Here is a 72,089-nt window from a genome sequence, read left to right as displayed (position 1 = left end):
GTGTTTTATCTTCTCAGCTCGGGCACAGTGTTCTTGGTGAAACCGTGCCAGGGACAGGAGCATGCTCTTCACCTGATTCTGTATACAGAGCCACCCAAAAACCATGATTTCGACCAGGTTCTTGGAGCCCACTATGTCTACCACCAGCAGGGCTTGGTGCATCCACGCCATTTCTAGAATTACAGCTTGGTCTGGGCCTAGGTCACTCACCCAAGATCTCGTCCGCCAGCCACGCCTCCAGGTAGAACACCAAAGGGTCTCTCAGTTTCTGTACCAGAAACCACCAGGGCTGGATGCCAGAGTTTTTAAATCTGCTACAAAGAAACCTACATCCACTCTTGCATACATAAAGTGGTGCTAAACATTAGTGTTTCTCAAGAAAAAAAGTTTCTAAGACAAAAATCTATCAAGGGAACAGAAGCCTATGAAGAGTGAATACAGAAAATACAATCTGGTGAGTTTCTCTGGTGTAATAATGGTGGGTGGCGTGAAGCCACGAAACATCCTGAGATAAACTGTTGTGGGGAGTGTAAGCTACAGAGTGATTATATGAGAAATGCCGAGCAATAGGATGACACCCTCCTCCTCCACCTGTACAAATTCTAGTGACAAAAGTATTCCTGGAAGAATGAGCAGAACACAGGCATAGCTGTATAGAATGTCACTTCCTCTTTTATCATAGGGAAAGAAGCTTGGACTTCAACAAAATTAAGTGCGTGGTGCCACTCTGTTTCAGGCACGTGTAGGCTAATTTGTGTAGTCCCATAGAGTCTCTACTAAAGACACATTTTCCATGAGCAGTTATGGCTCTCCCACAACTATTTAAAAACTTGTCTTTACTATATTTTATGCCATAAACTAATTTAATTCCACAAATACTTAACTTTGGCATCACTGTGAGGTGCTGAATTTGGACTTCTAAGAACATAGAAACTGGACTCTCCATTCAACTTATTATGACTTGAGGCAGGATCAGAGAAAAATCTACTTCCAAAGAAAGAGTTCCTAAGCCAGATTCGCCTGTGTTGGGCAGTGGAGATAATTACTAGGACATTATATTCCTGGTTCTGACAAAGCCAAATGACCAGCTATTTGACTTCAAGCAAGTCAGGCTCCCTTTCCAGGCCACATCTGTTTCTTCCTGGGCTTCCTCTGCTATGTGGAAGGGTGGGGCTGATGTTCTCCAAGTTCCCTTCCAGCTCTAACATTCTCTGCCTGTGACAAGACATTTCACACTCTGAAATGGAGTAGCGTGTTTCTCTGCTATCTCAGCTCAGTGGATGATTTCGCACTAACTCCAAGTAATCCTCCTTTATTTTACCCAAAGTTTCCCTTTCAGCTGTCACCAGCCATCACCCCATAAAGTGTCCAGGCCTTTTCCTTCATTAACCAATGAAGAGTCCAAGTTTTCTACCCTCCATTTTGAGGGCAGAAAGAGGAGCAAAATGGTGTTTTTGAGTGTCCTGGCTGTTAGATGGGAGATTATTTTCAAGAGATGGTCAATCAAAGGAATATGAAAAGATTCTTGGAACACAGGCAAGAATCACCTCAAACTGGACAAAGAATGTACTGGTGAACCCACAGGATGACAATGAGAGGATCAACTCAGTTCTGCCTCAGCTTCTAAGCAGTGCCCTGGATCTGGGCTAGTAGCCGTGCAGGCTCTGGTGAGGGCTTGGGGTGTCTCTCCCACGTGATTTCTGCCCTCCTCTCCCACTCGTCTCTTTGCCCCGGGATCTTACTTTATTTAATCTCTGTGAGCAAAAGCTCTGTCAAAATATATCTGAATCTTTTCATGTTGGGCTAAAGTCAGTGGTTTTTTGGAGAGCTAATGGTTGAATATTTGTCACCCTGATTTTCTTCAGGCTACTCTGTATAACTCATGTCTATTCATTTGCACAGTCTGGGACCAGAAACTAATAATTCGAAGGATTATCCAACCACTATTCTTTTCTGTTGTGTGGTTTTTGTTTGCATTGTTGTCAAAGGCAAGAAAAATCACAGAATGATCATCTCTATTAGTGCTCAGACACATTTAACATTTTAACTAAATATGGACCTCACCTACAAAATAATTATTTTTCAAGAAATCTGATTGTAGACAAATTTGACTATGAAGATCACATAAATAACTTTTTAAGAATTCAAAGGCTTGCCAAAAAGACAAGTACACATGGACAGTTTTCAAGCCAGGGTCAAGATTCTAAACACTTTGGCCACCTTTATAATTATAAGCATTGCCATTTACCACCCCTATCTACTCCCGCAGTCATCAGCTCTACCATTTAAAAATATAGGTAGGCCAGGCACTGTGGCTCATGCCTGTAATCCTAGCACTTTGGGAGGCTGAGGTGAGTGGATTACAAGGTCAGGATTTCGAGACCAGCCTTGCCAGCATGGTGAAACCCCGTCTCTACTAAAAATACAAAAATCAGCCGGGTGTGGTAGCGTGTGCCTGTAGTCCCAGCTACTCAGGAGGCTGAGGCCGAAGAATCACTTGAACCTGGGAGGTGGAGGTTGCAGTGAGCCAAGATGGCACCACTGTACTCCAGCCTGGGTGACAGAGCAAGACTCTGCCTCAAAATAAATAAATAAATAAATAAATAAATAAATAAAATATATATGTAAATAGGCTGGGCACAGTGGCTCACGCCTGCAATGCCAACACTTTGGGAGGCCAAGGTAGGTGGATAGCCTGAGCAATGGAGTTCAAGACCGCCACGGACAACATGGTGAAACCCTGTCTCTACTAAAATAAAAAATTAGCCGGCTGTGGTGGCATACACCTGTAGTCCCAGCTAATTGGGGTAGGCTGAGGCATGAGACTCACTTGAACCCGGCAGGCGGAGGTTGCAATGAGCCAAGATAGTGCCATTGCACTCCAGCTTGGGCTACAGAGTGAGACTCCATCTCAAAAAATGAATTAAAAAAATAATAAAAATACAAAATAATTTTAAAAACATATGTAAATAATATATAGAGATTATATGTAATTACATATAATTATAATTTTAAAATTTCATCTATATATAATAGGGGGTAAGAACACTGGTTTTGAGGCCAAAATGGTTTAAATTCCAGTTCTGCACTAGTTTTGGACCTTAGGAAGTTACTAATATTTGCAAGCTGCAGTTCAAGCAAAGACAATATAACCTATTGCATAGGGTGTTAGGAGATTTAAATGAAAACATAAATGCTTTAGCACACAGCATGGTGTCTGATTTGCAGTAAGGACTTGGGGTATATATTGTTAAACTTAACAAAGCTGGGTGAGAATTTAGAGACTAATAAGTATTGCCTTATTTTTTTCAACCAATCTGAGGACCAGTCACTATACTCATAGAACCCCTGATCTATAGAGCATTGGAGAACAGATTCATTTACAATTTTTTTTTTTTTTTTTGAGACTGAGTTTCGCTCTTGTTGCCCAGGTTGGAATGCAATGGCGCGACCTTGGCTCACTGCAATCTCTGCCTCCCAGGTTCAAGCGATTCTGCTCCCTCATCCTCCCAAGTAGCTGGGATTATAGACGCCCACCACCATGCCTGGCAATTTTTTTGTATTTTTAGTAGAGATGGGGTTTCACCATGTTGCCCAGCTTGGTCTCGAACTCCTGACCTCAGGTGATCCACCAACCTCAGCCTCCCAAAGTGCTGGGATTACAGGTGTGAGCCACTGCGCCTGGCCTGACAAGTGACTATTTTCACTGTTTACCACCAGGAAAGAGTGTTGGCTCTAATTGGTGCCATCAATGGAAGATCTATGTGGAAAATACTCTTTCCAAGGGTGCACAGAAAGCTTTTTAGTTCCTAAACTTTTTTCAGCCTTTGACTTGAACAGGTAGTTACTAAGTGACCAAACTGAAATAGCCATTCTTTACTTACAGAGTTCCAAACGGATTCACAGGTAGTGTTAGAGAAGATACATGAAGAATTTCTTTTCTTTTTTTTTTTTTTTTTTTTTTTGTGAGTTTCGCTCTTGTCCCCCAGGCTGGAGTGCAATGGTGCAATCTTGGCTCACTGCAACCTCCACCTCCCAGGCTCAAGTGATTCTCCTGCCTCAACCTCCCAAGTAGCTGGGATTATAGGCACGTGCCACCATGCCCAGCTAATTTTTGTGTTTTTAGTACAGACGGTTTCACTATGTTGGCCAGGCTGGTCTCGAACTCCTGACGTCAAGTGATCTGCCCGCCTTGGCCTCCAAAGTGCTAGGATTACAGGCGTGAGACACTGCGCCTGGCCAAATTTCTTGATTTTTACTGAAATCTAGATATTTTAGCTACTGTTTAAAGAAGGAAAAGCCTGAAGTTCCTATAACTGATAGCATATTTTACATAATTTCATATTGAATCTAACTCACTGGTGGTAACACTTTTAATTTTGTATGGAAATGCTTGAGAGAGCATTAATAAATATGCTATAAGGCAGCTGATAAGCATACTGAAAGCTTGTTGGCTGCTAAGCTTCATTCTGTGCCATTATATTTTTTCTGAGGCTAGAACCACTTGTTTTATATTTAACATATTTGCAAATTAGAGAGGTTCAGTGATAAATATGGAAGAGAAGCTGAAAATTCTTGACGAGACAAATCTGATTTTTTTTTCTTGAGATGGGGTCTCGCTATATTGGCCAGGCTGCAGTGCAACAGCTACTCATAAGTGAGATCACAGCACACCACAGCCTCAAACTCCTGGGCTCAGGCAATCCTCCTGCCTCAGCCTCTCGAGTAGCTGAGACTACAGGGACATGCCAGCATGCCAGGTTCATGGTGGGAACTTTTGAACAACCCTTGATAGTGTTAAATTACTGTCTGATTGCTCTTTGTTCACTGGATTTGCTTCTAAAATGCAGTACAGGCCGGGCGTGGTGGCTCACGCCTATAATCCCAACACTTTGGGAGGCCGAGGTGGGCAGATCGCTAGAGGTCAGGAGTTCGAGCCCAGCCTGGCCAGTACGGTGAAGCCCTGTCTCTACTAAAAATACAAAAATTAGCTGAGTGTGGTGGCAGCACCTGTAATCCCAGCTACTTGGGAGGCTGAGGCAGGAGAATCACTTGACCCAGGAGGCAGAGGTTACAGTGAGCTGAGATTACACCACTGCACTCCAGCCTAGGCAACAGAACAAGACTTCATCTCAAAAAATAAAAAATAAAATAAAATAAATGCAGTACAGGCTTGTAAGGTCAACTTGAATTTGGGTATCGATAGTGGGGAGACAGCCATTCTCCATGCAGTCAGACCAAGCATTTCTCTGTATTTCTGTGCCTTGTGAATCTGAAGCTTTTGTCATTTTGGGGAAGGCAACATGATTCTTTGGCTAGAAATCTGGGTAGTGTTACTTTTGGGATAAGATGCTATGTCAGACCTTGTTCTTACTTGTCATCAGACTTTTGGCGGGTTATTTTAAATCTTCCAGCACCTTTATTTGGTAAACTATAAGATAGTAAGAAGCCTACCTTAAGGGTTTTTGTGAATATTAACTCATACATAAACATCTAATTTTATGGTTACTATATATTAGGATGACCCATATAGCATTGTCATTTTCAAGTTCAAAAATGTTGGGATCTGCAATTGCATATGGTTCAAATAAACAGCAAGCCCTCAATAAACGGTAGCTATTATCTTAACAGAAACACTCACTTGCTTAGTGACCTTGTACTTTAAATATACAGTATATAGTTTATTCTCATTTCCCAAGTAGTTTGACACTTTGTTATAGCATGGCTTATTCTTGCACAGATTTGCATAAACCATACATCAAGTCATAGAGTTCACTTACAAATTATTGTGTAGTTATAACATACCTAAACATGTTCAGAATGGAATTAGTTTTCTTGATTGCCTTATGTGACCATAAAAGTCTGTTCTTCCACTAAGACTATTCTCCATCTAAGTGAATGGCACTCCATTCACTCTACTACTCAAAAGAGAAACCTGAGAGATCTGTTTCCTCCCTTCTCTTTATTCCGCAAATGTAACCCATCAGTGCTTACTGGCAATTTCTTCAAGATATATTCCTGATCTACTGACTTCTCATAATTATGGCTATTACCCTAGTTTGAATCTCCAGCACCTACTGTAATAGCCTATTTAGTCACTTTTGAACCCTACAATCCATTTTCTAAAGGGACAGTTGTCTTTTGAACATGGAAATCAATATAATAACTTCTGAGGTAATGAATTTAAATCTTTTTTTTTTTTTTTTCTTTTAGAGTCAGAGTTTCACTCTTGTTGCCCAGGCTGGAGTGCAATGGTGCGATCTCGGCTCACTGCAACCTCCACCTCCTGAGTTCAAGCGATTCTCCTGCCTCAGCCTCTCAGGTAACTGGGATTACAGACACCCGCCACCATGCCCAGCTAATTTTTGTATTTTTAGTAGAGACGGGGTTTCACCATGTTGGCCAGGCTGGTCTTGAACTCCTGACCTCAGGTAATCCGCCCTCCTTGACCTCCCAAAGTGTTAGGATTACAGGCATGAGCCACCGCACCTGGCTAATGAATTTAAATCTTTGCACTGCTTTCCATTATCCAGGAGTAAATCCCACGTCCTTACCATGGCCTTCAAGGGCCTTAATGACATGATTATCTCTGTGACCTAATCCAAATCATTCTCCTCCTCATTTGCTACTCCCCAAACACACTGGCCTTTGTGCTAGTCCTTCAAATAAACACCCCAAGCTCTTTCAGGCCCTGGAAATTTGTACTAGTAAATGTTTTTTCCCGATCTTCAGCTGTCACTTCAAAGAGCTTCTTTGATCACTCTACAGTAGCGTCCCACCCACCTACATTACCTTTTAACGTTTTTTGTTTACTTGCTTATTCTTTGCAATGTGAGAATTTCAGGATGTAAGCTCCATGAGGGTTTGACCCTTCCTTGTCTTGTTCAATACTTTATCCTTAGCAACTGGAATGGTGCCTGGCACCAAGTGTTTCATCTACGTTGAAGCAATAAATGGACTAAGAAAACACAAATTAGATGAGGATTAATTACTGGCTTAAGATTTCAGTATGGTTTTGTTTTTTCTGGTTTTTTTTTTTTTTTTTTTTTTTTTGAGATGGAGTCTCACTCTGTTGCCTAGGCTGGAGTACAGTGGCGTGATCTCGGCTTACTGAAACCTCTGCCTCCCAGGTTCAAGCAATTCTCCTGCCTCAGCCTCCCGAGTAGCTGAGATTACAGGTGCTCACCGTCATGCCTGGCTAATACTCTTTCTGTATTTTTAGTAGAGACAGGGTTTCACCATGTTGGCCAGGCTGGTCTCGAACTCCTGACCTCAAGTGATCTGCCTGCCTCGGCCTCCCAAAGTGCTGGGATTACAGGTGTGAGCCACCACACCCAGCATCAGTATGGTTTTAAAAAAAGTCAAAGTGATAGCTGATCTCCAAACATGTTCCAAACAATACCATCCCTCACTATATTTGCATGTTACTCCTCCCACCAAGAGGTGAAGTTTGTCCAGGTGCAGTGGCTCACGCCTATAATCCTAGCACTTTGGGAGGCTGAGATGGGCAGATCACCTGAGATCAGGAGTTTGAGATCACCTGAGCAATATGGCAAAACGCTCTCTCTACCAAAAATACAAAAATTAGCTGGGCGTGGTGGCACACGCCTGTAGTCCCAACTACTTAGGAGGCTGAAGCAAGAGAATTGCTTGAACCTGAGAGGTGGAGGTTGCACTGAGCCAAGATCATGCCACTGCACTCCAGCCTGGGGCGACAGGAATGAAACCCTGTCTCAAAAAAAAAAAAAAAAAAAAAAAAAGGTGAAGTTTGTGTCCCTTCTGCTCTCATCTGGACTGCTCTCATCTGGGCTGAGCCTGTGATATTCTGACCAGAAGAATGTGGAGGAAGTAAAGTTCTAGGATTTCTGCCCCAGACTTAAAGATGGTCTGGGTCTGGCAGCTTCTGTTTCCAAGCCACCATGTAGAGAGGCCTTGGAGGATGACATCATAGGCATGGAGAGACTACACAGAAGAGCACCAGCGGCCCTTTCCCAGCAAACTCGTGGGAAACCCAAGTGAGACCTGTGGAAGAACTGCCCATCCCATCCACAGAATTGTGAGATACAATAAAGGGTTGTATTAAGCCTCTTAAGTTTTGTAGTTTTGCATTTTGACAATATAAAACAGTCAATAATATTTTCATTTATTATTAAACAAAATTATGCATTATACCAATGTCTGGGTAATTCCGAGTTACTCTTTTTTTTTTTTTTTTTTTTTTTTGAGACAGGGTCTTGCTTTCTCATGTAGGCTGGAGTGCATGGAGTGCAGTGGTACGATCTCAGCTCACTGCAGCCTTAACTTTCTGGGCTCAAGCAATCCTCCCATCTCAGCCCCCTGTGTAGCTAGGACTATAGGCATGTGTCACCATGCCCAGGTAATTTTTGAATTTTTTTTTTTTGTAGAGACAGGGTTTCACCATGTTGCCCAGGCTGGTCTTGAACTCCTGGAATCAAGTGATCTGCCCACCTCAGCTTCCCAAAGTCCTGGGATTTCAAGTGTGAGCTGCTGCTCCTGGCTGGTAATTCCAAATTAAATAATGCACCAACATCAGGTCATTCTAAACAATCCAAGTGTTTTTACTCACCTATATGCTCTTCCAGATCTTTTTTCCTGTATCACTAAAATCAGAATATAGATTTTTTCCTCTTGTCACTTTGAATGGATTTGATAATATTCCAGTTTTCTAGTTCCTTAGAAATGGGATTTAGTGAGCTATGATGGTGCCATTGCACTCTATCCTGGGAGACAGATTGATACCCTGTCTAACCAACCAACCAAATAACAGCAACAACAAAAATGTGTTTACATACAGCAGGGTCCATGTCATTCTTGTCCCTTCCTGGGGAGAGGCCCTGGGAATCAGACAGCACAAATAATAGTTGAGCACATAAGAAAATCAAGCATTCAGCCAGGTGCAGTGGCTCACGCCTGTAATCCCAGCACTTTGGGAGGTTGAGGCGGGCAGATCACTTGAGGTCAGGAGTTTGAGACCAGCCTAGCCAATATGGTGAAACCCTGTCTCTACTAAAATACAAAAATTAGCCAGGTGTGGCAGTGTGTGCCTGTAATCGGAGCTACTTGGGAGGCTGAGACAGGAGAATCACTTGAACCCAGAAGGCGGAGGTTGCAGTGAGCCAAGGTCATGCCACTGCACTCCATCCTGGGTGACAAAGTGAGACTCCATCTCAAAAAAAAAAAAAAAAGAAAGAAAGACAATCAAGCATTAATGGAATATGATGTACACCAGCTTGTCTGGGATTGTTTAGTCCCTCATCTCTTCCTTCTTCCAGCCAGCCCCTAGAAGGGACTGGGGGAAAGTTTTATAAAGCTGGGAAAAGACAAGGTCTTTGGAGGTTTATTGGTTATACATCGTAGAGATTTCCAGGCATGAGTAGATCTTGGGTGGAAGAGTTTTTTCTTTCTTTTTTCCATTTTATTTTTTCCAGTCTTTTTCTTTTTTGTGGCCATCTACTTAGAAGGTGATTTTGACTCTGGAGACTCTGGTGACTGACTTTGGAATTACTGGATGGGCACAGTGGCTCACACTTGTAATCCCAGCACTTTGGGAAGCCGAGGCAGGTGGATTGCTTGAATTCAGGAGCTCAAGACCAGCCTGCGTAACATGGTGAAGCCCTGGAGAGCTAAGGACTACGGGCTGAGCAAGAGAAAAGAATGCAAGATCGTCTTAATATTTGCCCCAAGATTCTGAAAGAGGCAAAGAGGACCTTTAAGTTTCCTTCTAGGTGGTCCACTCCTTTGAAGGCCCCAGGATGGGTGTGGGGTTTCAGGACAGAAGGTATGCCTATACATAAAGATGTTAGATTTGGCCGAAGCACGAATCCTTTTCCCTTCTCTTTCCTCTTTCTATTTCTGATGGTGATGGGGACAGAGTAGCAGTGACAGTGACTGTGAATATTGGATTTTTCATTTGTTGTGCCAACAAGGAGGGTGGGGTGGAGGAAGGAGGGTGTAAATCAAGCGACATAGGGCTACTCTCAGTACTATTTCAAGTAAGATTTATATGGGTTTTGGTGGGTTGTCCTGCAACATCTGCCATTATTTACAACTTTGTTTCTACGGGAAATTATTCTGTCTTCCACACAGCTGACCTACAAAATGAATTTGGAAAGGATATAAAGAAGTAGTTATTTTACTCCTATTAGCAACTATCACCAGCAGAGGGCATAGTTGGATTAGGAAGAGAAAGAAAGGCAAAACTGGTCTAACCTACGGAATATTGATTTTTTTTTAAATTGTGAAAAACGCGTATTGAGATGTACCCTCTTACCAAAATCTTAAGTGTACCTGATTGTTACGTATATGCACATTGTTGTACAGCATATCTCTATAAATGTCTCATCTAGCATGACTGAAATCCTATACCCATCAAATTGCAACTAATCTTCCCCTCTCCAAAAACACCATTCTAGTTTGTATGAGCTTGACTCCTTTAGATGCCTCATGTAAGAAGAATCAGGCAGTGTTGTTGTTAGTGTTGTTTTTGAGATGGGCTTATTTCACTTAGCATAATGTCTTCCAAACTCTTCTTGCAGCATATGACAGGATTTCCTTCTCTTTTTAAGACCTTCATTTGTAGGCCAGTTATGTCGAAGACAGAATAATTTCCCCATAGAAACAATGTTATAAATAATGGCAGATATTGCAGGACAGCTCTGCTGAATAATATTCCATTGTGTATGTATATCACATTTTCTTTATCCATTCATCCACTGATGGACATTCAGTTTTTTTCTACCTCTTGGCTATTGTGAATAACACAGCAATGAATATGGGAGTACGAATATCTTTTCAAGATCCCATTTTCAATTCTTTTGGATAAATACCAAAAGTGGTATTGCTAGATCATACAACAGTTCAATTTTTAATTTTTTGGAGAAACTTCTCATACTGTTTTCCATATGGCTGTAGCATTTTACATTCCCACCAACAGTGTACACATGTTCAAATTTCTCCATATCCTCAACACTTATGTATTTTTGGTAATGGCCATACTAACAAGTGTGAGGTGATATCTCACTGTAGTTTTGACTTTCATTTCCCTGATGATTACTGACACTGGGCATCGTGTGTGTGTGTGTGCGTGCGTGTGTGTATTTGAGAGACAGTCTTGCTTTGTCACCCATGCTGGAGTATGGCCCACTGCAGTCTTGATCTCCTGAGCTCAAGCAATCCACCTCAGCCTCCCAAGTAGCTGGACTACATGTGTGTGCCACCACAACCCAATTTTTAAAAAGTTTTTGTTTTGTAGAGACGAGGCCTCACTAGGTTGCCCAGGCTGGTCTTGAACTTCGGGGCTCAAGCGATCTGCCTGCCTCAGCCTCCCAAGTGTTGGGATTACAGGCATGAGCCACCATGACTGGCTCTGGGCATTTTTTTATAAACCTGTTGGCTATTTGTAAGTCTACTTTGGAGGAACGTCTATCCAGGGTCTTTGCCCATTTTTGAATCAGGCTATTTGTATTTTTGCTATTAAATGAGTTTCTTATATATTTTGGATATGAATATCATATATTCATATGATATGGTTTGCAAACATTTTCTCTCATTATCATATATATGGTTTGCAAACATTTTCTCTCATTCCATAGGTTGCCTTTTCACTCTGTTGGTTATTTCTTTTGCTGCATGGAAGCTGTTTAGTTTGATGTAGTCTCATGTGTCTATTCCTCCTTTTATTACTTATGCTTTCGGTGTTGTATCAGCACTGATTCTTATACTTTAAAAATTCCTGCAGGCCGGGCGTGGTGGCTCATGCCTGCAATCCCAGCACTTTGGGAGGCTGAGGTGGCAGGATCACTTGAGCCTAGGAGTCTGAGACCAGCCTGTGCATCATAGTGAGACCCCACTTCTATACAATAAACAAAAAATAAAAAATAATAATTTCTGCAAATCTTCAAAATTAAATCATTTTTGCTGTCCTGCTTCTATAATACATACTAACATAAATGTGCATGTAAGAAAACTTGTATGCTTATAAAATCAACAAATTTATAATCTAAAAGTTTATTAAATTAATGAAAATTAATATCACTATGCGGCATGATGTTTTCCTGAAAATACGTTTCTTTTTGCAAAGTGAGTATAGTAAAATGCTACAATATACTCGAATTCAGCATCTTTCTGTGATCATGTTCCACTTTTCTCTTTCTGAAACACTACAAGTCTTTATTTACAGGCCATGCATCTTTTTGTCTTTCACTTGGCTTGAACATTTCACTATGGAAAAGTCTACCTCTGTTCTCTCATTGGCCAGGGACAAAGTTCTCCCATTTAGGGACAAACATTGGATCAATGTAAATAATGCAAACACAGGCACATTAAATCACAAGCATTTTATTGAAATGAAAATAAAACTTTAAATTATCCAATAAACCCCACAGACTTTTTTTTTTTTTAATTATTATTTATTTAAAAAATAAATAGAGACGAGGTCTCACTATGTTGCCCAGGCTGGTGTTGAACTTATGAGCTCACGCAATCCACCCGCCTCAGCCTCCTAAAGTGCTGGGATTACAGGTGTGAGCCACCATTCCCAGCCACCTCACAGACTTTCAAGTTGAAATCTAGGCCAAGCATGGTGGCTTACACTTGTAATCCCAGCACTTTGGGAGGCTGAGGTGGGAGGATCACTTGAGCCAGAAGTTTGAGACCAGCCTGGACAACTTGGCAAAACCCAAGAAAACAAAAAACAAAAATGCCAGATATGGTGGAGTATGTCTGTAGTCCCAGCTACTTGGGTTGGGGGCTGAGGAGGGAGGATCACTTGAGCCTGGGAGGTAGAGGCTGCAGTGAGCCATGTTTGTGCCACTGCACTCCAGCCTGGGCAAACAGAACAAGACCTTATCTCAACAACAACAACAACAATGAAAAAAAAAAAGAAAAAGAAAATCTACAGACCCCAATTTGACCTCTGCTAACAGAGGATAAGGGGCTCAAAGTGTTGTAGGTATGTTGACCTGACAGCATGGTTTGACTGTGTGGGCCCTGGCTTACGTCTTTTTTCCCCAGCACCCACTTTCACTTTCAAAAGTGTCCTCATTTGGACACAAAGACATACAGAGTGATATAATGGACTCTGGGGATGGGGTGGGGGGTAGTTGGATGGGGGGATGGATAAAATATTACATATTGAGTACAGTGTACACTGGGGGACAGGTGCACTAAAATCTCAAAATTCACCACTAAGGAACTCATCCACGTAACCAAAAACCACCTGTGCCCCTCAAATTATTGAAATTTTAAAATATGTCCTCATGTGGACAATAAAATATAAGGTTATACACCCTGGTTACAGCCATCCTGGCCTAGGGTTTTAAGATCAGTAAAGACCTGTGCCTTAACAGTAGGAGTTAGGAAATAAAGGGGTCAATGTCATTTATAGAACTTTCAAGACTTCTCTCAGGAAGCATATCTAGTTCAATATGAGTGAAGCTTTGAGGGCCCAACTGAACTTCAGATATCTTGTTCAGATCTCCTTTCGTGACTCAGACCTCAATAGTTCCCCTACTCCCACACCCCTGAAACACCACCTCAAAACACAGGCTATAAGAAAGGAAACAAAGAGAAAGATTTCATCACAATTAGGATCCCCTGAGATACGAGAGCATATAAGGTCATTTTAGGATAGGAAGAATGAAGCTTCTCAAAGAGTCAAATTTACTCAGAAAAGCTGGAAGACAGGACAGCAGTTTTGCAATCACATGACATAATTTGGCTGATGTGAATAGGGATTGCTACACAACAAAATGATTCCTCAATGACAAGTCTCAAGATGAAATCCAGTTGCCAGCGTGACTTCAAATGGTTTGGTGTTAACAATGATGAAAAGATGGAATGAAATAATGATTTTTAAGGAGATTGAGAAATATTTTTCTAATAAAGTGTTTTGAGAGAAAGTGTATGTTCGCGTGTGTGTGTGTGTGTGTGTGTTGGACCATATCCAAGAACGAAAGTGGCACACAAACTGAAATATGCTGATATTGGTTTGTTGGAGCAAAAAAGATCATCTTGGCAATCTCAAGTCCTTATTCCTTTAGAGGATGACTATTATTAGCACTATTTAATATATATGAAGCCCCAGCTGGGGCAACTCGTCATAATGGGCAGGGAAGGAAGAGAGGAAAATGTATCATTTGTTCCAGGCATGAGCACTCGGTGTGGGGAAAAGGTCTTTTAAGATATTTAAAGTTATCTGTGAGAAGGTTTAGGAGGTTTCATATGATTTTCAGGATCTGTCTGCCCCAGAGAGAAAGTGACTCAATAATCATCTATTCTGACTTTGTTCGACACGTAGGATATAGAAAAATAAATAAAACTGGGTCTCTGTTGTCAAGAATTTACGTTCCAGTAAGTTAAGTTTTCTAAATTATTTGAATACAACCTTTGCCATATCATCTGTATAATAGTACTCAATACAGATTTATTCAGTGTTTTTCTCAATATTTTCCTAATATTACTCAATAATTTCCCAATATTTGTACCTACCTTAGCCTTGTCCTAAAGAATACCTGGGAAATCACAGATTTGGTGTTCTAGGTATAAAGTTTTAAATTACTTGTGTGTGTGTGTGTTTTTTTTTTTTTTTTGAGGCGGAGTCTTGCTTTGTCACCCAGGCTGGAGTACAGTGACACAATCTCAGCTCACTGCAACCTCTGCCTCCTGGGTTCAAGCGATTCTCATGCCTCAGCCTCCCGAGTAGCTGGGATTACAGGCGTGTGCCACGACACCTGGCTAACTTTTGTATTTTGAGTATAGATGGGGTTTCACCATGTTGACCAGGCTGGTCTCAAACTCCTGACCTCAAGTGATCCGCCTGCCTCAGCCTCTCAAAGTGCTGAGATTATAGGTGTGAGGTACCATGCCAGGCCCATTTTTTTTTTCTTTTCATTTTTGTTTTTTAGACGGCATCTCACTCTGTTGCCCAGGCTGGAGTACAGTGGCACAATCTCAGCTTACCGCAGCCTCAATTTTTGGGGCTCCAGCAATCCTCCCTACTTAACCTCCTGAGTAGCTGGGACTACAGGTATATGCCACTATGCTTGGTTAATTTAAAAACATTTTTTTTTTTTGTAGAGATAAAGTATCACTATATTGCCCAGGCTGGTCTTGAACTCCTGGGCTCAAGCGATCCTCCTGCCTCAGCCTCCTAAAAGTGTTGGGATTACAGGCGTTAGCTACCACGCCTGGCCGTATGTGCATATTTGTAATGTACTTTAAAAAATAAACATACAACATTTTTTAAACTTTTTTTAATTTTATTCTTTGAGACAGAGTCTTGCTCTGTCACCCAGGCTGGAGTGCAGTGGCATGATCTCGGCTTACTACAAGTTCCGTGTCCCCGGTTCACGCCATTCTCCTGCCTCAGCCTCCCGAGTAGCTGGGACTACAGGCGCCCACCACCACGCCTGGCTAACTTTTTGTATTTTTAGTAGAGACAGGGTTTCACCGTGTTAGCCAGGATGGTCTCAATCTCCTGACCTCATGATCCACCCACCTCAGCCTCCCAAAGTGCTGGGATTACAGGCGTGAGCCACTGCGCCTGGCCTACAAAATTTTTAAAAATGTCTCTTCCTTGGATTACCTAAAGTCATCTTTGTAGTACTCTGTGGGAATGACCATAATAAGGAATGCTCAAAGAAGACATCATAAAAGGGACTAAGTAGCTTTACCTGTAGGTAAATGTGGGTAATCCTGACTGAGTACCTCAAGGAGGCCTATTTAGAAGAGTTGGCATTTGAGGAGGTTTAAAAACATATCTAAGCCTGTAATATTTCAAAGAACTAAAGGAACATGACAAAATGATAAGATTTGACAAAGCTTGGTGGTGAGTTCACAGATGTCGCTTTTCTCCTTTGTATGCTTGAAATATTACACAATAGCAATAATAAAGTATCTCTAGGATTTGGAGAAGAGGAAAGCATTCTAAGTAGAAGAGAAGGCTGGGCACAGTGGAGCACGCCTGTAATCCTAGCACTCTGGGAGGCCAAGGCGGGTGGATCATGAGGTCAAGAGTTCGAGAACAGCCTGACCAACATGGTGAAACCCCGTTTCTACTAAAAATACAAAAATTAGCTGGGCATGGTAGCGTGCACCTGTAATCCCAGCTACTTAGGTGGCTGAGGCAGGAGAATAGCTTGAACCTGGGAGGCAGAGGTTGCAGTGAGCCAAGATCACGCCATTGCATTCCAGCCTGGGCGTGATCCCGAGTGAGACTCTGTCTCAGAAAAAAAAAAAAAAGAAGAGAAAGTATGAGTGCCAGGCACGGTGGCTCATGCCTATAATCCCGGTACTTTGGGAGTTCTAGGAGGGCGAATCGCTTGAGCTCAGGAGTTGGAGAACAGTCTGGGCATCAAGGTGAGACCCCATCTCCACAAAAATACAGAAATTATCCAGGCATGGTGGCACATACCTGTGGTCCCAGCCACTCGGGAGGCTGAGGTATGAGGATGGTTTGAGCCTGGGAAGCAGAGATTGTAGTGAGCCGAGATTGCACTACTGCACTCTAGCCAAGGCAACAAAGCCAGACCTTGTCACAGAATCATGAAATTCAGGGCTGGGTGTCTGGTCCTATTGAAGGTGAGTGCTGGAAAATAAGGCTGGAAAGGTAAGATAAAGTCAGATCATGCAGGACCTAAGTGGTGCTAACTAACTGAGAGGGTTGTGGTGGTGGGGAATCCCTGGACATTGCTGATGAGTAAGAGGATATGATCAGAGCAGTAAATTAGAAATAGAACTCTAGGAGAAATTTACAGGAAGTTGAAAAGATCCTATTAATAACGATTCAGGTGAAAATGATGATCTCCCTATACCCCCTAACATCCTGATTTCTTCCCTTGTTCTGCTTGCTTGCATTCTGCTTTTATTTAAAACAAAACAAAACCAAACCCCTGGAACCATACATTTCCACAGGGAAGTCACAATTTCTCCTTCTCACTCCAGATTCTTTGTAGTCTCATCCAACTATATTGTAGACAAAGGGTTGGTAAACCTTTCCTGTAACGGGCCAGATAGTAAATATTTTAGATTTTACAGGCCATACAGACTCTGTTGCAGGTACTCAACTCTGTCACTGAAGCAAGAAAAGCAGGCACAGAAAATACACAATGAATGGGCATGGCTGTATTCCAATAAAACTTTACAGACACTGTTAGAGTTCAGATAATTTTAATGTGTCATAAAATATTTTTCTTTCATTTTTTTCAACAATTAAAACATGTAAAAAGCATTCTTAGTTTTCAAGCTATATAAAAACAGGCTGAAGACTATGGAAATGCAAAACAAAACCACAGTGAGACACACCTTCTCATTCCCTATGATGGCGATATAAAAAAGATGGATAAGTGTTAGCAAGAATATGGAGAATGAGAACCTTCATACATTACTCCTGGGAATGTAAAAATGCCCCAGTTGCCTTGGAAAAGTTTGGTCGCTCCTCAGTTAAACACAGTTACCATATGCTCAGGCAATTCCACTTCTAGGTATGTATCAAGAGAAATGAAACCACGCCAACACAAAAACTTGTATAGGATGTTCATAGCACATTATTCACAATAGCCAAAAAGTGGAAACAATCCACATGTCCACCAACTGATGGGTGAATAAACAAAATGTGGCCTAGCCATATAATGGAATATTATTTGGCAATAAAAAGGAATGAAGCATCCTAGTGAGAGCAATTAGACAAGAGAAAGAAATAAAGGGCACCTAAATCAATAAAGAGGGAGTCAAACTGTTGCTGTTTGCCAATGATATAATCATATGCCTAGAAAACCCCAAAGACTCCTCCAAAAGCTCCTAGATCTGATAAATGAATTCAGTAAAGTTTCAGGATACAAAATCAATGTACACAAATCAGTAGCCCTGCTATACACCAACAGTGACTGAGCTAAGAATCAGGAATGTAACCCCTTTTACACTAGCTGCAAAAAAATAAAAATAAATAAAATACTGAGGAATATAACTAACCAAGGACCTCTACAAGGAAAACTATAAAACAGTGCTGAAAGAAATTATAGATGACACAAATAGAAACACACCCCATGCTCATGGATGAGTTGAATTAATATTGTGAAAATGACCTTACTGCCAAAAGCAATCTATAAATTCAATGCAATTCCCATCAAAATATCATCATTCTTCACAGAACTAGAAAAAAAATCCTAAAATTCAAATGAACCCCAAAAAAAGCCCACATAGCCAAAACAAGACTAAGCAAAAAGAACAAATCTGGAGGCATCACATTACCCATCTCCAAACTACACCATCAAGCTATAGTCACCAAAACAGCATGATACTGGTATAAAGATAGGCACAGAGACCAATGAAACAGCATAGAGAACCCAGAAATACAGCCAAATACTTACAGCCAACTGATTTCAACAAAGCAAACAAAAACATAAAGGGGGGGAAAACACACTAGTCAATAAATGGTGCTGGGATAATTGGCAAGCCACACATAGGAGAATGAAACTGGATCCTCATCTCTCACCTTATACAAAATCCACTCAAGATGGATCAAAGACTTAAATCTAAGACCTAAACCATAAAAATTCTAGAAGATAACGTCGGAAAAACCCTTCTAGACATTGGTTTAGGCAAAGACTTCATGACCAAGAACCCAAAAGCAAATGGAACAAAAACAAAGATAAGTAAAACAAAGATAAGAATGGCCATAATTTAAAAATAAAAAAATAATAGATGTTGGTGTGGATGTGGTGAAAAGAAAACACTTTTACACTGTTGGGTGGGAATGTAAACGAGTACAACTACCATGAAAAACAGTGGAGATTCCCTAAAGAACTAAAAGTAGAACTACCATTTGATCCACAGTCCCACTAATGGGTATCTACCCAGAGGAAAAGAAGTCATTATATGAAAGCCACTTGCACACGCATGTTTATAGCAGCACAATTCATAATTGCAAAAATATGGAACTAGCCCAAATGTCCACCAATCAATAAGTGGATACAATATGATATATATATATATAATGGAATACTATTCAGACATTAAAAAAAACGAAATAATGGCATTCACAACCTGGACAGAGTTGGAGGCCATTATTTTAATTGAAGTAACTCAGGAATAGAAAACCAAATATCATATGTTCTCGCTTATAAGTGGGAGCTAAACTATGAAGATGCAAAGGCATAAGAATGATACAATGGGCTGGGTGCGGTGGTTCAAGCCTGTAATCCCTGCACTTTGGGACGCTGAGACAGGTGAATCACCTGAGGTCAGGAGTTCGAGACTAGCCTGGCCAACATGGCAAAACCCTGTCTCTACTAAAAATACAAAAAATTAGCCAGGTGTGGTGGTGGGTGCCTATAATCCCAGCTACTCAGGAGGTTGAGGCAGAAGAATTGCTTGAACCTGGGAGGCAGAGGTTGCAATGAGCCGAAATCATGCCACTGCACTCCAGCCTGGGTAACAAGAGTGAAATTCCGTCTCAAAATAATAATAATAATAATGATAATAATAATTATAATACAATGAAGTATGGGGACACTGGGAGAAGCGTGGGAGGTGGGGTGAGGAATGAAAGACTGCATATTGGGTACTATGTACACTGCTTGAGCGATGAGTGCACTAAAATCTCCGAAATCACCACTGAAGAACTTATCCCTGTAACCAAATATGACCTGTTCCCCAAAAACCTACTGAAATAAAAAAATCAAAACACAAAACAAAACAAAAAGGAATGAAGCATTCATGTGCTAGAACATGGATGAGTCTTGAAAACATTATGCTAAGTGAAAGAAGCCAGTCACAAAAGACCACATAGTGTATGATTCCATTTATATGAAATGCCAGAATAGGCAAATCTATAAGAACAGAAAGTAGATTAGCAGTTACCTAGGGCTGGATGGGTTTGGGTTTCTTTGGGAGGGAGTTGATGAAAACGTTATAAAACTGTAGTGATGGTTGCACAACTCAGTGAATATACTAAAAACCACTGAACTGCATACTTTAAAATGGTGAATTTTATAGTATGTGAATTATATCTCAATCAAGCTGTTGAAAAATAAACAACAGTGGGCTGTGGGCCAAATGGTCCTGCAGGTGGTAGGTAGGTTGGAAACTTCTGTTGTAGAGATATTCATGCAGGATGCCAGATGAACTGTTTCCTTTCAGAGGCCTGTTAGTGGATTCAGCTATTTAAGCTTGGAAGACTCACTTAAGGGGAGCTGGAAGTTGACTGTAATCAGAAAGTCCTTTGTTCTCAGGTCTAGCTGGTGAAAGGATCTATCTTACAGATGTTTGATATAAGCAATAATGAACTCACCACCTGCTGGTTTGTAATTACAGCCACAAATTTGACCCAGGAACTCAGGTACATTCAGACTCATTGTGGTTTCTAGTATTGGGTTCTTGCATAGCTACTCGGTTGCAAGGACCTTCACTTGGTCTCAGCCACACTTCCCAGGGAAGCACTCATTTTGTCCATCTCTCTTCTTCTAGATCATTTGGTTAGTGTCTTAGTCCACTCAAGCTGCTATCACAAAATGCCACAGACTGGGTGGCTTATCCACAACAAATATTTATTTCTCACAGTTTTGAGGAGCTGTGAGGGAAGTTCAAGATCAAGGCACTGGCAGATTTGGTGTCTGGTGAGGGCCTGCTTCCTGGTTCATAGATGGCTGTCCTCTCACTGTGTCTTCATATAGTGGAAGTGGCCAGGGAGCTCTCTGGAGTCTCATATAAGGGCATTAATCCCACTTGTGAGGGCTGTGCCCACATGCATCACTTCTTGAAGGCCACACCTCCAAATACAAGCACATTGGGGGTCAGGTTTCAACATACGAATTTTGGGGAGACATAAACATTCAGTCTATAGCGGCTAGTCAGCTTCAATTCCTAACCTTCTCAGATTTGAAAAACAAAGCTTCATCTCACTGTCCTTTTGGAGAGTTAATATGAGGCGCTAATGGTAGAGTTTAAATTTCCTTCTTACAATCAGAGTTCTGGCCAAGGCAACTGCTTACTTTTTGTACTGCACTTGGGATCTTACACATTCATTCCACAAATACATATTTTATGCCTCCTATGCATTGGGCACTATTCCAGGTGCAAGAGATATAGTAGTGAACAAGAAATAAAAATCCCTGCCTTTGTGGAGTTTATATTTTATTTTTATTTTTTTGAGATGGAGTCTTGCTCTGTTGTCCAGGCTGGAGTGTAGTGCAGTGGTGCAATCTCAGCTTGGTGCAATCTCAGCTCACTGCAACCTCTGACTCCTGGGTACAATCGATTCTCCTGCCTCAGCCTCCCAAATAACTGAGATTACAGGCATGCACCATCACACCTGGCTAATTTTTATCGTTTTAGTAGAGACGGGGTTTCCCCATGTTGGCCAGGCTGGTCTCGACCTCCTGATCTCAGGTGATCTGCCCGCCTCAACCTCCCAAAATGCTGGAATTACAGCTGTGAGCCACCGAGCCCAGCTGGAGTTTATATTTTAATAAGATGGAGTTAACCCTTCTTTCATCTGCTTCTTTCCATAATGAAACGCTATACTTTATTATCATTAAGTTAGTCTTGAATTAGAGTCCTGTGCTCCATGAAAGGTCATTTCACCACTTCCTCTAGGCAGAATAGAGCCAAACTCATCCTGGACTGAAATGTTAAGTCCTATGAGTTCTGTCTACAGCATAGTTAAAAAAACATCCCATCCACTTCTCTTTTTTCTTTCTTTTCTTTTTCTTTTTTAAGAAATGGGGATCTCACCATGTTGCCCAGGCTGGATTTGAACTTCTGGGCTCGTGATCCTCCTGCCTCAGCCTCCTGAGTAGCTGGGATTACAGCTGTGTTCCACAACCCCTGGCTCAGCAATAGTTTTTGTACACATCTCCCTGAATTTTCAATTTCCCCATTGTTACTGAAATAATCAAATCTGAACATATCCTTTCCTTATTTAAACCTTTCAATAGCTTTTCTAGGTTTCTTAGGATTAAGTCCAAAATATTTACGTGGCCTGTGGTGGCACTGCATGTACTGGTGCCTACCTACCTCACCTGAAATCACTCTGCCCTTGGCTTGCAATGTTCCCACCACATTGGTCTTCTCTCTTTATCTTGAAATGCGAAGCCTCTTCACACCTCCATTACACATGCTGTGACCTCATGCTGTGAACTCGTGCCTGAAACACATAAACTTTCACCAGGTTTATGTGCACTTACATCCACAAAACTCAGCTTTCTCCTTCAGGCTATTTCTGATCTTACCATATTATACGCTTTTAGTTATTACAATAGTTATTTATGTTCTTATTGAATTAATGTTACCTCCATTAGACTACAAGCTCCATGAAGCAGGGTCACGTATGATATGTTTACCACTGTATCTCCTCCCCTAGCCCAGGATCTGGTGCATAGTAGATGTTCAAAACGTGTTTTCAATCACCAACAGATATTTTGAAAAATAAGATCAATTAGAACAAGACAACTATGAAATTACCTTAAAAAGTGAAAAAGTATTTTATGGCTAAATATTATGATACAAATTAAAATAATGGAAAAAGAGGGATATGATTAGAAAGGGAGGAAAGCAGGTGGAGAGTGAGTGACAAAGAGACAAGGAGGAAATTGGCAGAATAACAGCTATATTGCAAGAGGAGGAGGGTGGGGAAAAGAGAGAACTTTTATTTAAAATAAAAACTAGTGATGGCTTGCCTGGAGGAGCATTTGTACTTTTAGGAGACTTGGACAATGAAAACCCAGAACTGCTACCCAGACACTGATAAAAGACTACCCCAAATTTTGTAATGACCAATTTTGTCCATCTCTTTATGTCTTTTGTCTCAAAACTTCACATTCTCCCAAATGAGATATTACAAACCTTCCTCAGGAGGGCTAGAAGTTTTAGGAAATAAAGCACATAGCAGTTTTTCTGCTTTCAAGAGGGAAGTTTCTCAGTCGTTCACTTCCAGGCTCAATTCTAGGAAAATCTGTTTCATCTCCCCTTACTTTATGCCACCCAGGTGGTGATAGCTAATTTTTAAAAAGTTGGAAGAGAATCTTTGGTTTTATCATTAAGTGTCAGAAAGAGGGCATTTATGGAAAGAAATGTTTAATCACATGCAGAAAGCAGAGTCCCAAGAGTCCGTGCAGACTTTTGCCTCAAATGTAAATGAGGGAATGCAGGGAAATGCCACCTTTTAGTATGTAGGCAAGAATGACAGGAATGAACGTTCAGAGGAGTTAAGAATTTAATGATAGATCCACACTTAAGAAAAAGTGCTCTAAAGATCACCTCTGAGGAGCACAAGATATAAATTTTAATGATGCCTATGTCACTAAAAAAAAAAAAAAAAGAGTCCACAAGGCACAAAGGGAGAGTCCTAATGAGTGCTCAATTTACAGGAATAACTGGAAAGAAAATGTTGACAAAGGTATATTTCTCATCCAGTTCTAGAGTTTAAATAATGTCTATGTATGAAAACTCTTAGATTTTAAGAAGGATAAAAATTAGTGTATTGTATGGTGCTCATGGCATATAGCACTAGCAAAACTGATTATTTCAACAGTAAATTTTGGAGTATTAAGTAGGTGCTAAGCAGTATAATGATTAATAAGACCCAATGCCTAGCTTTAAGCAGCTTCGAATACAGCAAGGAGAACAAGTTAACCACAAAAATAACTATAAGGTAGCTGATAATAAATGACCAGGAGATTCAAAGTTTTGTGAGAGTTAGAAGGAGAAAAGGCTCATAATCATACTGAGACAATCACTAACATTTCCATGAAGGAGGCAGCATTAGAGATGAGGCTTTAAAAATAGTAATATATTCACAGTCTGGGATATGAGGGAAGATGCTTTCAGCGAGTAGGTGCAGCAACAGCAAAGGTACAGAAGTGGGAAAGCAGGAGAGATTTTTAGGAAACTCAATAGTTATTTTGCCATAGTAGAAAGTGTGTATGTTTGAGAAGAAGGGCAGTAGGAACTACAACTAGAAAGGTAGGTAGGAGTCAGACTGTGAAAAGCTTTTTATTCATTCATTCAACAAATATTCACTGATTCCTTGTGCCTGGCATTGTGCTAAACTCAGTGGCCAAAACAAACAAATAGGTGCCAGGCATGGCAGCACACACCTGCACGCCCAGCTACTTCGGTGGCTGTGGTGGGAGGATATAGCTTGAGCCCAGGAGTGCCAGGCCAGCCTGGGTAACACTGTGAGAACCCATCTCACACTCCCTAAAGAGGTCTTGAATGCCACAACCACACCAACTACCCATTCATAGACTTTTCTCAACCAGAGACCCAAACATTCTTTTCTTAAATTAAGTCATATTTTTTTGTCTGCTCCCCAGCTTTTTTTTTTTTTTTTTTTTTTTTTTTTTTTTTTTTGAGACAAGGTCTCACTTTGTCACCCAGGCTGGTGTGCAGTGGCACGATCTTGGCTCACTGAAGCCTCAACCTCCCAGGCTCAAGTGATCCTCCCACCTCAGCCCCCCAAGTAGCTGGAACTACAGGTTTTTCTATTTTTAGTACAGGCAGGGTTTGGTCATGTTGGCCAGGCTGATCTTGAACTCCTAAGTTCAAGCAATGCACCCGCCTTGGCCTCCCAGAGTGCTGGGATTACAGGCGTGAGCCACTGCACCTGGCCTTGCTCCCCAACTTTCATGATGAGTTAGTCAAACTTATCAGTGGTGGTAGTCTGAATACATGTGAAGAGAAATGCCTTCTCCCTGTCTCACAGGAGTTCAGAAGTAATTTTGAGGAAAGAAAGAAACACATTTGCAACCAATTATACTTTCAAGTTACATTCTAGTTTCAAGAAACTAGGTCAGATTCCTTAGCAGGTTTGGAAGGATTTAACCCGTTCCTTTCTGGGAACAGTGCCTTCCATAACTTGTTCTGCCCAGAGGCTGGCTCTGCTCAGTTTGTCCCAGTGAGGGTGATAACACGGTGATGATCCTGTCCAGTGGCTGATCCTCCAGACTGGACAAATTAGGACTTTAGCCACTGGAAGCAACTGCTAAAGAATTTCAAGGACAAATTCTTGCAGCTGTTTTCAGCCTTGAACATGACTAGAATATCAATCTATAAGCTGGAGGTGGCACACCTTAAGGATCTGTTGAAACTACAAGAACCCAGATTTTAAAGTGGCAAATATGGGCACGCTGGCTATTAAAACAAGAGGGTGTGTCTACGTTTAAACTCTTTTAAAAAGAAACTTGAAATAACAAACATTAAAAATAGAAATGGAAGTAACTGAAATGCAGGGCAATTATGCAGCTGACAATTAAAATGAAATGCAATTAGGGAAAAGACCATAATAAAAGACTATCATTAACTCAAGGAGTTATAATAAGGAGACTTCCCAGACTGAGTGTTAACTGGATATAAGGTGGAGACAGGGGCTCAAAAAGCTTTCACAGTTTGAAGCCCAAGTGGTAGAGCTCCTTGTCCTCAGAGTTTTAACTCAGGCCTGACAGTAAACACTTCAGGAACTGCTGCCAAACTTGTCACTGTAAGTCATTACACAAAGCTTCTGGGCTTTGAACGTCCTCACTGATGAATGTGAATTTACTTACTATTCTACTTACCACTTACGTATCAGTCTTCTAGTAATACAGTGTCTCAGAGTACCTAATCACCATCCTGTTACCCTCTCAATCTGAAATCCAGGTTGGGCCAGCCCAATCAGGAAAATGGCCTCGTTTTGATTCCTCCAAATGTAGAAGCCATTTCCTTTTTCTTTTTTTAATTTTCTTTTTTATTGAGACAGGATCTCGCTGGAGCACAGTGGCACCAATTATCATAGCTCATGCAGTCTTGAACTCCCAGGCTCAAGTAATCGTCCTACCTTAACCTCCCAGTAGCTAGGACTACGGGCGTATGCCATCATGTCAAGCTAATTAAAACATTTTTTTTTTTTTTTTTTGTAGAGACAGGGTATCACTCTGTTGCCCAGGTTGGTCTGGAACTCTTGGTCTCAAGTGATCCTCCTCCCTCGGCCTCCCAATGTGCAGGGGATTACAGGTGTAAGCCACCATGCCCCGCTGGGGCCATTTCTTAAAATCAAATTCTGAGTGACTCTCTCTCACTTGGAAAGGAAGACACAGCAGAAATACCTTTTTTTTTTGAAACAGGGTTTCACTGTGTTGCCCAGCCTGGAGTGCAGTGGTGCAATCACGGGTCACTGCAGCCTCAACTTCCCTGAGCTCAGGTGATCCCCCCATCTCAGCCTCCTGAGTAGTTGGTACCACAGGCATACACCACCATGCCTGGCTAAATTTTTTATTTTTTTTTTTTCTTTTTTTTTGTAGAGATGGGTTTTTGCCATGTTTCTCAAGCTGGTCTCGAATTCCTGTGCTCAAATGATCTCCAAGGCTTGGCCTCCCAAAATGCTGAGATTACAAGCGTGAGCCACTGCGCCTGGCCAGAAATACCATTCATTTAATTCTGTCAATAACCATACATGTTTTAGTGCCTAATATATTTCTACCACTGTACTTGATCCTTGAGGAAGGTAAGTGTCAGAGGCTAACAGCTATGGATTTAGGATCAACACAATCAAATAAAGGAATAACCATACATGTTTTAGTGCCTAATATATTTCTAGCACTGTACTTGACGCTTGAGGAAGGTAAGTGTCAGAGGCTAATAGCTATGGATTTAGGATCAACACAATTAAATAAAGGGAAATAAAGAAACAAAGAAAGGTATAAGATAGTAAGTACATGATTGGCTGTTCATCTTTCTCCTTTATATGTACTGTGCTAAAAAGGCACCCTTGTCAAACTGCTTTGCTACCATGGTGACCGTTACTAAGAAATGCACAGATGCACATATGAACAGGTTACAGAGTTCTGTTTTCTTTTTTTTTCTTTTAATATGTAGTGTTTTCCCAATCAGATGTATGATTATTAATATCAGTTTCCATACAGAGGTGATTCATACAATCACCTCTGTTGATTCTTTGTATTCAAGTCCTTAAAGAAACTGTAGCAAGAGCTTGTGGACCTATCCATGCTGACTCTCAACAGTTTGGGGATTTTCCTGCTGCTCAGGAATCAGGCATTAACTCTTCATGTGTGATTTGTGAAAGCTATTAAATGATTTGGGATTCTCTGATTCCCCCATAAGAGATGCGGGGTGGGGTGGAAAAAGAGAGAGAGACAGAGAGTCGGTTCCCTCTAGAACACTCCTTCCTATATCTGCTATTATCCACAGGCCAAGACCTTTTTACCTGCACTCAGCACGAAAGAAATCTTCTGCATTCAGCCATAAGAGTAGCTGCTTAGGCAGTGATCACAGCTCTGCTTTAAGGATAAGACTCTTATCTGTGACTACAGAAAGAGAAAAGGTTTCTGAAGGTTCTGTGTGCTGATTTCTCTGTGGCAGCCCTAAATTACATTTGAATGTCACCCCCAAAGGAATATACTGTATGACAACAAGCACAGATTCTTGTGAAGATGGGTATTTCCCCTTGGACAAATTGCAGTCTGGATCTATATATCTTTATACATACTTACCATGAGCCTGTTATGTACTGTGCAGAGCACCAGACCAGGTACCATGGAAGAAAACTATAAAACAAAATTGAGATCCTATAGGAGCTTAGAATTTAGAAGTTAAGGTCTTACCACACAGAAGTAATAATGATGGAATGAAAAACTAAGCAGAATTTATTCATGGAGTTCTGGAATTTTTGAACTAAAGTATCGTAAAGATTGTTCTCTGTTTTGCAGAGGAGAAAACTGGAGCTCAGAGACTTAGTAGTTTACCTGAGGTCACAAAGTAAATTAGTGGCAGAGCCAGAAATACATCACAGTTATCAAGAGCTTTATTTACCTTATCGCATGTAAAAACTATTAAGCATCAATTCCAGACAAGGCAATATGTAGCTTGAGATAACACATACAAAATGCCTAGCACCAAGTCTGGAACTATTAGCTGTTATCATTATCACAATCATCATCATCATCATGGTTACAAATTTGGGTATTAGCCAGACCTCGATGTGAGTCCCAGTTCTGTCACTTATTGTGTAACTGTGGACAAGCTACTTAAGTCCCAGTTTCTTTATCTATAAAATGAGAATAAAAATATCAATTTCATAGGATAATTGTGAGGATTTAATTAGATAGTATGTATAAAGTGCTTCATGTATTACCTAGCATGTTGAAACTGTTCAAATATTAGTGTTCCATTGCATTTATTGACCTATATAGGTACACAGGGAGTCAAACAAAGACACACGTATAGAGTATGGGTGGAACTTCTCTTTGCGCTGACAAAAAAGGAAACCAGTCAGTTAACAACATTCACTCAGCTTTCACTGTATATAGGTTATCAGTGCACAGTCATGTGAAACAAAGAAAGTAAGAGAAGAAATGCTATTTGGGATGTTATAATATATAAACTATTTATCATTCACAACAAATACACACCAATTACCTACACAGTGATGAATAAGACTGAGTTTCTGCAAAGAGCCAGTCTAGTGGAAGCAGCAGCAAGAAATTAGGCCATTATGACATGGAGTGATAAACACATTGCAGAGCTAGGGCTTAGAGCTATGGAAGGTTATGAAAGGGCATCTAATCCACTAACGGTGGAGGTAGGGAAGGAAGTGTCAGGGAAGGTTCCTCAAATGAAAGAACTAGGAGTTGGCCAAAGATGAGAAGAGTCGAATAGAGCCTAAAGCAACAAACCTGCTGTGGTGGGTACTCTGGACTGGCTCTGGCTCTCAGCCATTCCAATCTGCTAGTGTGCTTTCTTTGAATACAGAGGTTAAAGAAGGAAAAGACACATTTCCCTCATGTCCCACAGGTAGGGTTATGCTTCTGCCAATTAGATGCACTTGGAAGGTGGATCCTAGGCTACAGTTATGTTTTGTTTTTGCTGGAAAACTAGTTGTAGACACATTGGGCATTTCTGCAGCAGTATTTCAGTGTCTAGGTCCCACCCCTGTGCCTGTTCAGAGGAAGTTGTAGGGGCAGTAGTTGCCTCTTGATCCTTGGATCACAGGTACAGCAGTATGTCTTTGAACTCAACACTCTGCTGGAGGTCCCTGACTGCCTGCGCCTTTCTGATTATTGCAGAGATGGCAGCTCCTCAGTAGACCATCCAGCAGACTTGCTCTAGAAATCATTCCTGGAGGCCTGCTAAGTGACCATTCCTTTAGACTTTCCAATGATTTTATAAGCTCCTGATACCCGGCATTAAATCCATTTTTGCTGAAAATAGTTTGGTTCTATTTCTTGCACCTAATACACCAGCAGAATACAAAAAAATGGGAAATGTGCTATACAGTTTTCAGGGGTCAGCAAACTAGCAAATTTTTCCTGCAAACAGCCAAGAGTGTAAATATTTTAAGTTTTGTGAGCCACATATGATTTCTTCTCCTCCTTCCTCCTCTTCTTCCTCTTCTTTTAAAATAACCCTTTAAAAATATAAAAACCATTCTCAAACCCTGCAAGCCAGATTTAGCCCATGAGCTATAGTTTGCTGACCCTTGATAGAGTGTTGATGAGATGTCGAAAGAGCATGACGAAATGTCAAGGAATTAAAATACTGAAGGAAGATAACTCATATATATATATATATATATATATTTTTTTTTTGTTTTTTTGAGACAGAGTCTCGCTCAGTTGCCCAGGCTGGAGTGCAGTGGCACAATCTCGGCTCACTGCAAGCTCCGCCTCCCGGGTTCATGCCATTCTCCTGCCTCAGCCTCCCAAGTAGCTGGGACTACAGGCGCCCGCCACCACGCCTGGCTAATTTTTTGTATTTTTAGTAGAGACAGGGTTTCACTGTGTTAGCTAGGATGGTCTCAATCTCCTGACCTCATGATCCGCCCATCTCGGCCTCCCAAAGTGCTGCGACTATAGGCATGACCCACCACTCCCGGCCGATAAGATAACTCATATTTTTAAAAACAAGGTATGTTTAATGAGGCCAGGTGCAGTGGCTCACTCCTGTAATCCCAGCACTTTGCGAGGCCGAGGTGGGCAGATAACTTGAGGTTAGGAGTTCAAGACCATCCTGGCCAACATGGTGAAACCCTGTCACTACTTAAAAAATAGAAAAATTAGCCGGGCATGGTGGCATGCACCTGTAGTCCCAGCTACTTGGGAGTCTGAGACAGGAGAATCACTTGAACCTGGGAGGTGAACCTGGGAGGTGGAGGTAGCACTGAGCTGAGATCACATCACTGCACTCCAACCTGGGTGACAGAGCGAGACCTTGTCTCAAAAAAAGAAAAAAAAAAAAAAAGAAAAGAAAAAATGTTTAAGATATGTTTAATGATGTTACCATACTAAGACACACAATGAATCCTGGGGTGGGATCAACAGTTGATGAGAGGAGGCAACAGAATTCAGGTAAATAAACTGTTCCTTGCCTACTGAACTTTGGTGCCCAGTTCATTAAAGAAATAACTTTATTATGGTGAAACAAAAAAACACTACAGTTCAGTAATGTCATGCATACTTACATTGTTGTGCAGCAGATCTCCAGAACCTTTTTGCTGTGTAAAACTGAAACTCTACATCCATTAAACAACTCCCCATTTTCCCCTTCTAGCCAGTCCCTGGTAACCATCATTCAACTCTGTTTCTATTAATTTGACTACTCTAGTTACTGCATATAAGTGACATAATATTTGTCTTTTTGTGACCAGCTTATTTCACTTAGCATAATATCCTCAAGGTTCACACATGCGGTAAATAACAGAATTTCCTTCCTTTTAAGGCTGAATGTATGTAACATTTTTCTTCATTCCTTCATTCCTTGATGGACATTTGGGCTGCTTCCACCTCTTGGCTATTGTGAATAATGCTGTTATGAACATGGGTGTAGGAACCTCTCTTCAAGATCTTGCTTTCAATTCTTTTTGATAATTACCCAGAAGTAGAATAGCTGGTAGTTCTATTTTTAATTTTTTGAGGAACCTCCATATTGTTTTCTACAATGGCTGCACCATTTTACATTCCTACCAATAGTGCACGAAGGTTCCAATTTCTCCACATCCATATCGACACCTGTTTTTTTTTTTATCATCTGACTAGCCTAATAGGCATGAGGCAGTACCTAATTCTAGTTTTGATTTGCATTTCCCTAATGATTAGTAATCTTGAGTATCTATGTTCTCATATGCTTGTTGGCCATTTGTGTATCTTTTTTACATAAAAGTCTATTCAAGTCCTCTGCTCATTTTAAAATTAGGGCTCTTTTTGTTGAGCTGCAAGAGTTCTTTTTATATTCTAGATATTGAGCTCTTATCAGATACAGAATCTGCAAATATTTTCTCCCCTTCTGTAGGTTGCTTTTCACTCTGTTGATTGTGCTAGTCCAGTTTTAGTCTTTGCCCATGAATGAAAGTCTAGTCTGGAGCAAACTGCTGGCAGTCTGGTCAGGTCTGGAGCCATCTTCTATCCTAAAGACATTAGTGGTAATGAGTCAAAACATCTGTCTTGGATACTTCAGATCTGGATATTCTGATCCTCTACAACATCCAAAAGCATTCCCATACCTTTGCTTTGAGCCAGAACCAGCCAACTTAAGGTTTCTGGGGCTATAGAATTAGAAGCAGCTTCAAGACTGGGTAAGTGGGAGATACGGAGGTTGACTCATTGGATTCAGATTTGCGTTATTAAGTGTCTGTCACCAGAATGCTGAAATCAAACAATTTCAATACCTACTTTTCAATTCACTATTGTTCCTTTTTACTCAAATGGCAGTCAGTTCAGTTTCTTTGATGCTTGATGTTTATGCTGAGGAAATAAAACATCCCAATCCTGGAGGCTGAATGATTCCCAGGAAGTACATGGAGAGTTAATCCGAGGCTTGGTCTAGAATGCAACTCAGTTCACACAAAACTTGCTCCAAAAAAACCTTGCTGATTCTGTACAAGTGGATATGAACACTATGGAATGGTGCATTTGCTAAACCATCCTATTTGAAGAGATAAGTTTCTGACTTACAAAAGGTCTATTTCCTCTTCCAACCACTACTGCCTTTTTGAAGTACACAATCGGAGAAGCTGAATAGGTTGGCTTGTCAATATTGATGAGATTTTTAAAATCCTAAAAAAATTTATGGAAAATGACTGATTGCCTCACTGTCAAAATTCTTATTCCCATTGAGATTTAGCACATATGATAAAATTATTTATCCATGATTGCTTATGGAAACAGAAAATTTTAGAAAGCCTTATGTGCATTATTTTTCTGGTTCCCACAAGAAAAATGAAATGGGAGAGAAGGTTAGGGACAGAGCTGCACAAGGTCAAGCAGAAAATAATGCTGAAAATGTAGGGTCCTAATTCCCTGACTTTTATGTTAAGTTGTTAATTCAAGTATTTACATACAACGATGTTTGTCACTGCATACTTCAAATTATGAATGTAAGGAATAGTGACATTTAAGCTGCCAAACACAGTAGATTAAAAAAATACTTAGTTTACTCATCATATCAAGAAATCCAGAGATAGGCGATTGAAAGCATTGGTTTAAATGTTCAATGATTTTGTCAAAGCCAAGTATCTAATTTATTTTCTCTCATGGATGAAAAATGGGTATGATAGCTCTGAACATCTCATTCCTTACCAAGCAGAAACAGGTAAGAAATGATACCAGCTTTGGCTGTCTCATTTTATCCGGAAGGCAAAATGTTTCCTGGAACTTCCCCCTCAACTCTCACAAAACTTGAGCTTATTTCTCAATGGCTGGAACTTGTAAGTGAGGCTACAAAACTAAATACTCCTAGATATTATAGAGGTAGGTTAGTGAGAAGGGATTTGGGAATGGGTGTTTCTCTGCTAAGTTTTAGGGTTGGCCACAGGAAAACCAGGGAATACCAAATATCCAACAATACAAGAGTGACTGAGTGTCACGTGCCATATGAATCCCAGGTGGCTGTTAAAAATTGTGTTGTGAGCCAGGTGCAGTAGCTCACACCTGTAATCCCAGCACTTTGGGAGCCTGAGGAGGGCGGGTCACATGAGGCCAGGAGTTTGAGACCAGCCCGGGCAACATGGCGAAACTCCATCTCTACTAAAAATACAAAAATTAGCCGGGCATGGTGGTGCATACCTGTAATCCCAGATACTCACATACTCATGTGGCCAAGGCACGAGAATTACTTGAACCTGGGAGGCAGAGGTTGTGGTGAGCTGAGATCATGCCACTGTACTCCAGCCTGGGCGACAGAGCAAGATCTCATCTAGGAAAAAAAAAAATACTGTTGCAGATAGTGACATGCTAAATTATCTATAAAGTATTATTAACTAAATATTTAATATAAAATAAGAAAATTTCAAATTTTTTAGAGCAAAATAAATATATATTTAAAAATTTTAAATGGATGCAAAAGGAAAAAAAATGGAACTTATATTCCAAAAATGTTGACTACAGTTGAGTTTTTCAGGAAACAGACTCTGAAGCAGAGGTTTGTATGCAGGTGATTTACAGGTGAGAACTCTCAGGAACAGCACCTGTTAAGGGAAGCAGGGACAGGATTGGGCAGAGGGGGAAGGTGAATTGCAGGGCAGTTGCCACAGAGACTTTAACTTGTCTCATGGGACACTCTAAAGCTGGGATGTCCCAGATTGTGCCAATTGACTTGATGCCTTTGTACCTCCACAACTGACCAGCCATTGGATTTGGGTTGACGCAAGGAGGGGAATGTTGGGTGAGGCAGTTTCCATCACTGAAGACAATTTTAGAGAGGAATTAAATTATGAGCCAGCAACAGCCAACATTCCTGGTAGCTGTATCCTGGGATCTGGGCAGCATACCACAGTATCCACTAGAAATGTCAACAGTGATTATCTTAGTTTGGGGATTAATATGCTTTATTTTTCTATATGCTTTATTTGATTTATAAGCTTTATTTTTCCAAATTTCTCTATATATGTTTTATGTTTTCCAAATTTTTCACAATGAACACAGCATTGTACTAAGGATTAAATGAGTCAATTCATATAAAGCACTTAGCACAACTCCTATAATTTACACAATACTCAATATATTTATAAATGATTATTTTGTATTTAGAAAGAAATTTGTATATATAGGTACACACACATTTCTTTCTAAATTCAAAATAACCATAGGTAAATTTATTGAGTACTTGATGTGTATATATATATATATATATAATTTAAAAAGAAAACGTAAATATATACACTGTCAAAAAGAATGAAAGTGTGAAAAAGGATTTAAAATAACACATGGATCTTGCTGTTCGTTTTGGTTTATTTTAGTTTATCTGATCTGTGAAAGTCTTTCTTATAACATTGTTTCTTTTTAGCATTGTCCAATAGAAAATTTTGTGATGATGAAAATTTCTATATCTGTGCTGTCCAATATGGCAGTCACTAGCCACAGGAGGCTACTGAACATTTGAAATGTGACTAGCACAACTAAAGAAGTACATTTTTAAAATTTTATTTCATTTTAAATTCATTTAAAATGTAAATAGCCGCATGTTGCTAGTGGCTACCATATCTGACAGTATGGCTTTAGACCAACACTGGGCAATGGTTATTTAGAGAACAGATTTAAAATATTATTTCTCTCTTGAAGCTTGGATTAGTTTCTTACTTCATTGCTCTGTATAATTCCCTAACCTTGATTTTAAAATCTCATTATAATTAGACACGTAGAAAAACAAAATAGGAAGAGCTAATTAAGTATAAATAAGAATGTGTTTATGTGTGAGTGTTGTCATATGAAAGGAAAAGTAATTTAGTTGAAAGTAAGATGTTGGCCAGGTATGGTGGCTCATGCCTGTAATCCCAGCACTTTGGTAGTCTGAGCGTGTGGATCACTTGAGGTCAGGAGTTCGTAACCAGCCTGGCCAACAATGTGAAACCCCGTCTCTACTAAAAACACAAAAATTAGCTGGGTGTGGTAGCACATGCCTATAATCCCAGCTACTCGGGAGGCTGAAGCAGGAGAATTGCTTGAACCCAGGAGACAGAGGTTGCAGTGAGCCAAGATCTCGCCACTGCACTCCAGCCTGGGCGGCAGAGTGAACCTCCGTCTCAAAAAAAAAAAGAAAGTTAGATGTTAAAGAGCTATATAATGTAATAATGTATTGCTAATTGTGTGGTGCTTTTAACAAATGATCTGAAAAAAAAATGAAAAAGTTTGTTTTGTGTTAAATATTTGATTCCTCTTGGTAAGCCAAAGAAGACTTTCCCTGAAACAGCATCTTTCAACCACACTGTTGATAAGAAAGATAACTGCAGCAACAATTTGACATTGCCTGAATAACAAGTGGAAATCTCTTACTACTCAGGTGGGAGGCCTGTGTGTGTGTGGACAACTCACTAACAGCAGCCAGGTTTATGGAGGAAAGCTACACAAACCGTGGTTTGCATCTTAGCCTTATCAATTACTAGTTCTGTGTATTTGAACAAGTTACTTAAGTTTTTGGAGCCCCCATTTCTCCATAATCAAGTGTTTAAAAGTACCCCTACCTTGAAGACTTACAGGAAGATCAGTCATATATAAAGCACCTGGCCAGGTGTGGTGGCTCATGCCTGTAATTCTAACACTTTGGGACACCAAGGCAGGAGGATTGCTTGAGCTCAGGAGTTCAAGACCAGCCTGGACATCATAGTGAGACCTCATCTCAAAGACTAAAAAAATACTATACTAAAAGATGTATAAAATACTTGGCACATAGTAAGTGCTATATTAATGACAGTTTTTTTGTTAGTATCACATCCAGAAAATTGATCAGGAAAAGGGAAGTAAGCCCAAATAATATCAACTTTAGGTAGTAATTAATTGGCACAATGACAAACTGTAAAATCATTTTTGGAATATGTTACTTTGCATATATTGGCCACAAATGAAATTTCATCCAAGCCAGTACAGTGGCTCATGCCTGTAATCCCAGAACTTTGGAAGGCTGAGGTGGGAGGACTGCTTGAGGTCAGGAGTTCAAGACAAGCCTAGGCAACATAGCAAGACCCCAGTTCTACAAAATAAAATTTTTTTTTTTTTTTGAGGCACAGTCTCGCTCTGTCACCCAGGCTGGAGTGCAGTGGCGCGATCTCGGCTCACTGCAAGCTCCCTCTTCCCGGGTTCACACCATTCTCCCGCCTCAGCCTCCCAAGTAGCTGGGACTACAGGCACCTGCCACCACGCCCAGCTAATTTTTTGTATTTTTAGTAGAGACAGGGTTTCACCATTCACAGAATGATCTCAATCTCCTGACCTTGTGATCCACCCACCTTGGCCTCCCAGAGTGCTGGGATTAGAGGCACGAGTCACTGCGCCCAGCCTACAAAATAATAAAAAGAGCCAGGCACGATGACATGTGCCTGTAGTCCTAGCTACAGAGGAGGCTGAAGCAGGATCAGGGGCGCTTGAGCCCAGGAGTGATGCTACAGTGAGCTATGATTATAGCACTGTACTCCAGCCTGGGTGACAGAGCGAGACCTTGTCTCCAAAAATATTTTAAATGTAGTCCATTGTTGATTGAATACATGAAGAATAAATGCCTTGCTTTGTTCTTAAAGCCCTTTTGTCCCCAAAATGGGTTGTTATAACTAAAATGGTTTTTTCATTGGCATTGTCACTAGGGTTATTTTCAAAGACCTGTAAAGAGCAATACCAAATCAACAGTCTTGAGCAGAGTTGTTTTTCTAGACTTAAGAGAGACTTTGCCTGAAATTAAGAAACAGCTTCTTGAGTAATAAAATATTAAAATATTACTGAAGGAGCAGTTAAGGCTTCCATCCTTAGATATTTTTAGGAAGACAAATAATTTTCTATGCTGCAAATATCATCATCTGTGGAAGCCAGCCTCTAGGATAACCTACAGTGATGCTTGCTTCCTCACATTCAGGCCCTTCTCTAGTCTCCGGCTCAAATTCAATTGAGGGTGGCTCTGAATATGGCAGAGGTGATGTATGAATTCTGAGGCTAAGTGATAAAAGGCATTGCAGCTCCTGCTTTGGTCTCTTAACCACTTGCTCCAGGATAAGCCAGTTACCATGCTGTGAGGACACTCAAGCAGTCCTGTGGAGAGCCCCATGTAGCCAATAGCTCAGGCCAAGCTGCCAAGAATGTGAGAGAGCCACTGTGGAAGGGGATTCTCCAGCTCTAGTCAAGACTTTAGATGACTATAGCCCTTGCCAACATCTGACTGAAACTTTATAAGGGACTGACATAGAACTGCCCAACTGATCCGCTTTTGAATTCCCAACTCACAGAAATTGTGAGAGATAATAAATGATTTTTATTGTTTTAAGCCACTATGTTTTGGGGTTATTCATTATGCAGCAATAGATATATATTACCAATAACAAATAATAAGCTAGGTGTGGTGGCTCATGATTGTAATCCCAGCCCTTTGGAAGGCCAAGGCAGGAGGATCACTTGTGTCCAGGAGTTTGAGACCAGCCTGGGCAACACAGCAAGAACCTGTCTCTAAAAAAATAAAAATACACAAATAGTTATTGCTGCTATACAAAATATCCTGCTCATGGGCTGAACCATTCAAAGTAACTTCTCGCTTTATAACTTTAACATTTTAACAGCTTGACATGTCATTAACACTATGTATTTTCTTATATCATTCTTATGAGACAAGAAGAATCAGTCAATTAAGTATTCAGTGAACATCTGTTAAGTTCAAGGTAGTACTCTAATTTCTAGAAACATACAACTTACCAAGAGTGAATCACAAAGACACAGAAAATCTGAACAGATCAATTATGAGTGAGGAGATTGATCCAGTAACCAAAAACTTCGCAATAGAGAAAAACCCAGCAATATTCTGGCTTTTCAGATCACATAAAATTTTCACCTTTTACTCAAGATTCCTGTAGAGAGGAAAGACTCTGAGCTTTTAGCTAATCTTTTGAGGTCTTCCTTTGGCAAGGCTAGTAAAAAACAAAAAAGAAAAGAAAGGGAAAAAAGAAAACCCCAGACCAGGTAGCTTCATGGATGAATTCTACCAAGCATTTAAAACTGAAGAGAAAGGAACACTTCCAAACTCATTTTATGAGGCCAGCATTACCCTCGCATCAAAGCCAGATAAAGATACTACAAGAAAACAAAATTATAGGCCAATATCCCTGACTTCTGGCTCTACAGGCAAAAATCCTCAATGAAATATTAGCAAACAAAATTCAATGCCACATTAAAAGTATTATATACTAAGATCAAGTAGGATTTATTCCTGAGATGAAAGATAGTTCAAAATATGCAAATCAACCAGTGTGATATTTCACATTAACTAAACAAAGTATAAAAATCATATGATCAATTCAGTAGATACAAGAAAAAGCATTTAATAATATTCAACATCTTTCATGATAAAAACTCTCAACAAATTAAAGAAGGAATATACCAGAGTAATTAGGCAACAAAAAGAAATAAAAGTCATCCAAATCAGAAAAGAAATTAAATTATCTCTGCATATGACATAATCTGATATATAGAAAACCCACCTGGGCACAGTGGCTCACGCCCGTAATTCTAACACTTTGGGAAGTCGAGGCAGGAGGATCGCTTGAGCTTAGGAGTTTGAGATCAGCCTAGGCAACATAGTGGCACTTGTCTCTGCAAAAAAAAAAAAAAAAATTAGCCGAGTGTGATAGTGTGGGCCTGTAGTCCCAGCTACTTCAGAGGCTGAGGTGGGAGGATCGCCTGAGCCCAGGAGGTCAAAGCTGCAGTAAGCTGTGATGATGCCACTGCACTCTAGCCTGGATGACAGAGCGAGACCCTGTCTAAAAAAGAAAGAAAGAAAGAGAGAGAGAGAGAGGGAGAGAAATACATAAATAAATTAGAACTAATAAACCAATTCAGTAAAGTTGCAGGATACAAAATCAACAAATGAAAACTGGTTGCATTTCTATACGCTAATAATAAATTACCTAAAAAAGAAATTAAGAAAACATCTCATTTATAATAGCATCAAAAACAATACAATAATTATTAATAAATTTAACCAAGGAGGTGAAAAATCTGTACGCTAAAAACTATAAGACACTGATGAAAGAAAATGAAGACACAAATAAAGATATGTTCACAGATTGAAGTATTAGTATTGTTAAAATGTCTATACTCCCCAAGCAATCTAGATTCAACGTGATCCCTATCAAACTTCCAAAGGCATTTTTCATAGAAATAAACAATCCCCAAATTTATATGGAACCACAAAAGTCCTCACATAATCAATGCAATCTTGAGAAACAACAACAAAGCTAGAGTTATCACACTTCTTGTTTTCAAATTATATTACAGAGCTATACTAATCAAAACAGTATGGTACTGGCATAAAAACAGACACAGAGACCACTGGAAAAGAATACAGAGCTTAAAAATAAACCCACACATATGCAGTCAACTAATCTTTGACATGGGCATCCAGAATATACAATAGGTAAAGGACGGTCTCTTCAATAAACAGTGTTGGAAAAACTAGGTATCTAAGGTATGTACCTGTAGAAGGGTAAAATTATATCCTTACTTTACACCCTCCACAAAAATTAAATTGAAATGGGTTAAAGACTTAAATATCAGATCTGAAATTATAAAACTCCTAGAAAAAAAGATAGGGGGAAAGCCACTTGACATTGGTCTTGGCAATGATTTTTCAGACATGCATCCAAAGTACAGGCAACAGAAGCAAAAATAAACAAGTTGGACTACATCAAACTAAAAAGCTTCTGCATAGCAAAGGAAACACTCAACAAAATGAAAGGGTAACCTATGCAATGGGAGAAAATATTTGCAAACCATATATCTGGTAAGGAGTTAATATCCAAAATATGTAAGGAATTCATACAACTCAACAGCAAGGAAACATAGCCCAATTAAGAATTGGGCAAAGGATGCGAACAGTTTTCCAAAGCAGACATAAAAATAGCCAACAGATACATTAAAACAAACACAACATAACTAATCATCATGGAAATGCAAGTCAAAACCATACGATATCACCTCACATGTGTTAGAATGGCTATTATCAAAAAATGGCCAGGTGGGGTGGTTCATGCCGTAATTCCAGCACTTTGGGAGGCTGTGGGAGGACTGCTTGAGACCAAAAGTTTGAAACCATCCTGAGCAACACAGCAAGACTATCTCTATTAAAAAAAAAAAAAAAAAGACAAGCAATAACAAGTGTTGCTGAGGGTGTAGAGAAACAGGAACCCTTGTACACTGCTGGTGGGAATATAAATTGATACAGCGATTATGGAAGTTCCTCAAAAAATTAAAATACAACTATCATATGATCCAGCAACTCCACTTCTGCATTTATATCCAAAGGATTACTCACAATAGTCAAGATACAGAAACAATGTGTCTGTCAACAAATGAAGAGATAAACAAAATGTAGTAAATACAGACAATGGAATACTTACCCACAAAAAGGAAGGAAATACTGATATTTGTGACAACATGGATAAACCTGGAGGATGTTACATTAAGTGAAATAAGCCAGACACAGAAAGACTAATATTGTATGACCTCACTTATATGGGGAATCTAAAAGAGTTGAACTCATAGAAGCAGACAGTAGAATCGTGATTGCCAGGGTCTGTGGGGTGGGGAAAATGGGGAGATGTTTATTGCACATTTATCAGCAATTAAAATGTTTCTTTTGGGAGCTAACCTATGAGAATGCAAGGGCATAAGCATGATATAATGGACTTTGGGGACTTGCAGGGAAGGTTGCGAGTGGGGTGAGAGATAATAGACTACACATTGGGTATAGTGTACACTGCTCAGGTGACAGGTGCACCAAAACTCTCAGAAATCAGCACTAAATAACTTATTCCTATAAACAGAAGCCACCTGTACCCTCAAAACTATTGAAATAAAATTAAACACTTTCTTTTGCTAGTTTGGTAGATGAAAAATAGCATATAGTTTATTTTGCATGTCTTTGATTACTAGTGAAGTTGAGCATTAAAAAAGACTTAAATTTGAGTTTTATATTTCTTTTGGGACTTATATGTTCATGTCCTTTTATTCTTATTGGTTAGTAAGAGATCTTGATATGTTAAGTACATTAAACCTTTGTCTGACATATATTATAGATATCTTTTCCCTAGGATGGCACTTTTAAAAAATTATTATACTTTAAGTTTCGGGATACGTGGGACAGGTTTGTTACATAGGTATACATGTGCCATGGTGGTTTGCTGCACCCATCAACCCGTCATCTACATTAGGTATTTTACACAGTCAAATCAATCTCATTCCTTTTAAGTTCTTCCAATTCTTTTATATTTAGAAGGTTCTTCTCTATCTTTAGATCAATTAGTCACTTGTGTTTTTTCTGGTTTCTGGTTTTGTGTTTTACACTTATTTTTTTCTTCAGGAAACACAGTGACAGTCTATTTTTCCCATGGTTAAGCATGTTTCCTTCACTATTAATTGAATAGGTTTCTTCCCCCACTAATTTATAATGTCACCTTCATTACCTAAGGAATTCTCATATTACATGGGTATGTTTACGAGTTTTATAATCTCTTTTATTGTCTATTGGTTTTGGTGATAGTACCACACCTTTTTTTGATTATCTCTATTTATTCATCAAGAATCATCACACTCTCCTCCAGGAAGCCTCCTTCATTATTCCAAAACAGTATGATTGCTCCCTTCACTCTCTTTCACCTTTGTCATGTTTAAAAATCTGCCTTGGCCGGGTGCGGTGGCTCACGCCTGCAATCCCAGCACTTTGGGAGGCCGAGGCGGGCGGATCACCTGAGGTCGGGAGTTCCTGACCAGCCTGACCAACATGGAGAAACCCCGTCTCCGCTAAAAATACAAAATTAGCTGGGCCTGGTGGCGCATGTCTGTAATCCCAGCTACTCTGGAGGCTGGCCTTAGGCAGGAGAATTGCTTGAATCCGGGAGGCGGAGGTTGCAACAAGAGCAAAACTCTGTCTCAAAAAAAAAAAAAAAAAAAAACTTCCTTGAAGCTGGGCGTGGTGGCTCACGCCTGTAATCCCAGCACTTTGGGAGTCTAAGGCAGGCAGATCATTTGAAGTCAGGAGTTAAGACCAGCGTGGCCAACATGGTGAAACCCTGTCTCCATTAAAAATACGAAAATTAGCCGGGTGTGGTGGCGCTGGCCTGTAATCCCAGCTACTAGGGAGGTTGAGGCAGGAAAATCGTTTGAACCCGGGAGGTGGAGGCTGCAGTGAGCCGAGATCTCACCACTGCACTCTAGCCTGGGCGACAGAGCGAGACTCCGTCTCAAAAAAAAACAAACAAAAACCTTTTGCAAGCTCCGCCTCCCGTGTTTACGCCATTCTCCTGCCTCAGCCTACCGAGTAGCTGGGACTACAGGCGCCCGCCACCTCGCTCGGCTAGTTTTTTGTATTTTTTTTTTTAGTAGAGACGGGGTTTCACTGTGTTAGCCAGGATAGTCTCGATCTCCTGACCTCGTGATCCGCCCGTCTCGGCCTCCCAAAGTGCTGGGATTACAGGCTTGAGCCATCGCGCCCGGCCAAAAAAGGTAACTTTTTAAGGAAGGTGAATGTAGTTTGGGCCAGGAGCTCTGCTTGTTAGCTGCTGGGCTAACACAGACCCGGGAGAACTAGAACGGGATACAGGTCAGAGTTAACCGACGGTGTGTGATGTGACGAAAACTAGGCAATGGTGACGAGATTAACCTTTACCCTTCAGTCTTCTAACATCGGCAAATCACTTCCCTGAGTTGGTGTAGAAGCTGGCAGGGCTGACTAGGGTCCCTGCTGTGAGTGTGAGCACAACTCCAGGAACTTCCCCATCTCCCAGCCGGCCCAGCGAGGCGCCTGGCGAGCCCAGGCCAGATGTTCTGGCCAGAGTTGACGTCACGTTTGCATGACGTCACCAGCGCTGACGAACCTCACAGGGAGGGGCCTATCAGCTCACCTCAGAGCGCAGGCAACTCCTTAGAGCAGGGAACTGGCCGCCTCCCGTTCTACCCTGAGGGTCCGAATAGTCAGAGCTGTAGGAGCCGAAGCGCCGAAGGAGCTCAAGAACCGCTACCTCCCTCTTTCCTTGGTCCTTATCCGCGTCTTCTCTAAGGCCCAGGAGCGGTCCAGGCGGCGGCACGCTCACGAGCCCGCCGTGGAGGCGGTCACGCGCACGCACGCTTGTGCGCAAGCCCGTTCCCTCAGAACCCGGAAGTGCGAGGCCGAGGAGAGCCACGTGGGTCGAGCTGGGGCGCAGCTCGCATGGGGGAGTCTATCCCGCTGGCCGCCCCGGTACCGGTGGAACAGGCGGTGCTGGAGACATTCTTCTCTCACCTGGGTATCTTCTCTTACGACAAGGCTAAGGACAATGTGGAGAAGGAACGAGAGGCCAACAAGAGCGCGGGGGGCAGCTGGCTGTCGCTCCTGGCGGCCTTGGCGCACCTGGCCGCGGCCGAGAAGGTCTATCACAGCCTCACCTACCTGGGGCAGAAACTAGGTACCTCCGCCCCGCCCCCCGAGCCCCTTGAGGAGGAAGGAAAGGGGGTATATTGCCCAGTCGGCAGTGGCTTGGGTTTCCCGTCTCTGTGTCACTTCTAATCGCAGGCTCGACTCGGCATTCCCAGGTCTCCTCCCACCGTTCCTTTCCTTCCCTGGGCTTCCAAAAGCCCCGCCCACCGGCCTGCGCTGCTGATAGATTGGCGAACTGGGTAGATGCTCTTTGCAGGGCTGTGACCCAAACTGAAGGGTTTGCCCCTTTGCCTCGTGCATGGATTGATGTCACAAATGAGAAGTTAATCAAACTTTGTCTTCATTGTTTTAATTAGTGACGCTGCAGCCAGAAGAGCAAAACTTTGCAAAACAACCTAGTTTTATTACGGAACACTGTTGTGTGGCCTCTTAAGGTTAAGCCTGAGAGTCACATTTGGAGTCCTACCCCGTCTTCATAGTCCCCCAATACATATTTAATGACTAAAGTAACAAATGAATACTGGGCAGGAAAGGCAAGAAATATGCCTAACACTAGTAAGAGGAGACTTAAGGGGAAAATGGTAAACACTCTTAGCACCTCATGTACATCTTGCCTCTGAAAATAAGATTCAAGAGCTGATTCAACTTATTTTTACTAGTAGAAGCAATAAGTATAAGTAGATGAGCAGGAAATAATAGATGTAAAAGCCATGGATTATGCATACAAAATATTACTGCTTAATTATGACAAATAAATATATTTGAATCCTAGGGATTTTAGAGTCAGTACTTGACCTATTTTAGACTCTTCAGTTTTCAGAAGCATGAGGGCTGATGTGAGTGAAGGACACGTATATAAAATACAGAGAATAGAAATGTAAAATTGGGGTAGATTTCATTTTGATCCACCACCCCCGTTCCCTAACCAGCCCCCTACTTTCCTTGTATTGCCTGAAGGTGACCATGTACGTCTTACTGAGCTTTCAGTAAACACTCAAGGGACAGGTCTTCCTGAGATCGTAATTGCTGTAGCAAATATGTTGATTTATACATACTTACTTAGTATGCTAATTTATTAGCAGAAACTGGTCAGATAGTTTCACCTTATTTTTTTCTCCCCTTTTTACAATGGCATTTCTCACAAATTTGCAGTTGCTGCTATGGTGTTATTATTCCCCTTTCTATAGATTAGCGAATTATATATGCAGTTGTGTTGGGTAGATGATAGAGTCCAAACCAAAATATCTGCCCTTGAACTGTCAGATTGAGTTTGCGTTCATATAACTTATTAAAAATGTATGAAAATTATAATTTATGTATATCTACATGTTTTTTTTTATATATGTGAAAATGGGGTGGATTCTAGCTGTAATACTGAAGGCAGGTTATATTTAGGCAGTTTTAGTTGTTTTTAGACTCCCCCACCTCAGAGAATGGTGACTGATTCAAGTGCCATGATTCTTTGCTTTTTCTTTTTTTTCAATTAACTTATCCATGGGAATTTGATGAAAGCTGTGTACTCACTCTCCAGAAAAATATATATGTACATATAATTGTGCATATAACCTGAGTGGGTTCAGTTGAATTTTCTAAAGTCTATTTATTGACTCCATTAAAAAAAATCTGCTACTCTAGTTTTAAGTTGAATGAGTCAGGTTTTTATGTAAACAGAACTGGCTGCCTGTGTGTAAGAATATATATGCAAGATCTTCACTCTCTCTGACTTGGGTTCTGTAAAGTGGTCCTCAATTTGTAAATTGATTAGTTCTGCTTGAACCCCAGCTGGCATGGGTGAGCATGAGGGCTATGCCTTGAAAGTGATCTACACAACATTTGGTTCTGTGAAACATGCCCAGGCACTGTTAGGTTCCTAGGTGGGCTCCTCACTTCTGAGTAAATATACTGAAAATGGTATATTTAATGCTTCATAACTTATTAACACATAAACACAAGTTCTGGAATTTAAATTTTATCTTAGCACTTATTTTTTTGGTACTGGAGTGTATATGATATCTGTGCTTACAATATGACTTCACAGTTATCAGGTTTACTGTCTATTTTCTTAAAAACTTAAGAAGAAAACTTTCGTGTTGCCATTTAAAACATTCCCATGTTCTTCAACTACTTTGCTCATTAGAACATTTATATAGTTTTCTTTAGAAAGCAAAACAAAAAGTTTATGCATGCTTTTAAAAAATTTAAAACATAATTCTGAAAAGTTTTTTTTAGCCTTACTGAGATATAATTGATAATAAAATTATATATATTTAAGATGTACAACTTGATGTTTTGATGTATATATAAATTGTGAAATGATCACCACAATCAAGCTACTTAGTATATCCATCACCTTACATAGTTTCCTTCCTTCCTTCCTTCCTTCCTTTCCTTCCTTGCCTGCCTTCCTGCCTTCCTTCCTTCCTTCCTTCCTTCCTTCCTTCCTTCCTTCCTTCGTGTGTGTATTGTGAGAATACTTAAGATATCTACTCTCCTAGCAAATTTCAAGTAAAAAGTGAGTCTTTTTTTTAACCTCTTTTATGGATGGTGTTTATTTGAGGCCTTAGCAGTGAATCCTGATTAAAGAAGCAAGCAGGGCCTTTAGACAAAGGATAGACCTTGACAGGGAGCTTTCTGTTCCTGTCTTGATCCTGTTACTGAAAAACTTCAAGTAGGGCCCTTATCTTGGTTCCTTCTCTTTCCTTTAAGAGAGAATAATACCTATTTGGGGAAGGATCAGTGATTAAAATATGCTGACCCAATGCCTGTGGAGAATTTTAGAAGGTCATACTTTTCTTCTCTTTGTTTCATTACTGGAGAGTTTCCTCAACCTTGGGTTGCTGAAATTTAGCATAGTAGAAAATGACTTAACTTGAGAACTGATGTTTAAAAATTATTATTAGCAAGAAGTTGGAGAATAAAATGCCCAAGATGTTTTACACATTCCTTTGATACACTTAAAATTTCATGATATGAGATAAACTGTTGAAATATTGAGAAATTATAAGCATTTATAACTAGAGCCTTCTAGAAATCATTCAGAGTAATCATATTTTATAAATTCAAAATATTGAAAAGAGAAAGAAGTTGAATGTTTCTGATTCCTTGTTTTCCAGCACAAAACCCCATTGGATATTCCAGACCAAGATAGTGAACAGATAGGATTGGGTTCCTGAGAGATTTGAGAAAAGAGAACTGTTTGAAAGAAATGTGTTGATGGTCTATCTCTTCCTTGTAGTAGTTTCACTTTACTTGGTTTCACATACTGGTGATTAGCATTTATCGATAAGCTTTTAAAGGTATTCTTTGTATTTATGTAGTGTTTCCATTCCCCCAGATAAGGGTAATCTGATGAAGTTAGGTATCCTTTTTTTTCTCCTCCCATAAGTCCTAGAGACAGATGACATCCCTTTTTCAATGCGAAGTTAAAATTTTCACCAAGGCCACCCTGTTTGACAGTACTAGATAGCAATTCTTTTTGTAGTACTTGAAGCTCACAGTTCACCACAGTTTCAGAAGCTCAATTATGTATTATTATTAGGAGTTTTAAAAGATGTATCAGTTATAAGTAGAAGGGAAACGGATTAGTATTATAGAATATATGCTTTGTTCCAGGCACATTACATACATACATACAAATGTTATTTCATTTTGTTTTTTTATCTCTGTCACCAGTTTTATGTTAAAAATGACAACTAAAGCTCAAAGTGGTTCAGTAGTTTGCACATCAACGTAGTCTGTGATCGTGGGAGCTGGGGTTTGAAACCAAGTCTTTCAGACCTCCACAGCTTTTGGGTTTTATATGACACTCTTATGACCCTCCTAAGCTGAGAGGTTTTATCCTAGATGTGGGCACAGAGGCCTATTTATGTTGTACCCTTCACTCTACAAAATCAGCAGAACTAAACTGAATATTGGTATGGGAGGAAGGCAAACCCTGCAGGGAACAGTTCCATATGGGATATTGATGTCACAACTGGTCCACCTGTACCCATATAGATTTTGATGGTGTTAGTTGGAGAAATGATATGCCAGCTACTCAATCTGTTTGAAACAAGCTTGTCCAACCTATGGCCTGCGAGCCACATGCAGTCCAGGATGGCTTTGAATGAAGCCCAACACAAATTCATAAACTTTCTCTTTTTTTTTTTTTTTTTGAGATGGAGTTTCGCTTTGTTGCCCAGGCTGGAGTGCAGTGACACGATTTCGGCACACTGCAACCTCTGCCTCCCAGGTTCAAGTGATTCGCCTACCTCAGTCTCCCAAGTGACTAGGATTACAGGCACCCACCACCATGCCCGGCCAATTTTTTTGTATTTTTAGTAGAGACGGGGTTTCACCATGTTGGCCAGGCTGGTCTCGAACTCCTGACCTCAGGTGATCCACCTGCCTTGGCCTCCCAAAGTGCTGGGATTACAGGCGTGAGCCACCATGCCCGGCTAAAGTTTCTTAAAACAGTATGAGATTTTTTGTACATTTTTTTTTTTTTTTCTCATCGGCTGTGGTTAGTGTTAGCATATTTTATGTGTGCCCCAAGACAATTCTTCTAATGTGGCCCAGGGAAGCCAAAAGATTGGACACCCCTGGTTTAGACAGTATTTTGGAAAAACACTTTTCAAAGTATCAGTAGTTTGGGGTTCAGAAATAAGTAGGGTAACCAACTGTTCAAATTTGCCCAGGGCTGAGGGATTTCTAGGATGTGGGACTTTGTTTTAAAACCTTATAAAGATTTCCTGAGAAGCTAAACTTCTAGTGCTAAAACCTGGAAAGTCCTGGGTAAACTAGGACAAGTTGGTTGCCCCAGTAGAAAGGGAAAGAAGGTTCATTTCTTGAAACATAAACCGAGCAATGAATTAAAATCAATATTGTGAAATGGTTCATTTATTAAGAGGATGTTTTACAATGCCTTGATAAATAATTTTTATTCCTAATTATAGGTATATGTTTATAATAGTAAATTAATTGAAGAGAAAATGTAAACTCTTGTCCATCTCTGAGATTTTTTTATATATTCCTAGAAATCACTGTTTTAAACCTGCCCTGTTTCTTTTCATTTTCGTAATATCTTGCCTCTGGCCCTTTGGTGGGTGCAGAATTGCTTGAGGAAACATCCATGAACCTGGCTCTATAATTAGAAATATAATTGGTCATGTATAACTACAGAAGTGAGTAAATGATATCTATGCTATCTGATCCTTTTTAGCTATGAAAAGATGTTTCTGGTTTTATTTTTTGATGATTTCCTTTGGAGCCCCCTAGTTAAAGCAGCGGTTATTTATAATTGGTTCCTGGTCTTAATAATTCACAGTGTGGTGCGTATTATTTATAACATATAGTGTCAGTCTGTCAAGAGTGCTAAGATTTTCTTTATTCTCCTGGGATCCCAGTAGTCTGTTTTCTTGCATAGAGGGAATATATATGTATGTATGCAATTTTCTGGTATGATCTAAAAGGTAAGATTCAAAGGAAAATACAACTCTAAAGCAGAAACAAAAAATTGTGCCATGTCAGGAATAACAATCGTGTTTCATAATTTGTGTGTTCTTTTGTTTTGAATACATCTATGTTAAAGGTAGCCTTTTTAGTTCCAGTTGGTGTTATTTGCTAGGTTAATTATGCTCTGAAGTAAATCTGAATCCTCATTGAATTGAGTTGGGGGAGAATTGGTACATGGGTAAGCAAATCGTACACAGGTCCATTGCTACAGTAATGAATTCTATCAGGTATTCGTTTAGCTTTTTCCTTAGGGAAATTATGAATCATAAAGTATTGATTTGTATCTCAATCATAGGAGACAGAGAATATGGTAGATGAAAACTTACGGAGCTCAGTGGGTTTGGATTCTTTGCTTTTGGATGCTGGTAGGTGTTTGATACTTACAGTTTCTCCTTCTTACTTGTCATGTGCTTATGTCTTTTGGCTACCAGGGGGCCAGTCTTTCTTCAGCAGGAAGGATTCCATCCGCACTATCTATACTTCCTTACATAATGAGCTGAAGAAGGTGGTGACTGGCCGTGGTGCCCTGGGTGGGACTGCTCCTCACGTAGAAGAACTCCTTTCCCACCTGTCAGAGCAGCTCTGCTTCTTTGTTCAGGCTCGGATGGAGATCGCAGACTTCTATGAGAAGATGTACACCCTCAGCACACAGAAGTTCATCAATGCTGAAGAACTCGTTGGCCTTTTGGATGCCATCCTGAAAAAATACAGCTCCAGGTCAGTGTGGGGAGGAGGGAGGGAGAAAACGTGGCTGTCCTATTAATCCCACACAAGCCCAAGAGTTTTTCTCCACACTGTTAATGAAAATCTGTGATGAAATAACTGTGAAATAAATAACTGGATTACATTTTGTGCATATTCATTCATCAACAGGTATACATTACGCACCTTCATTGGTCTTATTAACACTATACTGGCTGCTAAGCCATAGCAAAAGACCGAGAATGAAGTAATCATAAAACTTGTATTACAACTGATTTTGCTGCTTAGGAAAGAGTTCATACAACAAGAGAATTGTATATAAAATAATAGGAATTTCTTTTTTCTGGAAACCAAATTGTAACATAGTAAAATAGTATGAATCTCTCTCTCTCTATGTGTGTGTGTGTGTGTGTGTGTGTATTTTTTTTTTTTTTGAGATGAAATCCCACCCTGTTGCCCAGGCTGGAGTGCAATAGCACGATCTCAGCTCACTGCAACCTCCACCTCCTGGGTTCAAGCAATTCTCCTGCCTCAGCCTCCTGAGTAGGTGGGATTACAGGTGCACGCCACCACGCCCAGCTAATTTTTGTATTTTCTTTTTTTTTTTGGTAGAGACAGGGTCTCATCATATTGGCCAGGCTGGTCTTGAACTCCTGACCTCAAGTGATCCACCTGCCTTCACCTCCCACAGTGCTGGGATTACAGGCGTGAGCCAATGCACCTGGCTGAAAATAATGTGAATTTTTAACAAATTATTATTCAAACAAATGTCGTCCCTTTTAAAGTAATCAGTGAGTTATCTGCTCATTCCTTTGAACAAGTCCATTATTTAACATGTGTTGGAAACTCCTTTGTAATTGCTTTTAGAGTTTGTGCCATAGAGTTTAGATTTCATTTTAAGTATTGTTAGTGGAGGCAGGCATCTACTTTTAAGGAGGACAAGTATTTTTGAGTGGCCAAACAGTTATTTGGAACCAAATTTAAGTATTTTTGAAAAAATGTTGATCAACTGGAAAATTGCTTTTATTAGAAGGACATTGCTGCTGATAAAGAAATGAGAATGTTTGTGATGTGCCACCCACTGCCTGGCACAAAAAGCAATACCAAAAGAATTTCAGAAGCATTGTGAGTGGCTGAAAGTGAGTGAAAGTCAGTGAAATGAATTACTCAGTTTTATTTTTGTGTCCCTAGAGCCTGCAGCCTGAAATAGTGCCTTGCACATAGTAGGCACTTAGTAATTGTATGTTGGACTGAATGGAAAATGATTTATTTGAAGGATTTCACTCCTTTGGATATATGAGTTCAGATATGTTTGCTTAAAGAGAAAGAAATATGTTAATTCATATTCCCAGATGAAGGCAAATACCCATCTGATTAATGGAATGGGGGAAGGGAGCAAAGTTGGAATATTCAAGGAAACTTCATGGAGAATGTAGAATCTGAGCTTTTTTTTTTTTTTTTTTTTTTTTTTTTTGAGATGAAGTCTTACTCTGTCGCCCAGGCTGGAGGGCAGTGGCACAATCTTGGCTCACTGCAACCTCCGCCTCCTGGGTTCAAGCGATTTTCCTGCCTCGGTCTCCTGAGTAGCTGAGATTACAGGTGCATGCCACCAGGCCAGGCTAATTTTTTTTGTATTTTTAGTAGAGATGGGGTTTCACCATGTTGGTCAGGCTGGTCTCGAACTCCTGACCTTGTGATACACCCGCCTCAGCCTCCCAAAGTGCTGGGATTACAGGTATGAGCCACCACGCCCAGCCAAGTTGAGCTTTTAATGGCAGATAGGATTTTGAAAGCAACTGTAGGAAAGAAGACAGCAGGTGTTTTGAGATGGTAGGATATTTCAGAATACAAAAAGGCCTCAGGGTTTTGTTACTTGCAAGTCTTTCTCCCTGGAAAGTTCTTACTGTAGTTGTCTTTTCATCTTTAAGTCTTGGTTCGAAGAAACCTTCTCTCACTATCCTACCAAAACTATTCTGCTTTTAGTCACAATCTTATTCTCCTGATTTATTGCCATCTGAAGTTACTGTTGTTTGTTTAGGGTGTTTTTTCTTTCTTTTTCTCAAAAACTAGAATGTGAGCTCCATCACAGCTGCTGTGCCTTTAGCACCTGCAACAAAGCCTAGCATACAATAGATGCTCAATAGATGTTTATTGAAGAAATGAGTGAATAGTTGTGTTCCAGGTTGAAAATTTTTACTTAATTTGGTAAGTAGTGGGGAACCATGAAAAGTTTTGAACAGGGAGTATCATGTTCTCATCTTAGACTAATTACTGTGTCACTGTGTGTATAATGGGATGGTGAAGCGAGAGGTTACAGGAGAAAAGGTTAGTGTAGCAGGCTACGAGGGTAGCCTAATAGGCGGTAGGAGGGCCTCATGGTTGCAAGACAGTGGGAAAAGAGATGCTGACAAGAAGGCTGTAAGTCTTGTCAACAGGATGGTGGGAATAATGAGAGCTGGCTGTCAAAGATGATACTTAGGTTTTGCCCCTCCAGTGATAATAGTGTTTACAGAATTGAAAAGACAAGAGGAACTGAAGAGGAGCTGGTTTAGAAGGAATGTAGTAAGCTAAAATTGGGGCAAGTTGAGTGTGAGTTGCTAGCAGATTTTCGAGTAAAGATTTAGCAGGCAGTTGGAAATGGGGGTCTAGAGCTCAGACGAAAGGCCAGAAATAAAACAACTTGGAAGTAGACTCATACAGTTTTATGGTTTGAAAACTAAAATGTCATTGTTCTTTAATAGAACAACAATTGATTTTTTATCTTGTAGGAAAAGGTAGTGGTGGGGGGAATATTTATATATACCTATTCTGAAGGAAATTAGCATGTGTTGAGCAAGTACTGTGTGCCAGACACTATGCAAGACCTTCTTCTCTGTTACCTGATTTGAAGTATAGGTGTAAAATAGTACACCTTTTATAGAGTCCCAGAGAAGTTGAACACTTTGCTTAGAGTCATACAGTTTACCTGTGTGACTTCAGAGCCCATATTCTTTTCTGTATGCATCATTGCGTGTTATTAAAAATCAAGATATTTTTTATCTAGTCCAGATAAATAATTGCTCTTTGCTGATCATTTTGCAAGTCAATAAATTAGCTCTTCAGAAGACGTAGGAAGCATTTACTGCATTCTCTTGCTAGGAATGAGTTGTGTGCTACCTACAACCACATATATACATATTATTTCTGAGTGTAAGATAGTTTGGTTAATATACTATTATGTTACTATTCTTTCTTTCTTTCTTTTTTTTTTTTTTTTTTTTTGAGATGGTCTCGCTCTGTTGCCCAGGCTGGAGTGCAGTGGCATGATCTCAGCAAACTGCAACCTCCACCTCCGGGGCTCAGCGACCTTCCCACCCCAGCCCACCAAGCCACTGTGACCACAGGTGTGCACCACCATGCCTGGCTAATTTTTTTGTATTTTTGGTAGAGACAGGGTTTCTCCATGTTGCCCAGGCTGGTCTCAAACTCCTGAGCTGAAGCAATCCACCCACCTCGGCCTCACAAAGTGCTGGGATTACAGGAGTGAGCTACTGTGTCCAGCCTATTCTTTCTTTATAAAAGTTTTCCTCTAATTTTTTATTTTGAAATTTTTAATGCTATAAAAAGTTGCAAGTATAGTATAATGAACATAGTTACCATGTGATCAGCAATTTTACTCCTAGGTATAGATCCAAGAAAAATGAAAACATATGACCACATAAAAACATTGACATAAGTGTTCATAGCAGCATTATTTATAATAGCCAAAGGGCAGAAACAACCCAAATGTCCATTGACCAATGGATGAATGGATAAATAAATGTGGTATATCCATACAATGGAATATTATTCAACAATAAAAAGGAATGAAGTACTGACACATGCAACAACATGGATTAACCTTAAGAGCATTATGCTAAGTGAAAGAAGCTAGTCATAAAAGACCACATGGAAATCACATAATTTCCATTATGTGAAATATCCAGAACAGGCAAAGTCATAGACACAGAAAGTAGACTACAAATTCATAGTCACAGAAAATGGTTGCCAGGAGTTGGAGGGGAAGGAGGAGTGATTGCTAATGGGCACAGGATTGCTTTTTTGGGGACCATGAGACTTTTCTAAAATTGATCGTGGTGATGGTTGTGCAATTCTGCAAATATATTAAAACCATTGAATTGTACACTTTAAAAGGATGGTACATGAAGTAATTAAGAGTAAAGCTATTACTAAAAAAAAATTTTTTTACAATGAACATATAACTATCCTTCACCTTTGTTCACAAATTGTTAACATTTTGCCACATTTGCCTTATCACTGTATATGATTGTACTTCCCTGAATTATTTGGAAGTAAAATGCAATCTTGATGATGCTTTCCTCCTACATACTCAGATTTTGTCTTCTAAGAACCATACATAATCATAACACAATTTTGAATGAAAAAAACAGTTTTTACATTCAGGAAATCTAACACTGATTTTCTGCCTTTGTATAATACGTAGCCCATGTTCAGATTTCCCCAGTTGTCTCCAAAATATTCTTTATAGTTGCTTGTTATTTTTTATTGTCATAGCTCTTTGATTTTTGTGACATATTCTAAATTTTCTTTTTATTTATTGTTTGATATGTAATATGTTCACATGGGTCAACATTTATAAAGTATAACACAATGGAAAGTCTTCTTCCTTCCCCTTAGCCACTCAGTTCCTGTCTTTAAGACGCAACTAAAGTTAGCAGGGTTTTTTTTTTCTTTTTTTTAAAGATGTGTTGCCCAGGCTGGAGTGCAGTGGCACGATCTCGGCTCACTGCTACCTCCACCTCTGGGATTCAAGCGATTCTGCTGCCTCAGCCTCCCAAGTAGCTGAAATTACAGGCATACACCACCATTCTTGGCTAATTTTTTTTGTATCTTTAGTAGAAATGGGGTTTTACCATATTGGTCAGGCTGGTCTTGAACTCCTGACCTCAAATGATCCTCCCACCTCAGCCTTCCAAAATGCTAGGATTGGTGTGAGTTGCTGTGCCCGACCTAAAGTTAGCAAGTTCTTGCTGTCATTCCTGAGAAATAGGCTATACATATAAGTATATACACTTACTTTTTTTAACCATTTAAAAATTTTATATTTTTGGAAATATTATTTCTTCCTCCAATCTGATTAGTATGTTTTCTTTTAATAAAATGGTTTTTTGAAGCCCCAAAACTGAAGTACAGTTAAGGATATGATTCCTAAGGGGAAGAGATCTCATGTAGTGATTCCCAAATGCTAATGTAAAAGTGGTTTGCTGAGCTCTTTGGGAAGCTTAAGAAAAATACCCATCCCTGAGCCCTTCCTCCTCTTTCCTAAGAGGGTAAAATTTAGTGGTTCTGGTTATGTGCCCAGAAACCTCTGTTTTCAAAGTTCCCTGTGATAATGATACATGGTCTGCACACAAAAAAACTGGGTAACTAAGAGAAAGATGTCAACTCCAGGATAGAACAGATACTGAACCTTAATGATGTGTGTGTGTACATGTGTATGTGTGTGTCTCCTAGGAATGATTAGTATTTATTATTTTAAATTTGTGCGGTATCATTATTTATTTTGAGATGAGGTCTTGTTCTGTCACCCAGGCTAGAGTTCATTGGTGCTATCTTGGCTCACTGCAGCCTCGACTGCCTGGGCTGAAGTGATCCTTGCACCTCAGCCTGCCAAGTGGCTAGGACTACAGGAGCATGCCACCACCCCTGGATAATTATTTTATTTTATTTTTTGCAGAGAGACAGGGTCTTGCTATATTGCCCAGGCTGGTTTTGAACTCCTGCGTTCAAGCTGTCCTCCTGCCTTGGCCTTCCACAGTGCTGGGATTACTGGTGTGAGCCACGCACCAAGGCCCTATCATCTGTAAACCTTCTTTGAAACACCCCACTTCCCAGAGCCTTAGGAGTTTCTCCTTTTCCCTGCAGATTTAATTTTCAAAGTTCTTAGGGCAGTTCTTAGTTGTAACCCTCATCCTCTGAGTGGGTATTGATGGAGGTGGATGGACCTGGATTACAGTATGGACAAGAGATGTCTTTTTTCATCTAAACAATTTTCATCTTCCACCCATGCGGCCTTTCTCTAATTAATAGGGAATGACTGATCACAGACACATCCTAGCCTGAAAATGATCTAAATTAGAGGCTTTGGGTTAATTTGATCAACATAAATTCTTTAAGGAATTCTGAAAAGTTGACCTTCTGTATAATGATTTTCTTTGGGAAGTGGGATTCCTTTATGTATCAACTAACATGATTTTGCCCTTTGCTAGGTTAACGTGCTTTTTTCTGTAGACTTTTTGATCTGGCATCTGTGCTGCACCAAACATTTCTCTTTTATGGTTTCAGTGTTCTAAAGAAATAATTCATATTTTGGTATTCTGTTGTATTGAAAAAGTTAAACCTCTTCCCAAAGGATCCATTTATCTTTCAGGGAATGTCCCAGTGTAGCTGATCCATGTCAGAACTCTTCTAACAAATTTTGTGAATAGTACTATGCTTCAAATGCTGAAACGCCTTTGTATTAAAAAATTAATGAGTGTAATGAATAGCATGGAATCTAAACCTCTGGCCTTGATTTAACATGTAGATCCTATATGAGTTATTGCAATGTCTAGTCTGCTTTCACAGATGAATGGAAAGTATATTTTGGTTTTTTTCTTCTGAAAGCCAGTTATGTTCACAGTAGAATGGTATTAAAAAAGGCTTCCTTTTTTGGTAAATTTATAACTTTTATTTTGAGATGGAGTTTTGCTTTTGTTGCCCAGGCTGGAGTGCAATGGTGCAATCTCAGCTCACTGCAACCTCCGCCTCCTGGGTTCAAGTGATTCTCCTGCCTCAGCCTCCAAAGTAGCTGGGATTACAGGTGCCTGCTACCATGCCCAGCTAAGTTTTGTATTTTTAGTAGAGACCGGGTTTTACCATGTTGGCCAGGCTGGTCTCAAACCCCTGACCTCAGATGATCAACCCCCTATAGGATTATAGGTGTGAGCCACTGCACCTGGCCAGTTTATAACATTATTAAGCATATATAAGTTCTTGTTTAGGAATCACAGTCATTTGTGATTCTGCATTTCAAATTGAATTATTAACAAATTGAACTATATTAATAATATAATTATTATATAAATTTAATCGTGTGCCATTTAGCAGAAGAAATATGAACTTAGCTTTTATAAGGTCACAGTATCTGCTGTTCCTTGAGTACTTTTGAGGAGCAGTAGAACTTGGGTTTTTGTTTTTGTTTTCCAAAGAAGCACCAATGGAACATTTTCTGATTCTGCAGAAGTTTTTACACATTTATTTATTGTTTTGTGGATATAAAAGAAAATTCTGGCTAATTTTTCTGTTTCATAGTTAAAACAAGTTTGCAAGATAGATTGTAAATACAAATTAATATTTACTCTCCTAAATCAAGACTATAATATTAAGAAATAATACTTTTAAAGAAAAAAGAGAGCCATCACTTATGCATTCTAGAACATTAAAAAAAATCTCTATGGTATGGCAATAATAAACCATTCCATGATTTTAATTCTTTTTTTGTTGTTGTTTTTTTTCGAGACGGAGTCTTGCTCTGTCGCCCAGGCTGGAGTGCAGTGGCCAGATCTCAGCTCACTGCAAGCTCCACTTCCCGGGTTTACGCCATTCTGCTGCCTCAGCCTCCCGAGTAGCTGGGATTATAGGCGCTCGCCACCTCGCCCGGCTAGTTTTTTGTATTTTTTTAGTAGGGACGGGGTTTCACCGTGTTAGCCAGGATGGTCTCGATCTCCTGACCTCGTGATCCGCCCATCTCAGCCTCCCAAAGTGTTGGGATTACAGGTTTGAGCCACCGCACCCGGCCGATTTTAATTCTTAAATAATAATTTTATAGCTAGAATTTAAATAACATTAAAAAATTGATCTACATATATTTGTTTGCATTTTAGGAAGTACACTTTCTTGATCTGAATGCTTTAATTCACAAATTTCTCACAAAAGGCAGAACTACAATTTAGCCCTTATGCCCACTTTTCGTCAAAAAAAGATTTTTTATGATAAGGCTGTTAATAAGACATTTTGTTAGTTGCATGTGTATAGTTAACAAGGTTAATTATTGCTCAATGAAAATTTAATAAGCAAAACTAATAGTAGTGCAATTTCTGTGGAATGCAATCTCTCCTAGGCATTTGACATGCTTAGATTTTAATAGTGAAGACCTTCAAAGTCTTCCGTGATAGTGCCCCAGCCTGTCTTTTCAAATTCATCTGCTACCTCCCATCAAGTGCTTTACATTGCAGCCAAATTCTTACTACAAAGAAAGAAACTTAAAAAGAGCCAGGTGCAGTGTCTAATGCGTGTAATCCCAGCACTTTGGGAGGCCAAGGCGGGCAGGTCACTTGAGGTCAGGAGTTTGAGACCAGCCTGGCCAACATGGCGAAACCCCATCTCTACTAAAAATACAGAAATTAGACAGGTGTGATGGTGTGTGCCTGTAATCCCAGGTACTTGGGATGCTGAGGCAGGTGTATCACCTGAACCCGGGAGGTGGAGGCTGCATTGAGCTGTGATTGCGCCAGTGCACTCCAGCCTAGGCAACAGAGTGAGATTCTGCATGAGAGAGAGAGAGAGAGAGATCATTGAGGATTTTAAGAGAGAGAGAGAGAGATCATTGAGGATTTTAAGCAGAAGTCCAAAAACAGCCCATAGTCTCATACTCAATATGTTCCTCATAAGGATTTGCCATTTCCTACCTCTCTGCTTAGGATCCTGTTATTTTTATGCTCAGAATGTCCTTTTATTGTTCTATCATGTATCAGTTTACTATTGCCACAATAAGTCTGCATAACAGACTTCCAAATTTACACTTGTGGGTTTGCAGGCCTACTAGGGTTGGCTGACCTGAGCAAGGTTCAAGTGGGTAGCTCTGCTTAACACTGTTTCACTGGGTTTGACTTTTTACTGTGAGCTTTGGGCGTGGGTCTGCTCCACATGTGTTCATTCTGAGCCTAAGGTTGGAGGGGAAGTAGCTACCCAGTAGCAATGTCCAAAGCGCAAAAGTATGACCCAGCTAAGCACATTTTAAGCCTTTGCTTGCATCCAATCTGTTAGCATCTCTTTGGCCAAAGCAAGTTAGGTGGCCCAGTCCATATTCCATCGGTAGGAAAGGAGCTGCAAAGTTAAAAAACAAAGGGTGAGGAATCATGAATGGGAGAAGATTGGGGCTGGAAAATCAAGACCCTATCTTCATATGGCAAAATCCTGCCTACTCTTCCCACTGCTTTTCTATTTTGTTAAAAAAAATGCATAATATCAAATTTACCATCTTTTTTTTTTTTTTTGAGACAAGATTTGGCTGTATCACCTTGGCTGGAATGCAGTGGCCTGATCTCAGCTCACTGCAACCTCCACTTCCCCGGGTCAAGCGATTCTCCTGCCTCAGCCTCCTGAGTAGCTGGGACTATACTTGCATATCACCATGCCTAGCTAATTTTTGTATTTTTGTAGAGATGGGGTTTTGCCATGTTGCCCAGGCTGGCCTTGAACTCGTGAGTTCAAGGCACCCGCCCATCTCAGCCTCCCAAAGTGCTGGGATTACAGGCATAGGCCACCGCCTCCAGCAGATTTATCATTTTAACTTTGTTTATGTATCCAGTTCAGTAGTGTTAAGTATATTCACAGTCTTTTGTAGTAGATCTTTAGAATATTTTCATCTCACCTCACTGAAACCCTATACTCATTGACCAACATTTTCCCCCCTCACAGCCCTGGGCAACCACTGTTCTGTTTTCTGTTTCCATGAGTCTGACTACTCTGGATATCACATATAAGCAGAATCATATGGTATTTGTCTTTTTGTGACTGACTTATTTTAGTTACCATAATGTCCGTGAGGTTCACACATGTTGTAGCATGTGACAGGATTTCCTTCTTTTTTTAAGGCTGAGTAATATTCCATTTGTGTGTATGTACCATATTTTCTTTATCCATTCATTTGTCAGTGAGCATTGGAGTTGTTTCTGCCTCTTAGCTATTTTAAGCATCATGGCTCAATTCAAATGCCATCTCCTCTATGACTTCCACAATCTTTTGACCAAAGGGAATTGTTCCTCCCTCTGAAATGTTATTTTATTCATAATAAATGTATTAGTTTCTACTTTGTATTCATTATAAATGCCTCCTTCTGCCATGGAAGGTCCAGTAGGGCACATCTCTGGGTAATTTTTTATGTCTTCAATGTATTGGTATTTAAGAATTAGTAAACAAATTGTTAAATGAAAAGATGTTACAGATTTTGTTTTGTCATGGTAAAATGTACATAACATAAAATTTATCATTTTGGTTGCAGCAGACCACTGTGGTACACATATGCCTATGTAACAAAGCTGCACGTTCTGCAAATGTGAAAAAAAAATTTTATCATTTTGGCCTGGCGTGGTGGCTCACACCTGTAATCCCAGAACTTTGGGAGGCTAAAGCAAGAGGATTGCTTGAGGCTAGGAGTTCAAGACCACCCCGGGAAACAGCAAGACCCTGTCTCTACAAAAACTGAAAAAATTAGCTGGGTGTGGTGGTGTGTGCCTATAGTCCCAGCTGCTAAGGGAGCTGAGGTGGAAGGATTCCTTGAACCTGGAAGGTTCATGCTGCATTGAGCTGTGCAGTGAGACCCTGCCAATAAATAAATAAATAAATAAATAAGAACATACACCTTTTGGAAAGAACTCCATGGTGCAGATTTGCAAAGGAGAAAGGCAGTGTTTCTAAAGTGGAGTTTAGTGTTTCATTAGAATATTACACAAATCCATTCATTTATATTTTCCTCTATTCTATGGAGACTTCCTTCCTTCCTTCCTTCCCTTTTTCCTTCCTTCCTTTCCTCAGAGCAGATGATCTCTGCAAATAGTTGTTAATTTATTCTGTATTAAGACTATTCAGACTCTTTCAAGCTTGCTGCCGTAGCTTAGGTGGATATTTTTGGATTACAACCATTTAACAGAGCCTCCTATAATACGAGTTGTGAATAGCTATGAGGCACATGGCAGTGGAAACAGGGAAATGATACATCATAATGCTAATCTCTAAGTCTTGGCAGACTAACATTAACATGAATTTTTAGCTCTTCTTGAGGTTGAAAAATAGCTTCAACATTCACATTTATCTTTAATAAATGTTGAGCACTTAAGCACTTTTTCTGTATGTTATGGAAGAGCTTGTTCGGAATTCTTTCTGAAGGTTTGGACAGGGAATTTATGTCCTCTTAAGGAGAGCATTGCTGGCCGGGCGCGGTGGCTCAAGCCTGTAATCCCAGCACTTTGGGAGGCCGAGACGGGCGGATCACGAGGTCAGGAGATCGAGACCCTCCTGGCTAACACGGTGAAACCCCGTCTCTACTAAAAATACAAAAAATTAGCCGGGCGAGGTGGTGGGCGCCTGTGGTCCCAGCCACTCGGGAGGCTGAGGCAGGAGAATGGCGTGAACCCAGGAGGCAGAGGTTGCGGTGAGCTGAGATCCGGCCACTGCACTCTAGCCTGGGCGACAGAGCAAGACTCCGTCTCAAAAAAAAAAAAAAAAAAAAAAAAAAGGAGAGCATTGCCTATAAATGATGATTTCCAGCCAAAAGCAGTAGAAAGATAACAATAGTGTTATTTGTACCAGAATTTTCTCTAATTTCATGTCGTTAATCCTGTGATTAACAGTCTTACTATGTTCCTAGTTCCTGGGCAGATTTTCCTAATAGCCATGATTATAGAGGTGTGTGATATTTAATGCTTATAAGTATCAAGGGGCCTAAAAGCTAAGGTGGCTTTCTTACAATTCAAAGATTTTGAGACTTACTCTATAATGGGGTTTTGCATGTGTGCATTTAAAACATTTTTAAAAATATATAGTATTTAAGTAGATTTTTTAAAAAAGTGTTATCCTTGTATAGGGGACATGCTAATCTTCTCTGTATCATTCCAATTTCGGTATATGTGCTGCTGAAGTGAGCTTTTTTTTTTTCTTTCAAGACAGGGTCTCACTCTGCTGTCCATGCTGGAGTGCAGTGGTATGATCATGGCTCACTGCAGCCTCAACCTCCTAGGCTCAAGCAATCCTCCCAATTCAGCCTCCCAAGTATCTAGGCCTATGGGCGCACTCCACCAGGCCTCGCTAATATTTTTATACTTTAAGTTTTTGTAGAGACAGGGGTCTCACTGTGTTGCCCAGGCCGGTTTCAAACTCCTGGGCTCCTAATGATCCTCCTGCTTTGGCCTCCCAAAGTGCTAAGATTACAGATATGAGCAACTGCTCTCAGCCTGAACTTTCTTAGTGTTCATTCTAAAATATGTAATGTTTGAAAAGTCCAAATTAATTAAACGCGTAAGCTAGAAGATTTGAGATCTGGTTTATCTTTCTGATTTTTTGTGTATTTATTTATTTTTTTACTTTAATTTTTTAAGTTCTAGGGTACATGTGCAGGTTTGTTACATAGGTAAACATGTGCTGTGGTGGTTTGCTGCGCCTGTTAACCCATCACCTAGGTATTAAGTCCAGCATGCGTTAACTCTTTTCCCTTATGCTGTCCCTGGCACCTCCCTCCCCAAGTAGTCCCCAGTGTATGTTGTTCCCCTCCCTGTGTCCACGTGTTCTCATTGTTCAGCTCCTACTTATAAGTGAGAACATGCAGTGTTTAGTTTTCTGTTCCTACTAACATTAGTTTGCTAAGGATAATGGCTTATAGCTTCATCCATGTCCCTGCAAAGGACATGATCTCGTTACTTTTTATGGCTGCATAGTATTCCATGGATTGTGTATATTATTAGACTTGATCTCACCAATGTTTTAGCTGCCTCAGCTGGAAGGATGTTGATGTAAAATGCAGATAACATGAATAACGACATTTCACATGATAATCGGTTTATCTCTTATAATATCCAACCTAGTATGGATTCTCTTAACTGTAATTCTTTTAATTAGTATTTAAGTAGATTTAAACAAAAATCCTAGATATACTTGTGATTTTTTTTTTTTCCTAATTGTTTACTTGATAACCAGCATGTTCTTTTTCACCAGCAGCCAAAATAGTGTGAGAAGCGTCCATCTCATTAACAATGAAGTGATCAAATGCACTCAGGCCTGTAGATCATCTACCATAGTGCCTGGAACATATTATGTGCTCAATAAATACAAGTACTTCCCCTGCCTTTACAGTGGGATCACTTGCTGAGGTGATTCCGCAGCCTCTGCAGGTGCTGTGAATCTTTAGGAAGAGTGTAAGCGCTTGAAGTAGACTTCTGGAGAAGGAGCATGTCAGCGTTTCTCAGAAGAGAAACTGAGCAAGAAAGCTCCGTGTGGTCTGTACAGAAAGGACTCTCCCTGCCATTCTATTCCACTGTTATAGAACTTCGTTCAGCCCATAACCAGCAGGCAGAGTTAATGAGGCAGAGATGTGGATTCATATCTTTACATAGTTGGTCACCACATTGACTAAATTTCTGCTTGAGTCATAATGTTCTGGATAGACAAAAGAGCGAATAGAGGAGGCAGCTATTACTTCCACTTTAGGAGGAGTTAAAACTAGGGTGGCCATATGTCTGTTTTCCTGAGAAATTGCATGGTCAGACTACTGAAGTGGGAGAGAGGTATTAGGAAATGAGAGGATGTAACTGGGGAACCTGACCTCGTCTGGAAGTAGACAGAGAAACTTTTGTAGAGAAGTGACTGAGGAGGAGACCTGAAAAATAAGGAAGAAGTACAGTATTGATGAAAATGGGTCATGCTGTCACTTGTCTAGGGTCCCTGAACTTACCCTTTTTTCCCTGTGCCTAGAAGAGAGGATGTCCCACATCATGTTCTTTTCCCTCTAAACATTACTATTACATGTGAAGTAGAACAGTGTTTTACAAACAGCAGGTAGTAATCCATGGGTTATAAAGTTAACTTAGTGAGTTAGTAATCTGATTTAATATATATAGTAGAAAATAAATATATATTTAATATATATTAGAAAATATCAAGTAGAAAATAAAATATATTTAACATATATTAGAAAGTATTAATGGCGGAAGTAATAGCTGCCTCCTCTATTTGCTCCTTTGCCTCTAAAACATTATGACTCAAGGAGAAATTTAGCAGAGTACATTGTACATAGTAAGAAAATATTGAAATAAAATAATATTTATGTGTGCAGGTACTTGGTCACAATATAAAGTGTGTTTTTTACTATAGATCATAGTCAAAAACTTTTTTTGGAGACAGGGTCTCCCTCTGTCAAGCATAGTAGTGCAATCACAGCCCACTACCTCAGCCTTGCTGGGCTCAGGTGATCTTCCCACCTCAGCCTTCTAAGTTGAGTAGCTGGGGCCACAGGTGCACACCACCACACTTGACTAATTTTTGAATGTTTTGTAGAGATGGGGTTTTTCCATGTTGCCCAGGCTGGTCTCATGAACTTCCGGGCTCAAGCAGTCCACCTGCCTCTGCCTCCCAAAGTGCTGGGTTTACAGGAATGAGCTGCTGTGCCCAGCATCAAAAACTTTTATACGTTTTGTCTAGGACAAGTGGAAGTGAAATTGCACTACTGTCTTGAACTCCTTGTAGTAGAGTTACATTTTCAGTTATTTAATTAATATCTGGAGAAAGTGAGAAGAATAAGAATGTGGCTCAAACTGGGAAGGGACTACATTATTCAGTGCCTTCTCGGCCTTTTTACGGATTTGGGGTTTTATCCTAAGATAAATGGAAAGTGATTGAAGTGTTAGCTATTTCTTATTGGGTCACCATTTGTTTGTTTGTTTGAGACAGACTCTTGCTCTGTCGCCCAGGCTGGAGTTTAGTGGCGCGATCTCAGCTCACTGCAACCTCGCCCCCCCCAGGTTCAAGCAATTCTCGTGCCTTAGCCTTCCGAGTAGCTGGGATTACAGTCACGCACCACCATGCCTGGCTAATTTTTGTATTTTTAGTAAGGATGGGGTTTCACCATGTTGGCCAGGCTGGCCACCATTTTGTTTTTAACTGTAATTAAAGATGAAGGGAATTTGGGAACCAGGATTCAATAAGGATTTTCTGATAAATGCTCTATTTCTTTAATAAACATTTATTTTATCTACTGTGTTTTCCATATAAGCTTATAGTATGTACTCTCATCTGCAAGACAGGTTTAGTACCTCATGGCATTACTGTGAACATTAAATGAGTTTATATGTGTCATCTACACATTCAATAGATGTTTTAGTGACTTTTTTTGTTTTACCTCCGCCTCTTTAGGACCATACTCTGAAAAGAGCATGCCTTGTTTCAATGATTGTTTTAGTCATACAATTCCCAGAATAAATAAAATACACTCAGAAAGAATTATAGCTCATTTAGGCTAGGCATGGTGGCCCACACCTGTAATCCCAGCACTTTGGGAGACCAAGGCGGGAAGAACACTTAGGGTTTGCAACCAGCCTGGGCAACACAGGGAGACCTTGTCTCCACAGAAAATGGAGCATGTGCCTATATTCTCAGCTGCTTGGGATGCTAAGGCGAGAGGCTCACTTGAGCCCAGGAATTGAGCTGCAGTGAGCCATGATTGCACAACTGCACTCCAGCCTGGGTGACAGAGCAAGACCCAGTCTAAAACAAATTAAAAAAAAAAAAATGAATTGTAGCTAATTCGGTATTTCTGTTGTTGAAAAAAAAGTGGCCACTATTCTCAGGCTATTTCCACAGGAAAATATGATGTTGACATAATTTTGAAATGGTGAAATTATATCAGAATTTTAAAATAAATCAACATGTAGTTCTTCTGTCTTTTCTTCCCCTGTCCTGAAACATAATATTATTTGTTTGGCCATATTGTTGCTTTGTGGTTAGAAAAATGTCAGTGTGGCAAGTGAAGTAATATTTCCACGTATCTCTATTAATATCTCTCTTCCCTTTAGATTTCACCACCCAATCCTCAGTCCTTTGGAAAGCAGTTTCCAGCTGGAAGTTGACGTCCTGTGTCATCTCCTGAAAGCCCAGGCCCAGGTCTCAGAGTGGAAGTTCCTCCCGTCTCTGGTTAATTTACACAGTGCGCACACCAAGCTGCAGACCTGGGGGCAGATCTTTGAGAAACAGCGGGAGACCAAGAAACATCTGTTTGGAGGGCAGTCTCAGAAGGCCGTGCAGCCTCCACACCTTTTCCTTTGGCTGATGAAACTCAAAAACATGCTTCTTGCCAAGTTTAGCTTTTACTTTCATGAGGCTCTGAGCCGACAAACTACTGCTTCAGAAATGAAAACGTTGACAGCAAAAGCTAACCCAGACTTTTTTGGAAAGATTTCCAGCTTCATCAGGAAATACGACGCTGCCAATGTGTCCTTAATTTTTGACAACAGGGGTTCTGAGAGTTTTCAGGGTCATGGTTATCACCACCCCCATTCCTACAGAGAGGCCCCCAAGGGTGTGGACCAGTATCCAGCTGTAGTGTCTCTGCCCAGCGACAGGCCAGTCATGCACTGGCCCAATGTCATCATGATCATGACGGACCGCACATCTGATCTGAACAGCTTGGAGAAAGTGGTCCACTTCTATGACGACAAAGTTCAGAGTACCTACTTCCTAACCCGCCCGGAACCTCACTTTACCATTGTTGTCATTTTTGAGTCAAAGAAATCTGAGAGAGACTCCCACTTTATTTCCTTCCTCAATGAGCTCTCACTTGCCCTTAAGAACCCCAAAGTGTTTGCAAGTCTGAAACCTGGATCCAAAGGTTAGCAGGTTATTTGTGTGGAGGGGTTTCAAGACTAGAAACTGTTCTTAATTGCCCTAATGATCTACGGTGGTCTTGATTAGAGTTTATGTCCACTCATGCCTCTTTCAGAACTAAATTAAAGACAGATCCTCCCTGTGTTGCACACTTTATAAGCAATTAAGGCCAATTGAATTGAGTGTCCAAAGAGTAATCCAGGAAGTGGTCATGGGCTACCGTGTATCTCCATGGTACAGCGAAGTAGTTGCAGTATTTCCCCCTATTTTCCTATATTTCTTGTAGATTGAATATTTATTGGATTTTTTCCCCCCATATGTTTTTCTGTTGTTCTAAATGTGTTCTACTGCAATTCCGGACACCCTCTCTGTTTCCCTCCTTGGAAGAGTAATAAGGGTGAGATATTAAATGGCCTTTTTAGAATTAAGGACTGTATATTTTCTGTCTCATAAATTAGCAAATGAATATGGAGTTAGTAGTTTTATGATTCTGATCTACAAGTTAACATTTATGATGCCAAAATGAGGGTCTTGGTAAGAAATTTCTATCAGTTATTGAAACTGAAGGTGAATCAGATTGGTAGCATAACATAAGTAAGGTTTTAACAGTTTAGAAGATCCTCATGGCAGCTTTAATAGCCATAGGTTCTTTTGGGGTGATATATACACCTAACTGCATTTGTTTTGACTTCTTTAATGTTTAAATGTTTCACTCAGTTTTAAAGTCAGCATAAGCCATCATGTGGGCTTTCTTCATTCTTCAGCATATTACCCGCTTGGCTTTCTGTTTATCACTTTTCTGCTGAAATGTACATGTTTGGCTCTAGTCCTGGGTTATTTTTAGGCTTAAAAGCATGCAGTCGGTTTTTCAGCCGCTTTTAGATACTCATGCAACATAGCCTACTTTTATAAAATCACAATGAAGGTCTTCATACCCTGCACCTGCTAAAAATCAGTTGTGCGCTTGAAAGACCTTTTCATAGTTGAGTAATCACCTCAGTACTTAAGTACTTCTGAACTTGGGTTTCATGCCTGCCCCCTACAAATTGTGTTTAGAAGCAGCACTGCATCTTAGCACATGCTGCCTTATCCCTTTCCTTCAGCAGGTGTACATGGGAAGTAGGTGGATCAGTGAAGGCATAATGGGCTGTGCAGACCTTCACTTCTAGATTATTGATTCAAAATAAAAAGAAGCCACACAGAGTAATTGAGTTGTTACTGGTTTGATGGTTCCTTCAAAGCCTGTGTGAAATGTAATGGTCACATTCATCTTTTTTCTCATGATTGTATGGAGCCACTCTTTTACTGGGTGTCCACAGCAGGTATGCCAGCAACATCAGCAGAGACCAGGGAACCCCTCGGAGTCCGTGTAGGAAGCCTGTCCACCTACATGGTGGACTGCCTGGCGGAATAAAGAAGAACCGGCCAGGTACGGTGGTGCACGCCTGTAATCCCAGTCCTTTGGGAGGCTGAGATGCGCAGATCACATGAGGAGTTGATCAGGAGTTCAAGATCAGCCTGGCCAACATGGTGAAACCCCCTCTCTACTAAAAATACAAAAATTAGCCATGAGTGTGGTGGCAGGCAACTGTAATCCCAGTTACTCTGGAGGCTGAAGCAAGAGAATCGCTTGAACCTGAGAGGCAGAGGGTGCAGTGAGCTGAGATTGTGCAACTGCACTCCAGCCTAGGTGAAAGAGTGAGACCTGTCTCAAAAAAAAAAAAAAAGAAGAAGAAGAAGAAGAACCAAGAAACTCTGGCCTATTTTTTATTTTCTGGGAAGAACATTTTTTTTCCTTTTTTTTTTTTCAAGACAGGGTCTTGTTCTGTTGTCCAGGCTGGAGTACAGCGGCACAGTCATGGCTCACTGCAGCCTTACCCTCCCGGGCTCAAGTGATCTTCCCACATCAGCCTCCCAAGTAGCTGGGATTACAGGCATGAGGCATCACACCTGGGTCTCACTGTGTTGCTCAGGCTGGTCTCAAACTCCTGGACTCACACAAGGTTCCCCCCTCGGCCTCCCAAAGCACTGGGATTATAAGCATACACCACTGCACCTGGCCTCCTTTCTTTTTCTTTAAAAATGGTCATAAGCTTTGTAAAAAGCCAGTTTGCTTTAAATAGAAAGTAGTGATTTACCTCTGCATTTTATCCACTCAGGTTCTATAAAAAAATCTCAGCAGATTCTACATTGACCTTACCTAAGAAATTGAAAGCAATTGGAGCTAAAAAGTCAAATCACTTTTCCTCTCTTTTGTGTTTTGCCAAGAAACTGAAAAATATTCCTTGGTATGCATGTATTTTTTTTCATTTTTTTCCTCTTAGATTAAACCACCATTAGCCTTAATGACACAGTCCCCCAAATACCTAGAAGAATATATGCTTCAGTGGAACCCCGAGACAGGTGTATGTAAAGCATATATACGCTATTTAAATAACCAGTCCTCACCTGAACATACTTGAATTGTATGTCTATCTTTAAGCATAAACACAAAAAGAATTTGAAAGAACAGAAGGCAGATGTGAATATTAAGAAAATCTAAGACAATATATTTATGAATTACTGTGCAGCTGTCATAGACTTACTGGAGGAGTTTTTGAAGATTCAATATTGATACTTAAATTATTTCTTAAGCTCTTCAATAAAGTTTTCTAATTATAAAAAAACCCACATAATTTGGTTCAAGTCAAGAAACAAAGTCATTTTACTCTAAGATTTATTCTCTAAATACAGTAATGAGTTCTGTAAAGTCTGTGTTTTGCTAATTAAAAGAGTAAATCTGCATATTTTCTGCAGACTACTTTCTTTGAATCTGTTTCTAAACCATAACTTGATAAGTTTTTATGGGTAACTGGGAGTTTGGTCAACACCGAGTTTGCCAAGGGTTCCATCCAGGAGTATTTCATTTTAGGATGCTGTCTGGACACAGGATTTGTAACTTTTTTCTCTCTGGGTCCTACCTGATCTCTGGCTGTGTCATTTCAGGGAGTGTGTGAAAATAAAGCCCAATTCTTTTTTGTTTTGTTTTTGTTTTTGTTTTGAGCCGGAGTCTCGCTCTGTCGCCCAGGCTGGAGTGCAGTGGCCGGATCTCAGCTCACTGCAAGCTCCGCCTCCTGGGTTTACACCATTTTCCCGCCTCAGCCTTCCGAGTAGCTGGGACTACAGGCGCCCGCCGCCACGCCCGGCTACTTTTTTGTCTTTTTTTAGTAGAGACGAGGTTTCACTGTGTTAGCCAGGATGGTCTCGATCTCCTGACCTCGTGATCCGCCCATCTCGGCCTCCCAAAGTGCTGGGATTACAGAAGCCCAACTCTTAACCAAGGAGCCAATACCCTTATATTAATTGCTTTGGATATTTGGACATATTGGGGGAAATGTTTCCAAATACTTTTTTTTTCTGTCTGTCGCCCAGGCTGGAGTACAGTGGCATGATCATAGCTCTCTGCAGCTTTGAACTCCTAGGCTCAACGATCCTCTTGCCTCAGCCTCCCGAGTAGCTAGGACCAGGCCTGGCTAATTTTTAAAAAATATTTTAGAGTTGGGGTCGTACTGTGTTGCTCAGGCTGGTCTCGAAATTGTGGGCTCAAGTGTTCCTCCCTCTTTAGCCTCCCAAGTGGGAATACAGGTGTGAGCCACTGTGTCCAGCAGAAGATGTACTTTCTAGAAAGAAAATAATTGATACTTCACTACATTCCCAGGGAATTCCCTCAGGTGATCTTTAAAACACATCCACCCTTTTGATCTAGAAGCAGACTCGCGATTTTGTACGTTTGGCAAATCAGCCTCTGAGCTCAACTTCCTTGTCTCTAAAATGGAGCTACGGAAATGTGGGCTGCCTTTTCAAAGGACAGTGTTAGGATGGAATGAGATCATATGTGTAAAAAAGGCTTTGGAAACTTTCTGGAATTTGAAGGCTATATAAATAAAAGATGGACCACTCTTTTCTTAAATCTGGCACCTTTCCTGTTCTTTTGTTTCTCTTCAATTCTGTGGCAAACCTGTACCTAGTTATTATGTTTGAAAGAGAACTGGTTTGGAAGAGGAGGCAGATAAATGCCTAACCAACCTACCCACTCTTCCTATTTTAGAATCTTTGTGGTTTTTTGTTTCCAAATTTTTATGGTTGGTTGATAGCATTTTAGTTCTTCTGTATTATGATTTCTTTTTTTTCCCTTGGTTTCTCTATCAATTACTGAGTGAGGTGTTTTAAAATCTCCAACACTGCTTGTGGATTTGTGATTTTCTTCCTTTACTTCTGTCAGTTTTTCCATCCTGTATTTTGGAGCCCTGTCATTAGGCCCATATACATTTATAGTTTTTCCTTCACTTGTATTCACCATTTTATCATTATGAAATTTCCTGCTTATCTCCACTGCTACTGCTTACTCCAAAGTCCATTTTGCCCAATGTTTTTATCGCCCTTCCAGCTTTCTTATGCTTACTGTTTGTGGTGTGTGTGTGTGTGTGTGTGTGTGTGTGTGTGTTTTCCATATTCTCATTTTTAACTTACTTATTTTTATATCTTTGTATTTGAAGTATCTACAGACAGAACTAAGGAGGTAAGACAGATTAAAAAGAGCAACAATCTTTGCCTTTTGATGGGAATGTTTAGTTTATTTCTCCTGTAAGGTTTTTACAGTCAGGATTTTGATGATGGTATCCTTGAACTGTCACTTAACATGTTTTTCATCCTTTTTCCCCCTTTATATTGGAAGTTAGAGCAAGATGTTTAATAAGATTCAGCTTTTCTTTGTGTAGTGGTGCATATTTTATTAGGAAGCAACTAATAACTGGCATTGCCTAGATAGACTGTATCATTAGAGGTTACAAACTGGTAATATTCTAATTGTTATTCCTTTTCTCATTAGCCAGAATACACCTACAAAGAGAAATTCACCTCCAACTATTTAGTACCGTGAAGTACAGTTCATATGGAATGAATGGATAAATCCTTGATTCTTTTGCTTTTCTTTATTTTATTTCATTTATTTATTTATTTTTTGGGATGGAGTTTTGTTCGCTCTTGTTGCCCAGACTGGAGTGTAATGGCACGATCTCGGCTCACCACAACCCCCGCCTCCAGGGTTCAAGTGATTCTCCCGCCTCAGCCTTCCGAGTAGCTGGGACTACAGGCAGGTGCCACCACACTCAGCTGATTTTTCTATTTTTGGTAGAGTTGGGGTTTCACTATGTTGGCCAGGATAGTCTCGATCTCTTGACCTCATGATCTGCTTGCCTCAGCCTCCCAAAGTGCTGGGATTACAGGCATGATCCACTGCGCCTGGCCTTTATTTATTTTTACTAGTTCTTAACATATTGAGTTAGTTCCTTAGCATCTTCCAGACACTGGGGAGTTTTAAAAGAAATGTATATGAATGTATAAGGATTTCTGCCTCTTAGGTTTAACCTTGAATTTGAAATAAAGCAGCCATTTTCTCCCTGACCACAAGGTTTTTTTTTTTTTTTTTTTTTTTTTTGGTAAATATTACGACTTTCCCTTATTTCTTCCTCATGGTTAGTTTTCTCTCTTAATTACTGTTGATTATTTTCCTCCACATTTTTTCCTCTCACTCTCCCTCTATCAGTCTCTCTTCTTTCCTCTTTCCTTCTTTTCCTCTCTCCCTTCCTTCCTTCTCTCCCTCCCATCCTCTCTTACCCTTTTCTCCATTGCCCAGGCTGGAGTGCAGTGGCGCAGTCTCCACTCACTGCAACCTCCGCCTCCTGGGTTCAAGCAATTCTCGTGCCTCAGCCTCCTGAGTAGCTGGGATTACAGGCACGCACCACCACGCCCGGCTAAGTTTTGTATTTTTAGTAGAGACAGGGTTT

The 72,089-nt window shown here is 40.3% G+C and overlaps 1 protein-coding gene and 1 non-coding gene across 2 annotated transcripts; one reads left to right on the top strand and one right to left on the bottom strand.

The window, feature by feature from the left end:
- Positions 1 to 43,117: 43,117 nt before the first annotated feature.
- C10H12orf66 (chromosome 10 C12orf66 homolog) lies at positions 43,118 to 69,048 on the top strand. Its single transcript, XM_023225130.2, has 3 exons — positions 43,118 to 43,408; positions 49,305 to 49,590; positions 65,457 to 69,048. Exons 1-3 carry the CDS (start codon positions 43,174 to 43,176, stop codon positions 66,271 to 66,273), a joined length of 1,338 nt encoding a protein of 445 aa, XP_023080898.1. The 5' UTR covers positions 43,118 to 43,173; the 3' UTR covers positions 66,274 to 69,048.
- On the bottom strand, positions 61,436 to 61,540 carry LOC111551275. Its single transcript, XR_002734306.1, has one exon. It is a non-coding gene; the product is annotated as a U6 spliceosomal RNA (small nuclear RNA).
- Positions 69,049 to 72,089: the final 3,041 nt, after the last annotated feature.

This window comes from Piliocolobus tephrosceles, chromosome 10, assembly GCF_002776525.5.
Source record: "Piliocolobus tephrosceles isolate RC106 chromosome 10, ASM277652v3, whole genome shotgun sequence".
NCBI classification, from domain to species: Eukaryota; Metazoa; Chordata; class Mammalia; order Primates; family Cercopithecidae; genus Piliocolobus; species Piliocolobus tephrosceles.
The sequence above is the reverse complement of the archived record's forward strand: the minus strand, read 5'-3'. Positions and strand labels throughout refer to the sequence as shown.

What these genes read in the sequence shown, in the direction of transcription:
- C10H12orf66 (XM_023225130.2), top strand. Translation starts at nt 43,174, where the DNA reads ATGGGGGAGTCTATCCCGCTGGCCGCCCCGGTACCGGTGGAACAGGCG. An exon ending in CTACCTGGGGCAGAAACTAG is followed by an intron (nt 43,409 to 49,304) that starts GTACCTCCGCCC and finishes TTTGGCTACCAG; the next exon opens with GGGGCCAGTCTTTCTTCAGC. An exon ending in CTGAAAAAATACAGCTCCAG is followed by an intron (nt 49,591 to 65,456) that starts GTCAGTGTGGGG and finishes TCTTCCCTTTAG; the next exon opens with ATTTCACCACCCAATCCTCA.